Source organism: Ranitomeya variabilis, chromosome 3, assembly GCF_051348905.1.
Source record: "Ranitomeya variabilis isolate aRanVar5 chromosome 3, aRanVar5.hap1, whole genome shotgun sequence".
NCBI lineage: Eukaryota > Metazoa > Chordata > Amphibia > Anura > Dendrobatidae > Ranitomeya > Ranitomeya variabilis.
The window spans coordinates 27,639,394-27,711,482 of record NC_135234.1 but is presented as its reverse complement, the minus strand read 5'-3'; the positions used below and the strand labels follow the sequence as shown (position 1 = coordinate 27,711,482).

The 72,089-nt window shown below is 44.1% G+C and overlaps 1 protein-coding gene across 2 annotated transcripts; it reads left to right on the top strand.

Moving 5' to 3' along the window:
• The first annotated feature begins 12,986 nt into the window (after positions 1–12,986).
• Positions 12,987–70,987, top strand: LOC143815043 (interferon-induced GTP-binding protein Mx1-like). 2 transcript variants are annotated; one of them, XM_077293852.1, is made up of 17 exons: positions 12,987–13,118; positions 19,986–20,056; positions 21,536–21,570; positions 40,029–40,143; positions 41,315–41,364; positions 43,028–43,223; positions 54,808–54,945; positions 55,066–55,220; positions 57,807–57,945; positions 59,731–59,929; positions 60,194–60,272; positions 60,902–61,024; positions 61,513–61,654; positions 66,384–66,542; positions 68,259–68,335; positions 69,220–69,432; positions 69,920–70,987. In XM_077293852.1, the coding sequence occupies exons 2-17, from the start codon at positions 20,011–20,013 to the stop codon at positions 70,151–70,153; spliced, it is 2,100 nt and encodes a 699-aa protein (XP_077149967.1). In that variant the 5' UTR covers positions 12,987–13,118; positions 19,986–20,010; the 3' UTR covers positions 70,154–70,987. The 2 variants fall into 2 exon arrangements, with proteins under 2 accessions (XP_077149967.1, XP_077149968.1); XM_077293853.1 differs by lacking the exons at positions 19,986–20,056; positions 21,536–21,570 and having other exon boundaries at positions 13,025–13,118.
• The last annotated feature ends 1,102 nt before the right edge of the window (positions 70,988–72,089 follow it).

The window sequence follows — 72,089 nt, the reverse complement described above, 5'->3', positions numbered from 1 at the left end:
GTTTTTTCAGGGAGACTTTAGAAACCCAATAATATTTAAAAAAAAAAATAAATAGGCTTTCTATGGCCCACTGAATGAGAGGGAGAGAGGTGACACACCCAGGAGTCAAGACTGGCACACAAGCTGAAAGGGCAATATTACTCTCCCACTGTTTTTTTAGGTTTTTTTTTTTTTTTCAGGGAGAATTAGAAACCAAATAATATTAAAAAAAAAAAAAAAATAGGCTTTCTATGGCCCACTGAATGAAAGGGAGAGAGGTGGCACACCCAGGAGTCAAGACTGGCACACAAGCTGAAAGGGCAATATTACTCTCCCACTGTTTTTTTATGTATTTTTTGTTTTTTCAGGGAGACTTTAGAAACCCAATAATATTTAAAAAAAAAAATAAATAGGCTTTCTATGGCCCACTGAATGAGAGGGAGAGAGGTGGCACACCCAGGAGTCAAGACTGGCACACAAGCTGAAAGGGCAATATTACTCTCCCACTGTTTTTTTAGGTTTTTTTTTTTTTTTCAGGGAGAATTAGAAACCAAATAATATTAAAAAAAAAAAAAATAGGCTTTCTATGGCCCACTGAATGAAAGGGAGAGAGGTGGCACACCCAGGAGTCAAGACTGGCACACAAGCTGAAAGGGCAATATTACTCTCCCACTGTTTTTTTATGTATTTTTTGTTTTTTCAGGGAGACTTTAGAAACCCAATAATATTTAAAAAAAAAAATAAATAGGCTTTCTATGGCCCACTGAATGAGAGGGAGAGAGGTGGCACACCCAGGAGTCAAGACTGGCACACAAGCTGAAAGGGCAATATTACTCTCCCACTGTTTTTTTAGGTTTTTTTTTTTTTTCAGGGAGACTTTAGAAACCAAATAATATTAAAAAAAAAAAAAAAAAAAAAAAAATAGGCTTGCTATAGCCCACTGAATGAGAGATAGCACACACAGCAGTGGCACACAAGCCCTGACTGAGGCCAATATTTTTCTCCCACTGATTGATGTAGTGTTTTTGTGTTGAGGTAGAATTTAGAACACAAATCACGGAAAAAATAAATAGGCTTTCTATGGCCCACTGAATGAAAGGGAGAGAGGTGGCACACCCAGGAGTCAAGACTGGCACACAAGCTGAAAGGGCAATATTACTCTCCCACTGTTTTTTTATGTATTTTTTGTTTTTTCAGGGAGACTTTAGAAACCCAATAATATTTTAAAAAAAAAATAAATAGGCTTTCTATGGCCCACTGAATGAGAGGGAGAGAGGTGGCACACCCAGGAGTCAAGACTGGCACACAAGCTGAAAGGGCAATATTACTCTCCCACTGTTTTTTTAGGTTTTTTTTTTTTTTTCAGGGAGAATTAGAAACCAAATAATATTAAAAAAAAAAAAAAAATAGGCTTTCTATGGCCCACTGAATGAAAGGGAGAGAGGTGGCACACCCAGGAGTCAAGACTGGCACACAAGCTGAAAGGGCAATATTACTCTCCCACTGTTTTTTTATGTATTTTTTGTTTTTTTCAGGGAGACTTTAGAAACCCAATAATATTTAAAAAAAAAAATAAATAGGCTTTCTATGGCCCACTGAATGAGAGGGAGAGAGGTGGCACACCCAGGAGTCAAGACTGGCACACAAGCTGAAAGGGCAATATTACTCTCCCACTGTTTTTTTAGGTTTTTTTTTTTTTTCAGGGAGACTTTTGAAACCAAATAATATTAAAAAAAAAAAAAAAAAAAAAATATAGGCTTGCTATAGCCCACTGAATGAGAGATAGCGCACACACAGCAGTGGCACACAAGCCCTGACTGAGGCCAATATTTTTCTCCCACTGATTGATGTAGTGTTTCTGTGTTGAGGTAGATTTTAGAACACAAATCACGGAAAAAATAAATAGGCTTTCTATGGCCCACTCAGTGAGAGATGGCACACACAGGGATGGCACTGTAGCAGAAATGCCAATCTTAATCTCCCACAAAAAAAAAACAAAAAAAAAAAAAAAACTGTCCTACAATTACTATCTCCCTGCAGTAATGTAAGCCAGGTATGGCAGGCAGCAATAGGAGTGGACTGATGCACAAATTAAATAAAAAGTGTGGACAAACAAAAAAGATAGCTGTGCAGAAAGGAAGGAACAAGAGGATATGTGCTTTGAAAAAAGCAGTTGGTTTCCACAGTGGCGTACACACAGCAATACAGCTATCACGGAGCCTTCTAGGGCAGCCCAATGAGCTACAGCGCTGAGGGGAAAAAAATAAATAAATAGCTTCCACAGTCCCTGCACACCGAAGGTGGTGTTGGACAGTGGAAATCGCTGCAGCACAAGCGGTTTGGTGGTTAGTGGACCCTGCCTAACGCTCTCCCTGCTTCTGATGAAGCGGCAGCAACCTGTCCCTAAGCTCAGATCAGCAGCAGTAAGATGGCGGTCGGCGGGAACGCCCCTTTATAGCCCCTGTGACGCCGCAGACAGCAAGCCAATCACTGCAATGCCCTTCTCTAAGATGGTGGGGACCAGGATCTATGTCATCACGCTGCCCACACTCTGCGTTCACCTTCATTGGCTGAGAAATGGCGCTTTTCGCGTCATTGAAACGCGACTTTGGCGCGAAAGTCGCGTACCGCATGGCCGACAAGCACAGGGGTCGGATCGGGTTTCATGAGACGCCGACTTAGCCAAAAGTCGGCGACTTTTGAAAATGATCGACCCGTTTCGCTCAACCCTATTACTAAGAACTCTATAAGTCAACCAAATAAACAACTATATGTGTGGTCGTGTATCTGTATAAATACATAACACCTATAGATATGAAACAACAACCAATGATTTAAGATTAAAATATACATTTTATTATAAACACAATAATAACAGTTTAAAATTCAGGAAAGGACCACCAGGTGGCAGTAGAATGCAGGTTATCATACAAGGGCATGTCTGTTGTGAATTCTGCTCTTGGGTTCCCTCCGGTGGTTGCTGGTAGTAATGCAGTTGTCCCTGGGTTGCAATCCTGGGCAGGTGTCCCTGCTGATTGCAGCTCTGACTGGGATATTTAGGTGTGCAGGATTCATTAGCCCTTGCCAGTTGTCCATTGTTCTTGGAGGTTTTGCATCTCTGTCTGGTTCCTCCTGCCCTGCTGCCAAATCAACAAAGATAAGTGTCTGTTTTTTTGTTTCTACAGCACACATGCTGTGTGCTTTACAATTCAGTGCTATTCATTGTTTTTTCTTGTCCAGCTTAGACTGTGTTTGGATATTTTCAGTCAAGTTGGATTCTCAGGAGAAGCAGATATACGTTCCATGTCTTTAGTTAGATGTGGAATTTTTGTATTATCTGCTGTGGATATTTTTAGGGTTTTAATACTGACCGCTTAGTATTCTGTCCTATCCTATCCTATTTAGCTAGCGTGGCCTCTTTTGCTAAATCCTGATTTCTGCCTGCGTGTGTCTTTTCCTCTAAAACTCACAGTCAATATTTGTGGGGGCTGCCTATGCTTTGGGGTTCTGCTCTGAGGCAAGATAGAATTCCCATTTCCATCTATAGGGGTATTTAATCCTCCGGCTGTGTCGAGGTGTCTAGGATGTGTTAGGTACACCCCACGGCTACTTCTAGTTGCGGTGTTAGTTCAGGATTTGCGGTCAGTACAGGTTCCACCTCTCCTGAGAAAGTCCCATGCGGCTCCAAGGTCACCAGATCATAACACATGTCAATAAATTTTGAATAATTCATTTCTTAAGGAAATCAGATAATGTAACGAGCATGGAAATCTCACCATAAATGATCAAAAATTGAGGTAATTTTGCTTATATTGCACTGTTCACATTTCATAGTATATTCCATATGGAGAAGTAAGGGATAAAGTGAACATAGTGCATGTGGCAGAATTGATATTACAAATAAGTACTCAAAAAATAAATACAGTGACAAAAAAGTCAAATTTACCCAGAAAAGCCAAAATAATAAATAAATAATTAATAATAAACTACCTCTAAAGTGCACCAAATAAATCAGATTGCACTGCGTGTTAATAATTCAATATAAAGTGCATATGTCAGGAAAGTATCCATTTAGAGTGAACGCTGTGCATGAGTAAGCTATATAGATAAATACATAATATACCTCCAAAAATAGATATAATAAAGTGCCATGCACAGTAAATAAAGGAGGGAAACAAAGATATAAATAAAAATCAAATAGTTACCAAGTACACCAGAATGTAATCATGTGAAATGTTTCCATGGTCAGACATACCCTGATGATAAGTCCGCACGGCCCAACACGTGTTTCGCTTCAGCTTTGACGAGGGTCTCCCTCGTCAAAGCTGAAGCGAAACACGTTTCGCTTTTATTTATATCTTTGCTTCCCTCCTTTATTTACTGTGCATGGCACTTTATTATATCTATTTTTGGAGGTATATTATCTATTTATCTATATAGCTTACTCATGCACAGCGTTCACTTTAAATGGATACTTTCCTGACATATGCACTTTATATTGAATTATTAACATGCAGTGCAATGTGATTTATTTTGTGCACTTTAGAGGTAGTTTATTATTAATTATTAATTTATTTATTTAGATTTTTCTGGGTAAATTTGACTTTTTTGTCACTATATTTATTTTTTGAGTACTTATTTGTAATATCAATTCTGCCACATGCACTATGTTCACTTTATCCCTTTCTTCTCCATATGGAATATACTATGAAATGTGAACAGTGCAATATAAGCAAAATTACCTCAATTTTTGATCATTTATGGTGAGATTTCCATGCTCGTTACATTATATGATTTCCTTAAGAAATTAATTATTCAAAATTTATTGACATGCCCTTGTATGATAACCTGCATTCTACTGCCACCTGGTGGTCCTTTCCTGAATTTTAAACTGTTATTATTGTGTTTATAATAAAATGTATATTTTAATCTTAAATCATTGGTTGTTGTTTCATATCTATAGGTGTTAAGAACTCTATAAGTGGGATTTCTTGCCTGATGGTCCCTAAATGGGGTTGGGACCATCAGTTGTGTTGTCCAGAAGTCTGGTGGATACACAGCTGATAGTCCTACTGAATAGACTGTTAGAATTTGTATTAGGGCAACAAAAAAGCAGCTAAGTAAAGAAAAACGAGTGGCCATCATTACTTTAAGGAATGAAGGTCAGTCAGTCCGAAAAATTGGGAAAACTTTGAAAGTGTCCCCAAGTGCAGTGGCAAAAACCATCAAGTGCTACAAAGAAACTGGCTCACATGAGGACCGCCCCAGGAAAGGAAGACCAAGAGTCACCTCTGCTTCTGAGGATAAGTTTATCCGAGTCACCAGCCTCAGAAATCGCAGGTTAACAGCAGCTCAGATTAGAGACCAGGTCAATGCCACACAGAGTTCTAGCAGCAGACACATCTCTACAACAACTGTTAAGAGGAGACTTTGTGCAGCAGGCCTTCATGGTAAAATAGCTGCTAGGAAACCACTGCTAAGGACAGGCAACAAGCAGAAGAGACTTGTTTGGGCTAAAGAACACAGGGAATGGACATTAGACCAGTGGATCATCTCGCAAGATCGCAATGCATGGAGCAGTCACCGGAGCGTGGCCAAGGGGCCAAGGAACGGTGAGTATATAGCTATTTTTTATTATTTTTAACATTAGATCTTTTTACTATTGATGCTGCCTATGCAGCATCAATAGTAAAAAGTTGGTCACATGGTTAATAGCAGCGTTAACGGAGTGCATTACACCGCGGCATAACGCGGTCCGTTAACGCTGCCATTAACCCTGTGTGAGCGCTGACTGGAGGGGAGTATGGACTGCGGGCACTGACTGCGGGGAGTGAGGAGCAGCCATTTTGCCGCCGGACTGTGTCCGTCGCTGATTGATCGTGGCTGTTTTACCGCGACCAATCAGCGACTTGGGATTTCCGTGACAGACAGACAGAAGGACAGACGGAAAGACGGAAGTGACCCTTAGACAATTATATAGTAGATTTAACAAACAACCAACATATATGATGCCTACCAGGCAACCGAAAAAAAGTAGCTGACCTAAGCCGACTATTGCATCAAAAACAAATAAGAGGTGGGAGTCTTTTGGGTGTGTGTAGTTCACCCTATTAAGCCCTAAGTAGACCCTGCCGGCCAGCAGAGGTTGGCACCCTAACTTGTACGCAAACTGACCACCCCGCTCAGCGGCGGCTAACCCTAAAAGTCCCTATAAGACCCTGATTACCTTGGGAGAAGTAACAAAGGAACAAACAGAGTGATCTATTTCAAGTGTTTATTTCTGTTAATGTTGATAATTATGGCTTACAGCCAATGAAACCCCTATATGTGCACAGGTCTGACAACCCTTGCCCCACTTTTTCATGTTACGGACTGTTTTATGATCTACTGATCTCCAACCAAGATTGTTGGTCCACCTGATCTAATAACCTTATTTTGTTCTGTAACTGATGTAAGACCGAAACGTTTTGCTTAGAACTGGTGTGGACAACATTAATTATCTGATCACTTAAGTTGAGTGCTGAGTCTCTTAATATAGGTTTCTGCTGTGAGACATAAAGTACTGCACAACCTCGGTCTTCCGGCTACCGGTATCCGCTCTCAGCGTGGAGGAAGCTCACTAGCAGCTTCTCTCTCCAGCTCTTTACTTCTCCTTTGCTCCTTCCTCCTTTCAGTCTCTTTATAAGTTGCTCTGCTCTCTTTTTCCTTCTTCCCAGGAGCTGCAGAATCACTCGTCTGCACGGCCCCAGCTTTTTTTACTCACTCCTCGCTCTCCTCTCACCAACTGCCTCTCTCCAACTGCCTAGCAACTGACTCCTCCTTTCGACCAGAGAGAGCAGCTTCCCTGAAGTCGGGTGTAGAGCTCCCATTTCTGGCCTGGAGTCAGAACGGTGTTGTATGTGCTGAATACCTGTTAAAGGGATCCTTCCTCGCTTCCAAGCATGACATCAATCTCCCCGTGAGGAAAGCAAGGCCACTGTAACAACCGATTACCTGGGGTGTTATAAGTTCATCAGGAGGCACAAGGGAGTTTCATTGTTCATCAAACAACATCAGTGATAGATATAGCGCTGGGTTGTGGTAGTAATATGTGGTTAGGCCATGGTGTGGTAGTATTTATCCCTTATATGTGGTAGTATTTGGTCACTATGTGTTGGTAATATGTGGTCTGGTCATGGTGTGACTGTATTTGTTCCTTGTATGTGGTATTATTCGGTCACTATGTGGTGGTAATATGTGGCCCAGCCATGGTGAGATGGTATTCCTCCCTTGTACATTATGTGGTATGATTCGGTCACTATGTGGTGGTAATTTGTGGTCTGGTCATGGTGTTGTGGTATTTCTCCCTTGTACATGGTATTAAATGGTCATTATGTGGTGGTAATGTGTGCTCCAGTCATGGTGTGATGGTATTTGTCCCTTGTATGTTATATTATTGTTCATTTTAAAAAAATGTATGTATGTGACACATTCCCTTAAAGAAACATAAATAAATATGTACCTAAAAATAGTACTGGATATTTTAACAAATGTTTAATAGGTTAGAGTAGAGCAAGGCCCGGCCAAAAGAGTCTCCTTGTCGTGGTGGCTTGAAAAAAATTATTTTGGCCAAAACAAAAGCTGCTGGCTATGTATGTGATCTGGTGTTCGATGGTAAGTGTTAATTTCTGATTGGTGAGGACATGGTAGAGAAGTTGAGCTTTTCTATGAGTGGGCAGTGGGACTGTGGAAGGTTCGAGGGTTAGAGGCGGAGCTGGGGTGGAGCCTGGGCAGAGTCTCAAGGGGGCCCGAAAATTTTGCCAGTATGGGGCCTCGAAGTTCCTGGTGGCAGCTCTGTGCACAATGCCACTTCTCCTGTCCTGTATATATACATCGCACAGTACCACATCTCGTGTCCTGTATACTGGGTTTAATTCTCAGTATGTGCTCTTTCTCTGAATTTTTAGGACATCTCTGGGTTGTGTGCTTTCATTAATGGGCAAGACAAATGTCCGTGAAAAATTTGGACCGTCCGAGAATTTCGCTTTCAGTTGTCCAAGAAATATCACATATTAGGTTGACAATCCTGAGTCTAGTCAAAGGTGGAAATGGGCCCACTTACCTTTTGGGCCCCTGTGCGAGATCCAGGTTTATATGTCCGCAGCGGGTGTGATGATTGGATACATCCATACAGTTAATAAACAGAGGTAATGAGCTCTTTACAATAATAAGTGCCTAAACCTCCATGTAATATCCTCTTTGTTGTGTGTAAATGGAAACATCAATAAGGTATCCTCACAATTAAAGCTATCCCCTACTACAGGATGGGGGATCATTTACTGTTCACTGGCTGTATGACTACTCCATTAATCCATCCATCGGACGATTTGCTGCATTTCCATACAGTCTAGGCAATCCTCTGTGATACATGTTACCTGCACTGATACATTGTAACAAATTTCAGTACAGGGAAGAGACACTTTGTTGCCAAATACTCAATGTGGGTTATTGGTACCAAGCACGCGCCCCACCAGCCTCCCATCCCACCAACGTCCTTGTTAGAAAAAGCTGGATCCATTGTTTTTTTCCTTCTTGTATTGTCCCCTGAACACAAACAAAAATGTTCTGATTCACTGAAAACAAGCAGAGATCTTGAAAAGAGTGATATATCTTGAAAGGGGTTGTAGAAAATTAGAAAAACATGGCTGCTTTGTTCCAGTAAGAGTGGCCCGCCTGTCTGCAGTTTGTGTCTGGTATTGCAGTGGAACCAAACAGAGCGGAGCTGCAATACCAGACATGACCTGTGCCCAGGTGTGGCGCTGTTTCAGGAAGAAAGCAGCAATGTTGTTCTAATCCTGAACTACTAGAGATGAGAGAATCTATGATAATTAGAATAAAATATAAAAATAACTTTATAATCTTCATTCCTCACTTGTTTTCGCCAACCCAACTGGCTACGGTGCAGCCACAGCTCCTCCACCCCGGGGCTTCTTCCTGATGCGCTCGTGGCAAGGGACGTACGTTGCCCCCCACATGACTGATTGAGGTCAATCACAGGAGTCTGATCTGCCTTAGCTCTGGAAGAAGAGAGGTCCGACGTTTAGGACCCCTGAGCTGCAGGTGGAGGCAGAAAAAAAGGCGAAAGATCCCATGAGAAGAGGAGAAGATAAAGTTTATTGTTGTTTTTTTTTTATTTTATTTTAACCCCTTCCTGGCCCCCAGAGAAAACAAGCGAAATACGAATGAAATCACCCCCAAAATTTGGATTTTTTCCATTTTGAATTTTTGAAAGAAATTTGTAACAAATTAATTTATTAACAATCGTTCTGCTCATCTCTATGTAAAACCCCTTTAAATGCATCAATTTCAAGACTTCTGCTTGTTGTCAGTGAATGAGAACTATTTTGATTGTTTCCGTTTTTTTTTAATCTTCTAGCCCATAACTAAAGGTGGATGCCACGTGTTGGAGTCGATGGCCGGGTGATAGCAGGGATAGCAAACACTGGACGGTTTTCACATCTGTTTCTTGATCAGCAGCTTTTTCTTCTTTCTGTTGTCATATTTCTGTAATCTGAAGCCAGAGACACAATTCTCTTCATATCTGTAACCTGGGTGCAGTCAGGAAGACATGAAACAAAGTCTGGGATGGGCCCCAATCACAAGATTGACAGTGGGCCCAACTGCTTAATGGTGTGTTCACACTGAGCCTTTTTCCCTCAGTTTTTTTAAGCAAAAACTGAGCAGAAACTCCAAGTTTTTTAACCCCTAGCTTGCTTCATATTTTGAGAACTGTTATTATTCCTAGAATTACTATTATCTAATGTCTTTTAGAAGTCTTGGAGATGGATTTTGGAGAGTTTGCACTTAGTTTCCACGTAAAAAGACCCAGTGTAAAAATCCCCATAGTAGATATGCATACACAAATAAGAATCTTTGTAATATATCTTTATTACTGAAGTCCGATTCTTTCTCCTTCTGGACTGATCTTTCTTTCTCAAAATTCTCAATAAATGTCCTCAGTGAAACAGACTTTCCCATTATCTAGATAGGAGATGACAGTTGGTGCTCATAAAGTTCTACTGAGAAATGTAATTGTTGTTTCAGGAGAACTTGAAGTGGAATGGCTGTGTTCTACTTTCTCCTCCCCTCTGTAAAATATGTGTTTTCCTCTAGCTCCTCCCCTCCATAGAATGTCTGTGTTCCTCTAGCTCCTCCCCTTCATAGAATGTCTGTGTGCCCACTAGCTCCTCCCCTTCATAGAATGTCTGTGTGTTCCTCTAGCTTCTCCCCTTCATAGAAGGTCTGTGTGTTCCTCTAGCTCCTCCCCTTCATAGGTCTGTGTGTTCCTCTAGCTCCTCCCCTGCATAGAATGTCTGTGTGCCCACTAGCTCTTCCCCTTCATAGAATGTCTGTGCCTCTAGCTCCTCCCCTTCATAGAATGTCTGTGTGTTCCTCTAGCTTCTCCCCTTCATAGAATGTCTGTGTGTTCCTCTAGCTCCTCCCCTCCATAGAATGTCTGTGTGCCCACTAGCTCTTCCCCTTCATAGAATGTCTGTGTTCCTCTAGCTTCTCCCCTTCATAGAATATCTGTGTGCCCACTAGTTCCTCCCCTTCATAGAAGGTCTGTTCCACTAGCTCCTCCCCTCCACAGAATGTCTGTTCCACTAGCTCCTCCCCCACCATAGAAGGTCTGTGTGTTCCTCTAGCTCCTCCCCTTCATAGGTCTGTGTGTTCCTCTAGCTCCTCCCCTCCATAGAATGTCTGTGTGCCCACTAGCTCTTCCCCTTCATAGAATGTCTGTGCCTCTAGCTCCTCCCCTTCTTAGAATGTCTGTGTGTTCCTCTAGTTCCTCCCCTCCATAGAATGTCTGTGTGCCCACTAGCTCTTCCCCTTCATAGAATGTCTGTGTTCCTCTAGCTTCTCCCCTTCATAGAATATCTGTGTGCCCACTAGCTCCTCCCCTTCATAGAAGGTCTGTTCCACTAGCTCCTCCCCTCCACAGAATGTCTGTTCCACTAGCTCCTCCCCCACCATAGAAGGTCTGTGTGTTCCTCTAGCCCCTCCCCCACCATAGAATGTCTCTGTTCCTCCCCTCCATAGAATGTCTGTGTTCCTCTAGCTCCTCCCCTCCATGGAATGTCTGTGTTCCTCTAGCTCCTCCCCTCCATAGAATGTCTGTGTTCCTCTAGCTCCTCCCCTCCATAGAATGTCTCTGTTCCTCCCCTCCATAGAATATATGTGTGTTCCTCTAGCTCCTCCCCTCCATAGAATGTCTGTGTTCCTCTAGCTCCTCCCCTCCATAGAATGTCTGTGTTCCTCCCCTCCATAGAATGTCTGTGTTCCTCTAGCTCCTCCCCTCCATAGAATGTCTGTGTTCCTCCCCTCCATAGAATGTCTGTGTTCCTGTAGCTCCTCCCCTCCATAGAATGTCTGTGTTCCTCTAGCTCCTCCCCTCCATAGAATGTCTGTGTTCCTCCCCTCCATAGAATGTCTATGTGTTCCTCTAGCTCCTCCCTGTTAGGGCTGGCAGAACGCACCAAATAATTATAAAGATGGAATAAGGTGCGCTCACAGTCCGGGGTCCACCGTGCAGAGATGATACCTGCTGCCAGATAAAGGTGGACAGTAAATGGGGTATAATGGAAACACACACGCGTTAGCTACACCCGGTATAAAGGAAGCGAACCCTGTTGCGTCACAGGGCCACAATACCGCAGAGGAAACGCAAGTAAAGAGTCACAGAACTCTGCCTCAAGACGTGGGGTTAGAGTCCCTCTAGACCACTTGCGTTCAGCACTAGAACTGCAGTGCCAGGGAAAATAAATACAAAATAGATGTAGCGCCGCTCTGACGGACACCACTAGCTGCCCTAACTAGGGATAGACCCTATAGATTGTGCCTGGTGCTGGATGGCACTAACTGGCGCTAGACAGCTCCAACATTCGCGAGCATTCATCAACACTAGGGATGTATACTAGCACATGGCTGTGCGGCCATGCAAACCTTTAATAGCGGAAGCTCTCCGGGACCTTCCTAGTGGTCCAATAGGAGCTGCTACAGGACCTGAGCATGTGATCCCCGACCTCCAATGAGAGGTCGACCTGTGGGCATGCTCAGTAGGGGAAAAGCAGGACATAGTCTGTGGAACATCTGCTCGCCACTGATCACTGCTGACTACAAGGGCTGAGCCTGGAAAGGCAGCAGTAACCAAGCGCACAGTATCAGCTTGAGCCAGATTCTGGGACTGATGTCTCCGCTGAGCAGATTCCACTGTGGCTGGAGGAGAATGGGAGAACGCAGTGGACATGGTTCGAGATTCCCCCTGTGCAGTGGCGGGAACTCGACACCTAACACTCCTCTCCATAGAATGTCTGTGTGTTCCTCTAGCTCCTCCCCTCCATAGAATGTGTGTTCCTCTAGCTCCTCCCCTGCATAGAATATCTGTGTTCCACTAGCTCCTCCCCTGTATAGAATGTCTGTGTTCCTCTAGCTCCTCCCCTGCATAGAATATCTGTGTTCCTCTAGCTCCTCCCACTCCATAGAATGTCTGTGTTCCACTAGCTCCTCCCCTTCCATATAAGACCTGTGTGTTCCACTAACTCCTCCCTCCATAGAATATATGTATGTTCCACTAGCTCCTCCCCCTCCATAGAATGTCTGTGTGTTCCTCTAGCAGCTCCTTCTCCACTGAATATTACAAGCACCAACTGTCATCTCCTATCTCAGTAATAGGAAAATCTGTCTTAACTGAATATGGATTTTACCCCTGAATTGAGAATGATCAGTCCAGAAGGACAAAAGCAGATTTCTCTGATAAGATACATTACAAAGTTGCTTATATTCTTGTGCACTAAAAGGCCGAGAGATCAGATTTGATAGGAGACACATCAGCTATAAAGATCAGTGGAATCAGTGGTTGCAATATGTAGACAGATTGCACAAATGGTCACTGTAGAACTACAACTCTATGACGACACAGAACCCTGCAGGCTGGGCCGGCATTGTTTTCCCTACGATGCAAGTTTCAGTTTTGTTTTCCTGAAATGATGAAATCCTCCCTCCCATCTGCAGTCTGCAGTCCTGCCGGACAGGAAAGTTCTTCATTCCCTGCTGCTCCTGCTGTCGGAGTCTCCCAGACCTGAGCTCTGCACCCCCGACAGGTGAGACCGCATAAATCCTATCTACACAGGAGACAAGTAGGTGTGGACCGACGGACGCTTATGTATGGGGTGGAATCCCTATAGTATTAGGGTCGACTGTAACTCTTTGTAAGGAGATGGACATATTGACCACATTCCCCCTTGAAGAATATGTACATTTTTGTAATGTGTAATTTGAACTATGATATATAATGTGAATTGTGACTTATGTCAATGTCGGTGATAATGTGTGTAATTTGACAGTAGGTTTAGTTACAGTTAATGTTTGGGGCTAGCCTAGAGTGGGAGGGGGTTGGTTAAGGGAAAGTGACAGTTTCCTGTTAGAAAAGACACATAGGGTTCGGAGTGTGTAGAAAGAGGACCTAAAATGCAATGTGAGCAGTGTCACATTCTCGGGTGTCCAAAGTTAGTGGAGATCAGAGGAAAGAGATAGCGCATAGCAGAAGTGACTAAAAGACAGAGTGATCTATCAGAGACGGGTCCTGGGGAAGGACATCTAGCCACACGGCCCAGGAGGAAACGGGCCTAGACAGAACTGAGTGCCCGAGACAAGCTTCACTTCCAAGTTTCCGTTCAGTTTTGACTGGTCTCCCTCATTCAACTGTTCAGCACCCGGCCTGGAAAACCAATGTCACTTGTCACATGTGGCCTGTAATAGCGTAACTCCCCAACACCCACACACCGAGCCAGGACCCACCTTCATGTAACGTATTGGGGCGTCAGAGTACCTCGCCCACGGCTACCGCTCTGAGCCACGTTACACCTTTGCCTCATTTTTTTTATTCTTATTTTTTTCCTCTCCCCTTTTTCCATTACTTGTTTTATTTTTTTCTGCCAACTGAGCCTTACAAGGACTTGCTGAGTTTGTACTTTTGACTGGCCTCATCATTCATTTTACCAGATAATGTAATGAAAAATAATTACGAGTGGGTTGAAAATGTGAAAAAAATAATGTGATTCATCATTTTTTTTTATCGTGTTTATTGTATAGTAGAAATAACCCAGCAATATGAACTTGTATCATCTATCTATATATATAATTGTCTAAGGGTTTTTCTGTCTGTCTGTCTGTCCTGGAAATCCCGCGTCTCTGATTGGTCGAGGCCGCCTGGGCCTCGACCAATCAGCGATGGGCACAGTATCGACGTAGATGTCATAATGGTTGCCATTGCGACGATAATGTCATAAAGGTTGCCTCGACCAATCAGCGACGGGCACAGTCTGCAGCGAATTCTGGAATCATCATTGTCCATATACTACGGGGACATGCATATTCTAGAATACCCGATGCGTTAGAATCGGGCCACAATCTAGTATATATATATAATTGTCTAAGGGTTTAATTGTCTGTCTGTCCTGGAAATCCCGCGTCTCTGATTGGTTGAGGCCGCCTGGGCCTCGACCAATCAGCGACGGGCATTGTCCTCCACTGCTGTCAAGTGCCGCCATTGTGTTGTCTAAGGGTCTAATTGTCTGTCTGTCTCGGAAATCCCGCCTTGCTGATTAGTCGAGGCCAGCCAGCCTCGATCAATCAGCGACGGGCACAGTCTGCCGCAAATTCTGGAATCATCATTGTCCTCCACTGCTGTCAAATGCCGCCATTGTGTAGGGTGTGTGCCTGCGTCTCCCTGTATGGGCGGCATCTCCCTGTGTTTCTATCTTAGATTGGGTCGTAAACGAAAATACGCCAATGAGGATGACAGAAAAGCAGCAGCAGCAGCAAGAAAACGACATCATCGGGAACAGGAGACACCACAACAAACCGCCGCCAGACAAGCCCAGGATGTGGAATTGGACCGCATTCACTGTGTATTTGGACCGCCTACAAATCCAGCTCAACTTTGGACAAATTTTAAAGAACATCTAATCGAGGACTACTGCTTACGTCTTCACAACAGAAGTGGAAGTTGTCAAAATTGCGAATCTTATGCCATGCAAGATGTCCAAAATATCTTACTACTACATGGAAAAACGTTTTCAGACTTTAATTTGCCCCAGCCTGCCATTCAAGTTCCACAAGTTCCAGAGTATGACGAAGCTTACGAATTATTGTTGGCAACAGAGAAGACAAACTCCTTAAATGAACATCAACGGATTGCATATGACACTATTGTGAGCGCTATAGAAAACCAAGCAGATGCAAGGCCAAAATGTTTCCTTATTGATGGTCCAGGAGGGAGCGGTAAAACATACCTCTATGAAGTTATAATGCATCACGTTAGAGGGTTGGGAAAAGTCGTGCACATGTTTTCATACTTGACGAGTGCACCATGGCACCCAAATATGCTTTGAGCTTAATTGACAGACTTCTGCGTGAAGTAATAACTACAAATTTTGCTGAAAAAAATAAAATTCCGTTTGGAGGCAAAGTTTTTGTCATTGGCGGAGATTTTAGGCAATGCCTTCCAGTCATACCAAATGGAACAAGAACAGATGTTATCGAGTCCAGCTTAAAAATGGCTGACCTTTGGAAACAGTTCAATAAACTCCAACTAATTAACAATATGCGATCTTCGGACCCAGAGTATAGCAACTGGCTTCTTAAACTTGGCAACGGTGAACTTAGCAACGAATACAACCTTGGAGAAGATATTATTGAAATACCAGAAGACATGTTGTGCACTGACTGCATCGTAACTGATGTTTTTGGACAATGCATTGAAATTGGTGTGAACGACCAAAGCAGTGTTGAGAGGGCCTTTTCTCATGCAATTCTCTGTCCCAAGAATGATGACGTGGCTCTGCTAAATTCCCGGGTGATGGATATGGAGCGGCCCCCAGATGCAGGGCAGCGGGGTACTAGGTACCGGATCCCTCGGTCTCGGTTCTGGGGGTGTCACGGTGGCCCGACCCGGTCCGAGGCCCTGCTAAGGGGCGCCCAAATAAAGGTGTAGGTGAGAGTTGTCAAGTGTTCGTGACGCCACCTGTGGTATTCGGTCAGGGTGACCGACGCTGCTAGGGGTCCGCTGGGGTGATGGAATGGCAGCTAGATGGTGTAACTTCCCACAGGTGAAGTATGTCCCCAGGGCTTCCATTGATGAGTAGATGGTGATGGCGTAGGTCGCAGTAAATAACGAGGACACAGGGTTGCAGTCTCTTTACCTCTTTACTGAAGGCTTCGGCATCCACAATCCAGAGCACTGCTAACAGGGCTGGCTGAGACCGGCCGGTCCGAAGGCACATCCAGAGTTCCCTTTGCAGGTGGAAATCAGTAGCCTACCTACTAGCGCCTGGGTGTTGTAGTACCTCCCTGCTGAACACCACGGGATAGTCCTCACAACTGTCGTGTATGTTTCTGTTCTTTCTCTCCGTCCCCCAGATGGTTTGGATAGGATGCACCCGTATGACGGGGTGGGCCTGGAGTTATTTTATAGGGACCCTAGAGACGCCCCTCTCCCACAATTGCCTCCACTGTCTTCATTAGGTGTAAAGGTGAGACAGCTAACCTAGAGTTAACTGCCCTGCCGTAATTCAAAGTAATGCGTAGAGCCTATTACTTCCTCGGCGTTCCGGCCGCCGGCTACGCGCCTCAGAAGGATGTTGCCGATCTTGGGGCAGGACTCCTCCTGGTTCTATCTCCTTTGTGCTGCGATCTCGTTTCTCACTTCTCCACAATATACTTCGCTTCGTGTCCTTTCTTAGGATGCCGCCGCAATGAGGTGCAGGCGCGGCTCCGTAACGATCTGTCCCGTGCTAGGCCACTGCCAGGATCCCACCCCTGACAGGGACCTCCCTGAGTCTTCCCAAGCAACTCTCTCACTACATGTTACCTGGGCAAAACCCAGTCAGCTTCTCTCTAACTTCCTATCCGACTCCCAGTTTTACCAGAGTGTGAGGAGTGGCCTAATACATAGAACCTTTTGCTCCCCCTGGTGGCCGGAGTGTGAAGTGTAGTGTGTGACTGTGATACCTGGTCAGGTGAACTCCTTCAGTGCCATCAGACGTACCATCACTCCCCCTGGTGGAGGAGCGATGTTACTGCAACGACCAGGACTCTGGGGCGCTGCAGATAGAATGCCTGGTGAGTATAAGTTGTATAAAAGTGATGATTCAGTGGATGTAGACAATGAAGATGAACGAGAACATTATCCAGTTGAATTTTTAAATAGTCTTACGCCATCAGGAATGCCATCCCACAGACTTCAACTGAAAGTTGGAACAATCATAATGTTGCTGCGGAATCTAAATACGAAAAATGGTCTATGCAATGGAACTCGTCTTATTGTTACTGGACTCCATTCTCACATCATTCAAGCAAGAGTGATCACTGGATCAGCAAAAGGAGATGAAGTGTTCATTCCACGCATTGATTTATGTCCTTCAGACACGGGTCTTCCATTTAGGCTTCGGCGTCGACAGTTTCCAATAAAACCAGCTTTTGCCATGACAATAAACAAGTCACAAGGTCAAACTCTACACCGTGTTGGCATATATCTACCGCAGCCCGTTTTTGGTCATGGACAACTCTACGTTGCATTTTCAAGAGTTAAAATGAGATCCAACGTCAAGGTACAAGTTCTTCCTACCCCTTTACAAGGAAAGTTGCTTATAGGTTGTCAAAAGGTATTCACAAGAAATGTGGTGTACAAAAATATTTTGGCTTGATATTGTTAATAAATATATTATAGTGTCAATGTCCTTCTTTTGTCCGATGATTTATTTAAAGGGAACCTGTCACCTGAATTTGGCGGGACCTGTTTTGGGTCATAGGGGCGGGGTTTTCGGGTGTTTGATTCACCCTTTCCTTACCCGCTGGCTGTATGCTGACCGCAATATTGGATTGAAGTTCATTCTCTGTCCTCCGGAGTACACACCTGCGCAAGGCAATATTGCCTTGCGCTGGCGTGTACTCCGGAGGACACAGCATGAACTTCAATCCAATATTGCGGCCAGCATGCAGCCAGCGGGTAAGGAAAGGGTGAATCAAACATCCGAAAACCCCGCCCATATGACCCAAAACCGGTCCCGCCAAATTCAGGTGACAGGTTCCCTTTAAATACAGTTACAGTTCATGTAATGTGGTTTATATATTTTGATGATCTGTTTCATAAGTTCATTCAATTGAATTAAGTTCTATGACCAATAAAATTTAATGATAATAAATATATTTTACCCATTATTGCATTATTCTTCAATCATCATAAATAAACTACATACATATTCTATAATACTACGCTATATACTACGTGGCCGGCCGCGAACAATCAGCGACATTCGACAGGGATATGGTGCCCACACTGCTAAATACTGCAGGGGCTGCTATATACTACGTGGCCAGTGTTATATACTGCGTGGGCTGTGTGACATACTGCGGGGCTGTGCTATATACTACATGGGCAGTGTTATATACTACATGGGCTGTGTGATATACTGCGGGGGCTGAGTGATATACTGCGGGGCTGTGCTATATACTACATGGGCAGTGTTATATACTACGTGGGCTGTGTGATATACTGCGGGGGCTGTGCTATATACTATGTGCCCTGTGTTATATACTGCGTGGCCTGTGTTATATACTGCGTGGCTGCTATATACTGCGTGGGCTGTGCATGGAGCATTATATGGGGCATCTATGGGGCCATAACTGCATGGAGCATTATACTACGTGACTGGGCAAAATACTTCGTGACTGGGCAATATACTACGTGGACATGCATATTCTAGAATACCCGATGCGTTAGAATCGGGCCACCAGCTAGTTTTTTATATATAGGTAGTGATATTTTATTTTGTGTAGCCATATTCCATGTTTACTTATCGATTACACGCGCTTTATGGGGATTTGTTATTTTGTGTGGTTTTATTGATACCAATTTGGGATAGATATGACGTTTTTATCATCTTTTATGAAGGTGACTGAAAATACCCACAATTATGGCTTTTTGATATTTTTCCCTCTTTATGGCATTTACCGTATGGGTAAATTAGTTTTAGATTTTGAAAGATCAGACTGTTACTCTCTTAGCGACATCGATCGTACATGTACAGTGCACGTCAGTAGCGCGTGTATGACGCTGGCTTACGGGGTGAGCTCGCCTGGCAGATAACGCCTCCAACAGTCATGGGTGGCGCGTCATTAACAGCACACAGCCATGGGGGGCCATCGGCGCTCCTGTGATGCAGGGTGCTGCTGGGTTCCTATGTCAGCCAGGGGTCTGTTGAAGACCCCTGTACCTAGTCATCACGGAGCTCCCTTGAAACCAATCTGTGGTCGATCTTAAAAGGAGACTGATTTTTACTATATATAGCAACACTGTGGTGTTTCTGAATATACTACAAATGATCGGATGATTGCAGGTTAACGATCCCAAAGGGGACTAATAAATACAGTAAAAAAAAATAAAAGTTTTAAAAAATTGAAAAAAACAAATAAATTATAAAAGATAAAATTACCCTCACTTGTGCCCCATTAAAATAAAATTAAAAAATAAACATGCAGTATTGCCACATCCATAAAAGTTTGAGATATCAAAATACAAAAAAAATTAAAAGAATGCAATTATGGTAAAAAAAAAATTTCAAAATTTTAGATTTTTTATAACTACTAAAATAATTTAAAAAACAGCATAAGTTATTATAGGCTCTTGGCCATAGATGGTCTACAAGACGTTGCCCCAGATCAGCAAACCAAAAGAAGAGCTGCGGATGCACCAGGTAGGAGGCCGTTCTCATGGCACCTGTCCAGCCGCCATATATCTGTGGCTGATAGGTCCTGCCTATCAATTCACACCAACTCTTAGGTTAGACTTATTTTAGGTTGAATCTCAACTGTAAACCATCTTTTATGCAACGAACATGTCCTATTAGTGCATAAGTAAGGGAAAGTATGGACCACCATTAAAAATTTATTTTGCTTCATCACCTCAGGTGTCCGCCATTCCTGTCAAAGAAAATGCAGAAGAAAATGCCAAATTTTGCCAAACCAGGCTTTAATCAAGGTAGATATAGAGATGCTTCATGTATTAATGTTCATATACACTGTGACGCTGAGTGACTACTCATGGGCAAGCCGTGAGACAGGACAGTCAGTATGTCCGAGGTCAGATACCAGGAGTGTTCTTAGTACAGAGGGGTGATACAACAGTGTGGTCAGGTAACAGTCCGGGGTCAAATACCAGGAGTGCTCGTACTACAGAGGGCTGATACAAAAGTGTGGTCAACAGTCAGGGGTCAAATACCAGGCATGCTCGTACTACAGAGGGGTGATATAAAAGAGTGGTCAGGTAACTGTCTGGGGTCAAATACCAGGAGTGCTCGACAATAGAGGGGTGATACAAAAGTGTGGTCAAGTAACGGTCCGGGGTCAAATACCAGGAGTGCTCGTACTACAGAGGGGTGATACAAAAGTGTGGTCAACAGTCATGGGTCAAATACCAGGCATGCTCGTACTACAGAGGGGTGATACAAAAGAGTGGTCAGGTAACTGTCTGGGGTCAAATACCAGGAGTGCTCGACAATAGAGGGGTGATACAAAAGCGTGGTCAAGTAACGGTCCGGGGTCAAATACCAGGAGTGCTCGTACTACAGAGGGGTGATACAAAAGTGTGGTCAACAGTCAGGGGTCAAATACCAGGCATGCTCGTACTACAGAGGGGTGATACAAAAGAGTGGTCAGGTAAAGGTCTGGGGTCAAATACCAGGAGTGCTCGTACTGTAGAGGGGTGATACAGCAGCATGGTCAGGCATTGGTTCGGGGTCAAATACCAGGAGTGCTCGTACTATAGAGGGGTGATATAAAAGCATATTCAGGTAACAGTCCGGGGTCACATGATAGGAGGGCTTGTAGTACAGAGGGGCGATGCAAAGCATGGTCATGTAATGGTCCAGGGTCAAATACCAGGAGTGCTCGTACAGTAGAGGGGTGATACAAAAGAGTGGTCAGGTAACTGTCCGGGGTCAAATACCAGGAGTGCTCGACAATAGAGGGTGGATACAAAAGTGTGGTCAGGTAACAGTCCGAGGTCAAATGCCAGGAGGGAACATCAAAAGCAGAAAGGGAAATCCAAAATAGTAGTGACAACAGAATTCAGGTTCATCAGTAAGATCAGAGTCAGACACAGAGCAAGCAAACACACCTACCTAAATCTACAACTGGCACAGACTAACTGGGTAGCTGCTAGTAAATACCTTGCAAATGATTAGGGATGGGAGGCACCTGAGGAAATGCCCGGAGACTAAACCAGATTGAGCAACAGGGCTGTGAATCAGACTATTGACAACTCAGAGCACCCCAGGAATAGATTGGACAACTGGACCATCACTCACAAAATTGATAGTCCAGCTCACTCCAGACCCCATAGGACGGCTGAGTTGTCACTCACAGCGTTTGTTGACCACAGTCAATGTAGAAACCGTGGCTTAGACAATGCTTATTCTCAATTATAATATTCTTGTGTCTACATTTTTCATTTTTTCAGGGTCTCCAAATTTCCCTTTGCAGCCAAGCAATATGGTAAGTAAAAAACAACATGACAAAAACATTTTGAAAGAGCACAGTATGTGGACACCCAACCAGCAAGTCTAGATTAGCAAATTTTTTACCCATTCTAAAAGAATTTTTGGGGAACCCTGAGGTTGGCTGAGAAAGTCATTGTACCAAAGGTGTTGAATATGGTTGAGGTCAGGACTCCGTGTTTTTGCGGTCCTGAACTTTGTGCTCAGAGGCAAAGTCATACTAGAAGATGGAAGAGTCGCTTTCCTCGTCGTCTTTCTAATTGTTATGGCTTTGGAAGTATTCTGTGCCTAAAAAAGGCAAAATATGATCATCGAAGCATGTTGTATCCAGTCATCTGAGATTGTGGGCCTTTACTAGTAAAGAAAAATGGAAAAAGATGAGCAGTTTTTGGTGTTTTTCCTGCTTTATATCCTGATAATTATATCTTCTGTGCTTCTCTGACTGCTCTTTGCCTGAATCTCCTGATAATCCGCCATCTCAAAGTGCTTTGGGGACGGCTGCGGTGGCTCTCTTGTATGTCGCCGTATTTTCATACTATGTATATTTCTCACCATAACCCCTTGTGTGTTAGTGTATGGCGGAGGTTTAGAGCTTAGCTGCTTCCCAAGGATCTGACCTGATTTGATAACCTCTTGGGTGCGTATCAAATTCCCCCTGTGAATAGTTGTTTATCCAATTATTCCTTTCCAATATGTCCAGTATGTTGGTTCCCCAAAAAAACGACCTCCAAGGCACTTTCCATCAAAAATAGCAAACGATTTTATCGCAAATTGTTTCTCTAGTTTTTATAGATTGAACACATTTATTTTACATACTAGTATATTTTGTAACCCTCTAACCTGTGCTGCTACTCCGTGAGTCTATCCTGACAGTCCAGTATTGAACCGTTTATTTAAGAAAATACAGAAAATACTGATGTAATTTTAGTTTGCCCTTTGACTCGATAGTTATTTTACGCTTTATTCTGAAACACGACAAAATTTGAACAATACAGATACATATCCTTGCATTATTTTACGGTTTATTATTTTATTATATTTTTGTGCTTTTTCACTTAATTATTACTTATTATTTTATCTCTAACTCTAGTCCTAACCCTATAAATCAGATATGTAACCACTTGTATGTAAAATAATATGTCATGCACCAATATTAACATAAATCATCCCAAAGAAACGTGCAAAAAAGGACAATGTATAAAATTATTTTATTAGAAATATTATAACATATAAAAAAACTAATTTAATCAAGTATAGCTGATAAACATGAGCACAATATAATGGTAAAAAATAGACGCCAACCAATAATTATAAAAATTAGATAATTAATAGACCTCCACAGTGAGATGGTATATACCAGCGCTACTCCAACAAAAAATAATAATTAAATAGTAGCCACATAAAAATGCATAGTGCAATTATTGCAAAAAATATGTGCAAAAAAAGTATTCTAATAAAATATATATATATATTTTTTTTAAAAAAATTTTGTGCAAAAAAAGCAAAAATTTGATTGTGTAACCAATAATTAAACAATAAATGCACAACAAATTGCAAAAATTCAAAGTGCAATGTGCTAGATAAAGTGCAACAAAAAATCAAAACCAGGCCTATATTGCACAATTCACTTAGTAAAGCAATTGCACATAAGCCCATACAAATATAATGCCACTATGGCTGTGATAAAGGAGTGCTGAGTGGACCATTAAAGTGCAGGAAGTGCTGGATGACTAAGGGTACTGTCACACAGTGCAATTTTGATCGCTACGACGGCACGATTCGTGACGTTCTAGCGATATCGTTACGATATCGCTGTGTCTGACACGCTACTGCGATCAGACATCACGCTGAGAATCGTATGTTGTAGCAGATCGTTTGGAACTTTCTTTCGTCGCTTGATCACCCGCTGACATCGCTGGATCGTTGTGTGTGACAGCGATCCAGCGATGTGTTCGCTTGTAACCAGGGTAAACATTGGGTAACTAAGCGCAGGGCCGCGCTTAGTAACCCGATGTTTACCCTGGTTACCAGCGTAAACGTTAAAAAAACAAACAGTACATACTTACATTCCGGTGTCTGTCCTCTGGCGTCTCAGCTTCTCTGCACTGTGTGAGCGCCTGCCAGCCGGAAAGCGAGCACAGCGGTGACGCGGTGACGTCACCGCTCTGCTTTCCGGCTATGGCGCTTACACAGTGCAGAGAAGCTGAGACGCCGGAGGACAGACACCGGAATGTGAGTATGTACTGTTTGTTTTTTTAACGTTTACGCTGGTAACCAGGGTAAACATCGGGTTACTAAGCGCGGCCCTGCGCTTAGTAACCCGATGTTTACCCTGGTTACCCGGGGACTTCGGCATCGCTCCAGCGCCGTGATTGCAAAGTGTGACCGCAGTCTACGACGCTGGAGCGATAATCATACGACGCTGCGACGTCACGGATCGTGCCGTCGTAGCGACGAAAATTGCAATGTGTGACAGTACCCTAAAAGTCACTAAGGCTAGGTTCACATTGCGTTAGTGGCAGTCCGCTGACGGAATCCGTTTCATAGGGACACTAACGCGGCACTAACGCTATGTAACGGATCCGTTAGCGCACCCATTGACTGCCATTATGTAGCGCATCGCTAACGCATGTCATAATCGGTATGCGTTCGCGATGTTCTGTCATTCTGTGACGGACCCTCGGACGCAGTCTGCAGAGTTTCGGGTCCGTTACCCGCTAGCGCAGATAGAGCCGATTATGACATGCGTTGCGATGCGCTACATAATGGCAGTCAATGGGTGCGCTAACGTATCCGTTACATAGCGTTACTGTCACTATGAAACGGATTCCGTCAGCGGACTGCCACTAACGCAATGTGAACCTAGCCTAACATATTACCATACCAAGGAGGATAAAATCAATAAAAATCTAATAAATAGAGGTGGTGCCCGGAAGAAGGCAGGCGCCGAAACGCGCGTAGGGTCTCGAGCAAATGTAGGTATTATGAGCCACCTCTATTTATTAGATTTTTATTGATTTTATCCTCCTTGGTATGGTAATATGTTAGTGACTTTTACCGTGTCTTCCTAGGTATTAAGGTCGGGCAGCCAACTTGGAATTGAAAGTCCTGCCGGTCTCTGAAGCAAGGCTTGGAGACAGTTGCTCCCTCGGTGGTCCGGCCACCGGCTACGCGCCTCAGAAGGAGGCAGCCTATTTCAGGGCAGAATTCCTCCTGGTGTTTTCTCCTTGCGCTAATGTAATAGGATGCAGGTACTGAGTATGTCACCACGGAACAGACAGACCAACAGTTGAGGGGTTTAATAACAGGAATAAGGTTCTCCTCGCAGGGAGGAAGCAATGCAAAATAACTAACAATAAAACAATGCAAAAATACGGGAGTTAAACAATATAACAGAATTAAGCAGGATTCCTTGAGAAAAGAACACTTATCAGTCTGAAGATGACTTGCTTGGAGGGTCGTCTTCTCCAACGTAGGCGCCGAGAAACAGCGGCACTTGTCCCTCTGTTGTCCGTGGGCAGAGTAGTCTCTGAGAGCCTGCTGCCTGGGGTTTCGGGAGTTAATGTGGTATGCACAGGCTCTGAGTCTTTAACTTTTACAGCACAACCAGGAAATCGGGGCTCCGCACTGTTGTCTCTATACCAGGAAAACAGGGGCTCTGCACTGTTAAGTCTCTGTACCAGGAGTCAGGGGCTCTGTACTGTTAAGTCTCTGTACTGATACCACGGGGACCAGGGTGTCGTAGTCTCTAAAACGGGTCTCAATGTGCCCCTCTCCAGTCACAGCAGAGTCCGCTTTATGTACTCACGAGATACAGTCTTTCTGGGCAGTCTCTCTCTATTTGTCCTCAGACTGGGAGCTCTCTCTCTCTCTCTTCTGGAGCGTAGCTGCACCCTGCTCTGCACGCTGCTCTGCACGCTGCTCTGTCTCCTGCGCGCGTCCCTTTCCCGCCCTCTGGCTACTTCCTCTCTGTCCCAGTCTATCAGACTCTCCCTAGGGAACCCGCAGCACAGCTCAATGGTTCCGGGCACAGAGCCGAGAAGGTAACCGCCCCCAGACTCTTCTTGTGCTTTTAACTTCTTACATTCCCCCCCTCTTTCTGCTCGCCATTCCACGGGCGAGATCTTCAGGAGTTCCTGTTGGCAATCTTCCGGTCCTTGCACAATCTGCTGCCAGATGAACTCGTGCTGATTGTAGCGAACAGGGGGTACACCAGCCGTTGAACGTTCAGAGCGTCTCAAACCAGCAGGGGCGGTGGTGTCAGCTGCTGTGGGAGGAGTCGAGGCTTCCTCCGATACGTTGGTAGAATCTGGCACCAGCCCTGTTCCTGGGTTCACTGGAAGAGATTCAGAGTCTTCCTCATCTTCCACATCTACATTGATCACTGGCACCGCCGGTGGGGGTGCTGGAGTCAATTGGACTGATTCAGGATCTCGAGACAAACATGGACGCAACATATTCCTGTGCAGCGTGCGGGTGGGAGTCCCTTCTTCCGTTTCGGGCTGGACCTCATAAACGTGACCCCCTTTGCCGAGCCCCCCCTTCACTCGGTACGGCCTTTTCTCCCACCGGTACTCTAGTTTGTTGTGTGGGCGCTTTTCCCTCACTAAGACTCGGTCTCCAGGCCGCAGGGCTGTCCCCTTTTGAGGAGCTACCTGGGGATGCTCCAATTCTTGCAGCCGGTCCTGCACTAGACGTTGAATTGTCCGCAGCCGACGACAATGTTCTTGAACCCAGGAGTACACCCCCGTCCGTGGGTAGTCCTCCTCGGGTTCCAGCACCAGCTCTGCCAGTCCCTTCCCGGGTCGGCCAAAGAGCAGAGAGTAGGGGGTGAATCCGGTGGTGCTGTGTTTACGATTGTTATATGCCCACACCAATTCAGGGACGGACTCAGTCCACTTCGCCTTCTGGTCCTCCTCCAGGGTCCTCAGCATTTGAATCAGAGTGCGGTTAAATCTTTCACAAGCCCCATTCCCCTGTGGATGATAAGGGGTGGTCCGGGACTTATCAATTTTCTACAGCTGGTGCAGCTCCTCCATCACTCTTCCGAGGAAGCAGGCCCCTTGATCAGAATGAATGCGCTTGGGACACCCGTACACCTGAATGAAGTGTTTGCAGATTGCGTGAGCCGCAGACTCGGCAGTCTGGTCCCGCGTGGGCGTCACTACGGCAAATTTAGTAAAGTGGTCTATCATCACTAAACAATGCTCATAACCTTGGTGTGCTGGTCCAATTGTCAAGTAATCTATTGCCAGTAGATCCATGGGGCCAGAAGACCTCACCGTCTCTGTGGGAGCTCGTTGTTCTGGTGGTTTGACCAGCTCCCAACTTCTGCATTGCCGACATACTTTATCCACAGTGTTCCTTAAGTGGGGGTGATAAAATAGGCGCTGTAACCACTGGAAAGTCTTTTCTGGCCCAAAGTGTGCTCCCTTCTCATGTGCTTCCTTAGCCACCTGGTCTATCATGGACGAGGGAATCACTGTCTGCCATACAAGACTGAGTTCTGTTTGCAGGAATACCTTCCGGTACAAGATACCATCCCGCAACTCGAGCCTCTCCCACTGGCGTAGCATCTTCAGTACTTCAGGTGACATGGACCTCCTCTCATGTCGATTGGGCATTTGTTCAGACACGACCCACCTTCTCAACTGAGCTAGCTCCGGATCCTCCTGCTGTACTCGGACCCACTCATCACGAGGCTGCTCCAGCAAGTTCACACAGGCCTCTTCCTGTTCAATTTCCCGCGTCGCTGCCACCGTCCTCGCAGTCTCTCCAAAACCTGGAACCTCTACATCTTCCAGTTCTTCATCCTGGCTGGGTGCTGGTTTGCGATAGTTTACTCGGGAGAGGGCATCCGCATGTACATTCTCAGCTCCTCTTTTATACGAAATTCTGTATCGGAACTTGGCCATTCGGGCTACCCAACGTTGTTCTAGGGCGCCTAACTTGGCATTCTCGAGATGGGCCAACGGATTGTTATCGGTGCGTACATGAACTTCTGAGCCAGCCAGATATTCCGCGAACTTCTCAGTCATTGCCCACACCAGCGCCAACAACTCCAACTTGAATGAACTGTAGTTTTCTGGATTCCTTTCTGAGTCATGCAGAGACCGACTGGCGTATGCGATGACGCGCTCTTTCCCGTCCTGCATCTGCGACAGTACAGCCCCGAGGCCCTGCAGGCTCCCATCAGTGTGCAAGATGAACGGTTGTGTGAAGTCAGCGTAGGCCAGCATGGGGGCCTCTGTCAAAGCCTTCTTCAAAGCCAAGAATGCCTCCTCCTGATGCTTCCCCCACTGTATGTTCCTGTTTTTGGTGCAAGAGGCCACTCCCCTCAACAACTCCTGGAGTGGATTAGCAAGGCGGGTAAAGTCTTTTACAAAGTGTCTGAAGTATCCCGTGAGTCCCAGGAACGCACGCACATCTTTCACTGTTTTTGGAGTTGGCCACTCTTGTACCGCAGCGATCTTCTCCTGGGAAGGCCTCACCCCCTCAGCGGAGACAACATGTCCCAAGTATTCAATCTCGGTACGGAAGAGGTGGCATTTCTGGGGTTTCACTTTCAAGCCATACTTCTGTAGCCGACTCAGAACTTGCTCTAGTCTCTGCAGATGCTCCTCAAAGGTGGGGGCAAAGACGATGATATCATCCAAGTAGATCAAAGTGGCTTCAAAGTTCAGGTCTCCCAGACATCTCTCCATGAGTCGCTGAAATGTTCCTGGGGCGTTTGCTAGGCCGAAGGGCATCCGGTCGAACTCATACAGTCCCATCGGAAGGATGAAAGCCGTCTTGGTGCGGTCTTGCTCAGACATGGGCACCTGCCAGTAGCCGCTGGCCAAGTCTAACGTGGAGAAATATCTGGCATTCCCTAGTGCCGTCAGGGACTCCTCTATTCTGGGCAGTGGGTACGAGTCCCGCACTGTGCAAGCGTTGAGCCGCCGATAGTCCACACAGAACCGCAGGGACCCGTCTTTCTTTCTTACGTATAACTCTCTGACTCTCACGTATAACTCCCTTCTTCAGCATGTGTGACAGCATTCCCTTCACCTCCTGATACATCTGTGGGGGTATTTGGCGGTACCGTTCCCGGATTGGTGCCGCATACCCGGTGGGTATCTCGTGGGTGATGGCCATGGTACGTCCAAAGTCATCTTCATCTTTGGCGAACGCATCCTGAAATTTCCCCAATACAGCTTCTACCTGAGGTACCTGCTGCGGAGTAAGTTCCGAGAGCTCCGCCCTCATTCGTTCCAGTATCTGGCGCCCTTCTTGCATTAATCTGGGGTCCGGAGCTGCCTCCGCCTTGACGGTCACCAGCCACGGGTCTTCTGGCCTTGCTGTCAGCTGTACCGCCTCAGTGGGGACCAACTCGTCTGGAAGGCCCAGGACTTGAGCGACTTCACTTCTAGGGGGCAAAGTTGTATCTGTCTCCCCCAAATTGATACAGCGCACAAGGACAGTTCCATCCCGCACGGTAGCCAGGGACCGTGCGACCAATGTTCCTGATGGCAGCTGATCGGCTCTGCTGGGCTCAATTTGGACTTCGACCACCTCCAGCGGGATGCCAGCTCGTACAGGCAGGGGAAGCACTGTCTGCCCAGGGGGCAACACTCGATTGACGGAGGCGGGGGCGACGACTTTGCCGAGTTCCTTTCCGTCGCTGTATGCTTCCTGGACCTGGGCGGTCCGTATCAGTTGTTGGAAGACCCTTCTCTGGGGGTTTGGTCGCTCCATTGTTGTAGGAACTGTTCCGGGGACTCGTTGAAAACGAGGCTTCCGAGGTCTTTTAACACATTCATGCCCAGGGTCACGGTATGGTCTTTAGCTACCTCTCCATCCACCAGTACCACTCCTCTCCTCCCGAGGTCTTTTCCGAAGACTTCTATGTTCATCCATACCACCCTTGCGACCGGGATGGGCAAGTGATTGGCCGCCATAAGTTTGATCACAGGGCCCCATTCGGGCCGTAGCGCCTCTGTGAAGTGATGGCGGAAATATCTCTCAGGCATGGTGGTCACTTGTGAGCCGGTGTCCATCAAGCATCGCACTGCTCTTCCATTGATTTCTGCCCAGACCAGAGGGCACATGGAAACAAGGCTGTGGGGACTTTTTCTCCTCCTCCTCTGTTCTTCACGCTCTGAGCAGCGCCCCTCAAGCCCAGAGCCACCTAGTTTAAAGGAGGATGTGGGGATGGTCGGCTCCGCCGGGGACACCATCGAGCAATGTGGCTGGACTCTCCACAAGTGTAGCATGTAAGAGGGCTTCTCCTCCGGGTAGTTTCACCCTCCCTTCGGGGGGCAGCTTCTCTGTCTCGCACCAGAGGGCCAGGCCCCTCTGCCAGAGTTCTTCTGGTGGCCACCATTTCTTCACGGACCTGTCTAATCTCCATTCTCAGGTCCTCCACCCACTGGGGAATATTGCCTGCGGTGGTGGTTACCTCCCTGCTCTGCACCCTTCCTACCAGCCCCGTCACTCCCTGTTCTTGTTCTCGCACACGCGCCTCACTGCCAACCTCAGAGAAAGTCATGTCTGGCTTTACTCGCATGCGCTCTCGCAGTGCCTGTTTCATCATTGCGTCACGCAGTCCTGTCACTAGCTGATCTCTGAGCACCACATCAACTGACCCTACTCCTACACCATCCTTTTATCTGATAGCAGTGTGAATCTCTTGTAGGGCGTTCATGAATTGGGTCACGGTCTCCCCCTCCCGTTGTACCCGGTGAAACAGTCGCATGCGAAGTTCCCCTACGTCAGTGGGGTCCCCATGCGTTTCCTCAAGTATGCACAGCACTTTGTCCAGGGTATCTCTCTCCCGGGGGGACCTATGCATGACAGAATCCCGCGCCTCCCCCTCCAGGGCCATCAATGCAATTTCTGCCTCCAGGGCTGGTGTCATGGGGTGCATACGCATCATTCCCCGGATACGCTCTGTCCAAGTCCACAACATTACATTGTTCCCAGTGAACCTTGGCAAATTATTCAACATGGCTCCCAGGGAAATGATAGACCTGGGAACTTCCCCAGCTGCTTGGTCTGCCCTATCCGCACTACCGTGTGACATCCTGCCGACTATGCCAAATATAATAGCGTGCAGGTACTGAGTATGTCACCACGGAACAGACAGACCAACAGTTGAGGGGTTTAATAACAGGAATAAGGTTCTCCTCGCAGGGAGGAAGCAATGCAAAATAACTAACAATAAAACAATGCAAAAATACGGGAGTTAAACAATATAACAGAATTAAGCAGGATTCCTTGAGAAAAGAACACTTATCAGTCTGAAGATGACTTGCTTGGAGGGTCGTCTTCTCCAACGTAGGCGCCGAGAAACAGCGGCACTTGTCGTCCCTCTGTTGTCCGTGGGCAGAGTATTCTCTGAGAGCCTGCTGCCTGGGGTTTTGGGAGTTAATGTGGTATGCACAGGCTCTGAGTCTTTAACTTTTACAGCACAACCAGGAAATCGGGGCTCCGCACTGTTGTCTCTATACCAGGAAAACAGGGGCTCTGCACTGTTAAGTCTCTGTACCAGGAGTCAGGGGCTCTGTACTGTTAAGTCTCTGTACTGATACCGTGGGGACCAGGGTGTCGTAGTCTCTAAAACGGGTCTCAAAACGCCCCTCTCCAGTCACAGCAGAGTCCGCTTTATGTACTCACGAGATACAGTCTTTCTGGGCAGTCTCTCTCTATTTGTCCTCAGACTGGGAGCTCTCTCTCTCTCTTCTGGAGCGCAGCTGCACCCTGCTTTGCACGCTGCTCTGTTTCCTGCGCGCGTCCCTTTCCCGCCCTCTGGCTGCTTCCTTTCTGTCCCAGTCTATCAGACTCTCCCTAGGGAACCCGCAGCACAGCTCAATGGTTCCGGGCACAGAGCCGAGAAGGTAACCGCCCCCAGACTCGTCTTGTGCTTTTAACTCCTTACATTATGACTTTGTTTCTCACCCTCTACAACACAGTTCTCTTCGTGTCCTTTCTTAGGATACTGCCGCATGTGGGGCAGGCGCAGCTCCGTAGCTTTCTGTCTAGCTAGGCCTCTGTCAGGATCCCACCCCTGTCAGGGACCCTCTGTCTGCAGCTCCGATGTTCCTCCTTTCCCCCTGTCTGCCTGACAGGTCTTTCCTGGGCAAAGCCCAGTCAGCTTCTCTCTAACTTTCTATCCAGCCCACCAGTTTTACCCTTCTGTGAGGAGTGCCCTAATAGATAGAAACAAGGCTCCCCCTGGTGGTCTGGAGTGTGAAGTGTGGTGTATGGTTTGTGATACCTGGTAGAAAGATCTCCTTTATTACCATCAGACGTAATATCACTCCCCCTGGTGGAAGAATAATATTACTGCAATGACCAGGACTCTGGGGCGCTGCACTAACACTAGTCATAACTAGTGTTGAGCATTCCGATACCGCAAGTATCGGGTATCGGCCGATACTTGCGGTATCGGAATTCCGATACCGAGATCCGATACTTTTGTGGTATCGGGAATCGGAATCGGAAGTTCCCAGTGTATGGTTCCCAGGGTCTGAAGGAGAGGAAACTCTCCTTCAGGCCCTGGGATCCATATCCATGTAAAAAATAAAGAATTAAAATAAAAAATATTGATATACTCACCTCTCCGGAGGCCCCTGGACATCACCGCTGGTAACCGGCAGCCTGCTTTGCTTAAAATGAGCGCGTTCAGTACCTTCCATGACGTCACGGCTTCTGATTGGTCGCGTGCCGCTCATGTGACCGCCACGCGACCAATCACAAGCCGTGACGTAATTCTCAGGTCCTAAGTTCCTAGAATTCGAAATTTAGGACCTGAGAATGACGTCACGGCTTGTGATTGGTCGCGTGGCGGTCACATGAGCGGCACGCAACCAATCAGAAGCCGTGACGTCATGGAAGGCCCTAAACGCGCTCATTTTAAGCAAAGAAGGCTGCCGGTTACCAGCGGTGATGTCCAGGGGCCTCCGGAGAGGTGAGTATATCAATATTTTTTATTTTAATTCTTTATTTTACACAGTAATATGGATCCCAGGGCCTGAAGGGGAGTTTCCTCTCCTTCAGACCCTGGGAACCATCAGGATACCTTCCGATACTTGGTGTCCCATTGACTTGTATTGGTATCGGGTATCGGTATCGGCGATATCCGATACTTTTCGGGTATCGGCCGATACTATCCGATACCGATACTTTCAAGTATCGGACGGTATCGCTCAACACTAGTCATAACCCATGTCCTATCCTTAACTCTTTTACTAAACTTAACTAGCTAACACTAGTCATAACCCATGTCCTATCCTTAACTCTTGTCCTAAACTTAACTAGCTAACACTAGTCATAACCCAGGTTCTAGCCATAATGCTAGTTCTATCCCTAACCCTAGCGTTTAGTCTAACTCTAGTCATAACCCAGATTCTAACCTTAATGCTAGTCCTATCCCTAACCCTAGCCTTTAGTCTAACTCTAGTCATAACCCAGGTTCTAACCTTAATGCTAGTCCTATCCCTAACCATAGCCTTAACTCTAGCTCTAATCATAACCCATGTCCTAACTTTAACTGTTGTGAATTTGGATTCTGGGCTCCCCCGGTGGCTACTGGTGGAATTGAACTTGTGACATCATCTTCCCTGTTCACCTGTTCTGATTAGATCTGGGTGTCGCTATATAACCTGGCTTCTCTGTTAGATGCTTGCCGGTCAACAATGTTATCAGAAGCCTCTCTGTGCTTGTTCCTGCTCCCAGACATCTACTAGATAAGTTGGACATTCGTCCATGTTTTGTTTTTGTATTTTGGTTCCAGTTCACAGCTGCAGTTTCGTTACTGTGTCTGGAAAGCTCTTGTTGATCAGGAATTGCCACTCTGGTATTATGAGTTAATGCCAGAGTCCTAAAGTAATTTCTGGATGTGTTTTGTTAGGGTTTTCTACTGACCATGAAAGTATGCTTTCTGTCTTCTGCTATCTAGAAAGCGGACCTCAAATTTGCTAAAACTATTTTCCTGCTGCGTTTGTTGTTTCATCTCATATCACCGCCAATATATGTGGGGGGCTTCTGTCTCCTTTTGGGCATTTCTCTAGAGGTGAGTCAGGTCTTATATTTCCCTCTGCTAGCATTATTTAGTTCTCCGGCCGGCGCTGGGCATATAGGGATAAAAAGTAGGACATGCTACCTGGCTACTTCTAGATGATGCGGTAGGTTTAGTTCATGGTCAGTACAGTTACATCTTCCAAGAGCTTGTTCCTATAGAGGCTTATGCTAGTTCTCTGGCCATGGAGATCATGACAGTTTGACCGGCCCACTAAAGGGTTAAAATCCTTGGCTGAGAAAGGAGAGAAATAAGAAGTCTGCTGAGAGTTTTTTTTTTTTTTTTTTTTTCCTCTGTGCTCTTAATTGGATCACTTGCCAGTCTGTCTATGCTGCAGTCTTTCTTTTTTTTCTCTCTCCTTATAATCTTTGAATGGCTTTGTGTTCACCTGTTAATAATGGATCTTCAGAGTGTAACTGCAGGTTTGAATAATCTCACCACGAAAGTACAAAATTTGCAAGATTTTATTATTCATGCTCCGGTATCTGAGCCGAGAATTCCTTTGCCGGAATTCTTCTCAGGGAATAGATCTAGCTTTCAGAATTTTAGAAATAATTGTAAGCTATTTTTGTCCCTGAAATCTCGTTCTGCTGGAGACTCTGCACAGCAGGTTGGGATTGTGATTTCCTTGCTCCGCGGCGACCCTCAAGACTGGGCTTTTGCATTGGCACCAGGGGATCCTGCGTTGCGCAATGTGGATGCGTTTTTTTTGGCCTTGGGCTTGCTGTATGAGGAACCTCATTTGGAACTTCAGGCAGAAAAAACTTTGATGTCCCTATCGCAGGGGCAAGATGAAGCTGAAATTTACTGCCAAAGATTCCGTAAATGGTCTGTGCTTACTCAGTGGAATGAGTGTGCCTTGGCGGCTACTTTCAGAGAGGGTCTCTCTGATGCCATTAAGGATGTTATGGTGGGGTTCCCTGTGCCTGCAGGTCTGAATGAGTCCATGACAATGGCCATTCAGATCGATAGGCGTCTGCGGGAGCGCAAACCTGTGCACCATCTGGCGGTGTCCACTGAGAAGACGCCAGAAAGCATGCAGTGTGATAGAATTCTGTCCAGAAGCGAGCGGCAGAATTTTAGACGGAAAAATGGGTTGTGTTTCTATTGTGGGGATTCTACTCATGTTATATCAGCGTGCTCTAAGCGTACTAAAAAGCTTGATAAATCCGTTTCCATTGGCACTTTACAGTCTAAATTTATTTTGTCTGTGACCCTGATTTGCTCTTTGTCATCTATTACTACTGACGCCTATATCGACTCTGGCGCCGCTTTGAGTCTTATGGATTGGTCCTTTGCCAATCGTTGTGGGTATGATTTAGAGCCTTTGGAAACTCTTATTCCTCTGAAGGGGATTGACTCCACCCCATTGGCTAATAATAAACCACAATACTGGACACAAGTGACTATGTGTATTAATCCGGATCACCAGGAGACTATTCGTTTTCTAGTGCTGTATAATCTACATGAGGATTTGGTGCTGGGATTGCCATGGCTGCAGTCTCACAACCCAGTCCTTGACTGGAGAGCTATGTCTGTGTTGAGCTGGGGATGTAAGGGGACTCATGGGGACGTACCTTTGGTGTCCATTTCATCATCTATTCCCTCTGAAATCCCTGAGTTCCTGTCTGATTATCGTGACGTCTTTGAAGAACCCAAGCTGGGTTCACTACCTCCGCACCGTGAGTGCGATTGTGCTATAGATTTAATTCCGGGTAGTAAATACCCAAAGGGTCGTTTATTTAATCTGTCTGTGCCTGAACATACTGCTATGCGAGAATATATAAAGGAGTCCTTGGAAAAGGGACATATTCGTCCATCGTCATCTCCCTTAGGAGCCGGTTTTTTCTTTGTGTCAAAAAAAGACGGCTCTTTGAGACCATGTATTGATTATCGGCTTTTGAATAAAATCACTGTTAAATATCAATACCCATTGCCGTTGCTGACTGATTTGTTTGCTCGCATAAAGGGGGCCAAGTGGTTCTCTAAGATTGATCTCCGTGGGGCGTATAATTTGGTGCGGATCAGGCAGGGGGATGAGTGGAAAACCGCATTTAATACGCCCGAGGGCCACTTTGAGTATTTGGTGATGCCTTTTGGTCTTTCTAATGCCCCTTCAGTCTTCCAGTCCTTTATGCATGATATTTTCCGCGATTTTTTGGATAAATTTATGATAGTGTATCTGGATGATATTCTGATTTTTTCGGATGACTGGGACTCTCATGTCCGGCAAGTTAAGAGGGTTTTTCAGGTTTTGCGGTCTAATTCTCTGTGTGTCAAGGGTTCTAAGTGCGTTTTTGGGGTTCAGAGAATTTCCTTTTTGGGATATATTTTTTCTCCCTCTTCCATTGAGATGGATCCTGTCAAGGTTCAAGCTATTTGTGATTGGACGCAGCCCTCTTCTCTTAAAAGTCTTCAGAAATTTTTGGGCTTTGCCAACTTTTATCGTCGATTTATTTCTGGTTTTTCGGATGTCGTTAAGCCATTGGCTCGAGGGGGCCAGACATCAGGTGGTGGTATTGACTGACCACAAAAATTTGATTTATCTTGAGACCGCCAGGCGCCTGAATCCTAGACAGGCGCGCTGGTCATTGTTTTTTTCTCGGTTTAATTTTGTGGTGTCGTACCTACCGGGTTCTAGGAATGTTAAGGCGGATGCCCTTTCTAGGAGTTTTGAGCCTGATTCACCTGGCAACTCTGACCCCACAGGTATTCTTAAGGAGGGAGTTATCTTGTCAGCTGTTTCTCCAGACCTGCGGCGGGCCTTGCAGGAGTTTCAGGCGGATAGACCGGATCGTTGTCCGCCTGATAGGCTGTTTGTTCCTGATGATTGGACCAGTAAAGTCATCTCTGAGGTGCATTCTTCTGCGTTGGCAGGTCATCCTGGAATTTTTGGTACCAGGGATTTGGTGGCAAGATCCTTCTGGTGGCCTTCCCTGTCACGAGATGTGCGAGGCTTTGTGCAGTCTTGTGACGTTTGTGCTCGGGCCAAGCCTTGTTGTTCTCGGGCTAGTGGATTATTGTTGCCCTTGCCTATTCCTAAGAGACCTTGGACACACATCTCGATGGATTTTATTTCAGATCTGCCTGTTTCTCAGAAGATGTCTGTCATCTGGGTGGTGTGTGACCGTTTTTCTAAGATGGTTCATTTGGTTCCCCTGCCCAAATTGCCTTCTTCTTCCGAGTTGGTGCCCCTGTTTTTTCAAAATGTTGTTCGTTTGCATGGTATTCCTGAGAATATCGTTTCTGACAGAGGAACCCAATTTGTGTCTAGATTTTGGCGGGCATTTTGTGCTAGGATGGGCATAGATTTGTCTTTTTCGTCTGCTTTTCACCCTCAGACTAATGGCCAGACCGAGCGGACTAATCAGACCCTGGAGACATATCTGAGGTGTTTTGTGTCTGCTGACCAGGATGATTGGGTTGCTTTTTTGCCATTGGCGGAGTTCGCCCTCAATAATCGGGCCAGCTCTGCCACCTTGGTTTCCCCGTTTTTCTGTAATTCGGGGTTCCATCCTCGATTTTCCTCCGGTCAGATGGAATCCTCGGATTGTCCTGGAGTGGATGCGGTGGTGGAGAGATTGCATCATATCTGGGGGCAGGTGATGGACAATTTAAAGTTGTCCCAGGAGAAGACTCAGCTTTTTGCCAACCGTCACCGTCGTGTTGGTCCTCGGCTTTGTGTTGGAGATTTGGTGTGGTTGTCTTCTCGTTTTGTCCCTATGAGGGTCTCATCTCCTAAGTTTAAGCCTCGGTTCATCGGTCCGTATAAAATATTGGAGATTCTTAACCCTGTTTCCTTCCGTTTGGACCTCCCTGCATCCTTTTCTATTCATAACGTTTTTCATCGGTCGTTATTGCGCAGGTATGAGGCACCGGTTGTGCCTTCCGTTGAGCCTCCTGCTCCGGTGTTGGTTGAGGGTGAGTTGGAGTACGTTGTGGAAAAAATCCTAGACTCCCGTGTTTCCAGACGGAGACTCCAGTATCTGGTCAAGTGGAAGGGATACGGCCAGGAGGATAATTCTTGGGTCACTGCATCTGATGTTCATGCCTCTGATCTGGTTCGTGCCTTTCATAGGGCCCATCCTGATCGCCCTGGTGGTTCTGGTGAGGGTTCGGTGCCCCCTCCTTGAGGGGGGGGTACTGTTGTGAATTTGGATTCTGGGCTCCCCCGGTGGCTACTGGTGGAATTGAACTTGTGACATCATCTTCCCTGTTCACCTGTTCTGATTAGATCTGGGTGTCGCTATATAACCTGGCTTCTCTGTTAGATGCTTGCCGGTCAACAATGTTATCAGAAGCCTCTCTGTGCTTGTTCCTGCTCCCAGACATCTACTAGATAAGTTGGACATTCGTCCATGTTTTGTTTTTGTATTTTGGTTCCAGTTCACAGCTGCAGTTTCGTTACTGTGTCTGGAAAGCTCTTGTTGATCAGGAATTGCCACTCTGGTATTATGAGTTAATGCCAGAGTCCTAAAGTAATTTCTGGATGTGTTTTGTTAGGGTTTTCTACTGACCATGAAAGTATGCTTTCTGTCTTCTGCTATCTAGAAAGCGGACCTCAAATTTGCTAAAACTATTTTCCTGCTGCGTTTGTTGTTTCATCTCATATCACCGCCAATATATGTGGGGGGCTTCTGTCTCCTTTTGGGCATTTCTCTAGAGGTGAGTCAGGTCTTATATTTCCCTCTGCTAGCATTATTTAGTTCTCCGGCCGGCGCTGGGCATATAGGGATAAAAAGTAGGACATGCTACCTGGCTACTTCTAGATGATGCGGTAGGTTTAGTTCATGGTCAGTACAGTTACATCTTCCAAGAGCTTGTTCCTATAGAGGCTTATGCTAGTTCTCTGGCCATGGAGATCATGACATTTAACCATTGTCCTAACCCTAGCCTTTGCTGTAACTGTAACCCTAGTCCGTACCCAATTAATAACCTTAATGCTTGTCCTAGTCCTAGCCTTAACTCTAACTCTCTTCACTACCCAAGTTCTACTCTTAACCCTTGTCCTAACCCTAACCTTATCCTTAACTCTAGAACTAGTCTTAACCCCATTCCTAACTCTTGCCTCAACTCTGACACTAGTCATTACCCAAGTTCTAATCTTTACCCTTGTTCTAACCCTAACCTTACCCTTAACTCTAGCACTAGCTATTAGCCAGGTTCTAACCTAACGCTAGTCCTAAGCCTAACCCTAGCCTTAACTCCAACCATAGTCATAACCCAAGTTCTAAACTTAACCCTTATCCAAATCCTAATCCTAGCCTTAACTCTAGTCTGAGTTATAACTCAAGTTCTAACCTTAACACTAATACAAACTCTAAACCTAACCGTAATACTCTCTCTAGGCCTAACAAAAGTTATAACTTTAACCCTTATCCGAACCCTAGCCTTAACTCTATCCCTAGTCACAATCCAAGTTCTAAACTTAACTTTTGTCCTAACCCTAATCCCAGAATGAAACTTAATCTTAGTCACTGCCCTAAGTCTAGTTCTAAAACTAAACATACTCCTGATCCTAACCTCCTCCAAACTCCATTGAGGGTTAGAAAAAGCATGTAACAATTGAACTTTTTTTTTTTTTATTATAAGGTTATGGTTCAACTTAATGACGAGCCATCTGGCTGCCATTTTCCTATATTCATGCGAGGTGAATTACAATAAAATCTGTATTCTGAAGAATACGGATTGTTGCAAGATTCAAGTACAATTCAATACGCCCTTCTTTAATTATTGCTTCTTTTAATTTTTTTTATAAGGGACATTTTTTAAAAGTTGGGACTGTACCCCAATCACGGCTATGTATATCCTCTCACAAAATTACAAATGAGAGGAGAGGGAAGGGGATCTGTGGGAGAGCACAGGGCAGACTTTGTCATCTCAGTTGCTGCCTATGCAGAGCGCAACAGTCAAGATAAGTTTGATATCCATCCTCTGTGCTCTGTATAGGCAGCGACTAAGATGACAAATCTTGCTTCATCACATTGAGCGCTCTTTTATCTCTCATATTCACTGTTCCACTCTGCAAAAGAACCGTTAGCATTGACTTATTTGCCAAAGCAGCCACTGGCTGTTCTATCTAGTTAAAAGGTTTCTCAGTGGGGATTTATGGCACAAGAAAAAAAACAGTAATGGGGGTGAAAGTTTGCACCTCCACAGAATTTGCATCTGTTGCAACTTCCCCTGGCAAAGCAAAACTGTACAGTATGTCTCCATGGTAACAGACTACAATCAGCCCCTGTGTAGTCAGATCCTGCCGTCATGTTCTGTATGTCTACAATGACGGAGTATAGTTCAAGTAGAATACCCACAGTCACAAAATCCACGTTCTGCCCATATTATGGGACCATATTGCGCTCGTATCATATTTTCTTTTCTTGATTCTTTTTCCGCAGGCACCCTCCGCTCTGCATCCTGCAGATCATCTTCTTTTTACAACAATGCCGGCTCATATGCAAGGATCCCCGGAAAACATGAACGCAGACGGGAGACAGGCAGCTTTTCATCCAGGTCTGCAGATTGCTATGTCTGATAGTGCAGCCCCTTAGGTTGGGGGCAATTCAGCAAATTTGGGGCAACACAGGTCAAAGATCACTCTGTGCCGCTGCTCCATCGCCGCGTAGTGCCGGTGACTTGGCATCCCATTGCAACCCGCAACGCACTGTGACGTCGACAAGGACGTAAAAAAAAATCCAACCAATTGCACCTTTTTCCTATCTGCTTGTCATGGTCACAGTTCTTTACAAGTTGCAATCTGACCCATTCGCCTGCATTACGGTGCGATGTAGCAGCTGCACAGAGAAATCCTTGGCTGCGCAACCGGTGCGATCACCAAAATTGCTGCATAGTCACAGTCTTTAAGGCGATAACTCACAGGTGGTTGGGGGGTTCGACCACTGGAACTCCCATTGATCTCAAGAACTGGACTCCCAAAAGCCCCTTCTGAAGGAGGCAGTGATCATGCATTACCGTCCCCACTATATCGGCTGTCTATGCGACAACTAAAAAAAGTACTATCTGTATCCGAGCGCTGTCGGTGATCACTGCCAGTCCAATGGAGCTTCGCTCCAAAGGTTCTTTTCAAAACCCTGTTCTTGGAATCGTGAGGGTCTCAGGGACGGACCCCAAGTTATCACCCATCCTAATGTTTAGAATAAACCCTAAAATGATACAAATATTTTATTTCACATGATGTTATAGTAATACTCTTTTGTATCGCAGTACATTATGCCTTTCACTAATATAGTGACCGCCATCTTAATAAGCTCACGTCCATGGCAGACCCAAGTAATCTTCCCACTGTGGAGGGCGCCGGTAAACTTAAAGAAAATGTCTGTATGTACTGAAAAGCCACTGAGATGCTGCAGTCAGAATCGACCATGGCATCTGTGAGGTTAACATTCTGGGATCTGATCTATCTCCAGACTTATAACACTACAGCGCCTGCAAGTCATTTCATGGGCAAAGCTTCTGTGAAAGGCGGTTTGTAAAAATTATCCGCAATGTACTACTAAGGGGTAATTGGTGGGTTAACTTTTTGCAGTTTTGCTGTTTTTTTATTTTTTTGCTGCACTGTGGATTGCAAAAATTGCAGAACAAAAAAACATCAAACATTGCCCATATGTGCACAACCTAAAACTGAGGAAGAGGTTGAAGAAATATTTTCTTTCATATCTTCCAGGCTTTGGTTCTCCAGTTTCACCCCAGTACTATCCAGACCAAGATAATACGGTAAGGACCACTCTCATTAGCACTGACATGTCCATTTTCCGCTCGTGTGCCACCATATGGCATGGTTTTCTTCCAGATACTTGTTTGCGCTAATTCTTTTTTTAGGCCCCGTTGACACTTTCAGTATTTGGTCAGTAATTTACATCAGTATTTGGAAGCCAAAACCAGGAGAGGATGAAGAATACTGAAGTGGTGACGGGTTTTTATTATACTTTTTCTTGTTCCTCTGCTGGTTTTGGCTACAAATACTGATGTAAAATGCTGACCAAATACGGAAGTTGTGAAAATGGCCTAACAGATCCTCATAAAAGAAAATTAATGAAGAGTATTAAAGCAAACATGTAGTTTTTTTAATTAGTGTAAATGCCGCTGTTCTCCTGAATCCGGTGATATTTTTCTTTTGTTTGTACTCCTCTCCATTCCAGAGATATGGCTCTTCCTTCCCTGTATATAATCATTTTATCCATCTGGGCGTGGTGCTCAAGAAGATGCACACAGAAAAGAAGTGGTGATAACGCCCACTTGGCTAAAAAGTAAAAAAAAATTACAAACAGGGAAGAGAGTGTCATATCTCAGGAACGGAGAGGCGCAGGAACAAAAGAAAAACATCGCCGGAATCAGGAGAACAGCGGCTTTTACATTACATAAAAAAATTACATATTTGTGACAGGTAAGGCTTAAAACCATAATAAGAATTTATGTGTAATTCAGAGGCCGCCTGCAGGCACTGAACAAGTAGGCAATGTAAAGATATTTTACCTCTGATGTAGGCAGTGATGGCGTCTTATGCTTATCTTTATATATGACCAATCTACAGGAAAGCGGGCCTAAGGGAAAAAGATCATGGACAACACAATAATAATGTATAAATCTTTATTACATTAATCCTTTCCCAAAACCTTGACATTCACCTTTAAGTCATAAAAAGGGTGTGGGTTTTGCATGAATCGGACTTTATACAAGTTGGGTGCCGACTGTATACTACAGCCAGCACTGGCCTCCCACAGAGATGCCATTAATTTTACAGACATTGTGACATCATTGTTATTTGAATGGTTCCTTATTGCCTACCCATCAGCTCCACTTTGACTTGATCTCAAAGTCTCCGTTGCTTCCATCTTGGTACACCCACGAAGCCCAACCCAAAGTATTACTGTATGTAAGTACAAGGGATCAAGCGATCGCAGGATCATATCTCTTAGTGGGATAAAAAAAATGAAATGTAACAGAAAACAAACCATTTTTACAAACATAGAAAGCATAATTATTCAAATCATCCACATTTTCCCAATTTTAAGATAAAGCAAAAACACTTTGTATAGATTATTGTTAATCTGGAAGATAAACACATTACAAAGTCGAAATGCCCAAATTGAACGTGTTCTTTTTCTCCTGTGTTGCTGCCTGCTTATGATTGGTCAGCATCAAAGAGGGAGAAGAAGAACACGCCCCCAGTGAAAACTGTGTGATAAAACCCACTTGGACTTAAGAAAAGTTAACTTATTAGGTGCCAAATACTTTGACTGCTAATTTCTCTCCAATGGAGAGGCAAAATAAAAAAATAAAGAAAAAAATGTATCTATCTATCTATCTATCTATCTATCTATCTATCTATCTATTATCTATAATACATTATGTAAGCAATCTATTTTTATTTTTTAAGACTGCAACAGTTGCACTTATGGACAAACAATTCCAAGAGAAGATCCGCCCGTGTATTGACCTCATTGACTCCCTTCGGTCATTTGGGGTGGAGAAGGATTTGGCGTTACCAGCGATCGCTGTCATTGGTGATCAGAGTTCTGGTAAAAGCTCAGTCCTGGAGGCTTTATCTGGAGTCACACTTCCCAGAGGCACCGGTGAGAGACTTTCTATCTGTCCTAGGGATATCCAGCTTTTTTTATGTTCTTTGATGGTCTAGCGCAGTGTTCCCCAACTCCAGTCCTCAAGAGACACCAACAGGTCATGTTTTCAGGATTTCCTTAGTATTGCACAGGTGATAATTGCATCACCTGGACAGGCAATAACTCCATCACCTGTGCAATACTAAGGAAATCCTGAAAACATGACCTGTTGGTGGCTCTTGAGCAGGGGTGAACCTAGCCTTTCTGCTGCCTTAGGCGAACTGCAAAACGGCGCCCCCCCCACGTAGTAAAATCAGTACAAATAAATCAAAGTTTACTCTTTACTCGCCTAAGCTGTCGCATGTTGCATGTTGTTGCATGTTGTCGCATGTCGCCGCAGCTTGTCGCATGTTGCATGGTGTATGTGCACACAGTGTAGACGAGTCCGGCTCTGCTACATCTGGATGCCTGACATCTAGATGTAGCAGGGCCGGTAGATGATCGCCGGAGATGTAGCAGAGCCGGTAGATGATCGCCAGAGATAACTCTCCAGCGATCACCTACACTACAGCGTTCTCACAAACAGCTGGTCAGCTGTTTGTGAGAACCAGACTAGTGACCAGAGATAAGTCCCGGTCACGGCAGTTCTCGCGATAAGTTATCCAGAGAACTGCAGTGGACAAGGGACATCCGGCGGCGGGACAGGTGAGCCGGCAGACATGCGTAGTAAGCTGCATTTACGCAGTTTCTACGCATGTGACTAATCATTAGATGCGATTTTACCGCATCTAATGATAGTCTATAGCACATTTACGGCGCGGCGACGGAGCGTCGCCGCATTGTAAACAGACATGCTGCGTTCTGAAAAGACGCGCCACATGTCTGTTTACCCGGGTCTGCCGCAGGCGTGTTTTACTGCATAGTTGAGATGGGATTTCATGAAATCCCCTCCACTATGCTGTAACATCTGGACATTGCGTGTTTGACGCGTCAAACACGCAGCGTTTCCTGAACGTGGAAACATACCCTAATACTTGCAGTCTGGGGGCACTTAAGGGTTAACAATAGGAAGCCCTTTACTTTCTTTTCCCATCCACCCTGTCCAGGCTGTACATGTGCTTGTCTGCACCATTTCTCCAGTGCTCACACAGTCCACAGCTACAGTACTTCTCTCCTCCCACATGAGTCTGATAAGTGCAGGCACCAGCCAAGAAAGCAAAAAAAAAAAAAAAACTCGGCTCACTCACGCTGCAGAGCCGACTCCTTTGATTCATAGCAGCAGGGAGCCGGCTCTTTGTATCAGCTCTTTCACACACGACACTAGCATGTGGGGGGTGGGGTGGCGAATAGTTTTTTATAGTTACTTACTGCTGCCGGTTACTGCTCCAAGTCGGCCAGCAATGTGTGTGTCCGACTCCCAGCACAGCAGCCAGCAGGTCATCAGGAGACAGGGCACCGCCTCTGCACCTCAGCCCGGCCGGGTGGTAACAGTGAATCACCTCACCTGCCGCTGGGCACGTCGCACATTACCTTGTTTGTGACACTGTCCTCACTGTCAGCAAGTGTCAGAGCAGGGATGACAGGGAGAGTCGGCACCACGTGTTCTAACTTCTGACTGCCGCTCTGCCGCCCCCTGTCTTTAGGAATACTCCGCCACTTGAGGCAAAGTATTAAACTCGCCTCATGATAGCAGCGCTACTGCTCTTGAGGACCGGAGTTGGGGAACACTGGTCTAGAGCAATGAAAAAGTTAATGCCAGCTTCCATGCTGATCATCATCATTAAAGAGGTTATTTCTAGCCCATGTGATGGTCTGGGGTAGGGAAATGGTAAATGTCCAGTTTCCTTGTGGTCTGGAGTAATAGAAGTAATAATTCATGGTCAATGGCAGGATTTCTTATTGTTTCAATGCTAAGTGCCCCCTAATTGAAATACTTTACACCAAAGCTGTGAACATACCCTTAATGGAGATGATAATGTCAGCTTTGCTGATGGTCTAGAATAATGCTGGGGTAACACCAGTGTTGAGTCCTTCTCCGTCCCTGGCTTCCTGGATGTAGGGATCCAAGTAAATGACACGCAGCACAAAGGTTGTGTGTTCATAAACAGGGGCAGCCCTGAAACACGCCTGCCTCACTGGGCGCTGCCCCTTCTTTATATAGTAAAAAGTTAGGCATTTACAGACATGCGCACAAGCGCTCATATTTCACAATCACTTACAAAGCAAATCTATATTAGTGAAAAGTTACAACATCTGGTATGTGGATGAAAGGCTACAATATCAAGGAGAAATGCGCGCGTGATTACTTCCATAAAAGGAAATGTCAAGTTTGCTCAAGTTTCCTGTTGTAAACCAGATTTCTCAGGAGGAAGACAAGATGGATTCTTTGGTTTAGTCTGATCTCCACAATTCCCCCCTTTGACATATTCTTTTATAATCTATCACAAATTCTTGCATAAAAATTTGTGCATTCTCTTCTTTATACGGCAGTATACTAAAATATAAAAACAAAAATTAGTACGGCAATAATTAAAAAAAACCTTTATACTCTTGCATCTATTACACAAAATTTATCGGTGCATACTGAGATACCCTTGAGCACAATCTTGAATAATACATATATGATTACAATAATCATAACTATATGTATTATGCTCTGCATAATCCCAGCAACCCACCCACCGATCCCCCTGAACCAATTGGCTGGGTTAAGAAAAGAGAAGGTATCTGACCACCAGCTATCCTTATTCTGGTCATTGTCTTTGTCATACTGATCTCTGAGTCGTTGTACGTCTTCTAATTTAAATCTCATACTCATAGTACTATTTGGGTCTATATAATGACAGCAGGTGGGTCCAATGATTTGACACATACCCCCTTGTGAGGCAGTTAGGTAATCCAATACCAGGGTATGTTGGTTGACGACTATTATAAGCTGATTCTGTACAGCTATACTAGTGTTTAGTATATCCAATATATCCCAGATCTGGTCATCTAGATAATCCGTGGCTCTAACTAATTTATCCCACATTTGTGTTAACATAGGATAAATAAAAATGGTACTAACAATTTTGTTGGGAATTCCCATTTGTACTATATGTGGCCTCCCCGAGGGGCGTGGTGAGTTATCTGCAGCTCTTTTATACAGTGTGTGCTTGGGCACGGCTTGCATATTCACTTGTTTATTTGAAATTATGAAAGTAGCCGGGGTTAGGCGTCCTAATGTACAAGTACCCTTTATACCTACGGGAAGCCATTTATATGCTCCTTCTCCGCATATCCAAAATGTACCTTCAGGCAGATCCCATAGAGCTGAGTGCTGCAATACCAATCTGTGAGCCAAATCCACAAATCTAGATACATTCTGAAGCATACACCAAGAGGGTTTTTGTCCCAAGGGGCTACAGTACCCGGCTGCGGGATTCCCACACACATGCATTCCGTTGACATACTCATCGGATTCATTACAAACCAGGTTCCCCGGTTTGCTTGTACAATCGCTTGCATTACCTTGGGGGAACAACTCAGAATGTTCCCATTTTCTATTATGTATGTATCTTTCCAATACTACAGGTTTGAAAGCATCAGAGGGAAGGGCGGTTGTACTGAAACTGAGCTGTAGATTTTCTGTGGGGACCTGTCCTAAATTAGTTAATCCAATCTTATTCCTAGGTACCCAGGCCCCACCCTTATAGGCCAAATATTGTAGATGTGTACTAGTCCCTGAGAGATTACCCTGCCACCAAGGAAATTCTACCCATCCCACAATTGGTATGGCGATTGTAGTATTCCACAGCCTAGTGTTACCAGTTTGGTTGTTGGCCAGGTTGTCTGAACAATTAGGCCAAGCGAATATTTCTTCAACTGACACGGGAACTGCTAGAAAAGGTATACTTGTGGCTGATACTGGTGAATGGGTACAGATCCAACAATCTGCCAGGGGTTGCGTATTATTTAACAAGTCATGTACTAATTTTCTATGATGTTGTACGAATCTATTGTTCAAAGGGGCTAGAGAATTCAGTCTATCCCATGCCTCCGTTGAGGTTAACATTATTAACATCAATATCATGAGTTTTGTACTGCTTTTTTGCAATGGCTTGCATGTATCCATGATGCCTTTCCTTCAAGCTTGACTGATGTAGGTGTTGTCAACAGGACTTGGAAGGGTCCGTCAAATCTTGGTTCAAGAGCCTTTCTGGTGTGTCTTTTTACATAGACTTGATCACCTGGTTCCAACTTGTGACTTCCTTCAGTGTTGTCAGGATCTGGAAGGGAAGCAAAAACTTGTGCATGCACCTTAGTTAATTGTTTCTGAAGATTTTGCACATAAGAAGTCAATGACTCAATATTTAATACAAGTTGCTGTGGAAAATAACATCCTAAATTGGCAGTCCTGCCAAACAAAATTTCATATGGAGACAGTTTAGTCTTACCCCTTGGGGTATTGCGTATTGAGTAAAGGGCCAGTGGAAGGCATTCTGTCCAAGGCTTTCCTGTTTCAGCCATGGCTTTCTGTATTTTTAATTTTAAAGTTCCATTCATGCGTTCCACCTTACCAGAACTTTGAGGATGATACGGAGTGTGTAACTGACTTTCAACACCCAACATTTTTAGTACATTTTGAAATATTTCTCCAGTGAAATGAGTACCCCTATCTGACTCGATCACTTCAGGGAGACCGTAACGGGGCACCAGTTCGGCAACTAGCTTTACAGCAGTGTTTTTAGCTGAAGCCTTCCGAACTGGATAGGCCTCTGGCCACCCCGAGAACATGTCCACACACACCAACACATACTCATACCCATTACTTTTTGGCAGCTGGATAAAGTCTATCTGTAATCGCTGAAACGGGTAGAGAGGTCGGACGTGGTGCTTCATAGGGGTCTTTGTTGTCTGTCCGGGATTATGTGCCAGGCATATAGCGCATGCAGCACAATAGTCTCTGGCATAGTTGCCAAAACCTGGAGCCAACCAGACTTGCTTTGCCAGTAGTGTCATTGCATTTGCAGACACATGAGTAGGGTGGTGCAATCCACCAACTACAATCGGGTACCAGGCTCTAGGTAGACATATTAGTCCATCTTTCTTCCAAATTCCCGCTTGTTCTTCTGCCCCTTCCTTTTTCCACCTGTCCCTCTCCTCTTCTCCTGCATCTTCCTGTGCTTGTCTCAGTCTATCTTCAGTATTTTCCGTGGGGTTTACAGTATGAACCTGTTGTAAGGGTTTGACTGCTGCTGGTTTGGCTGCTTTATCAGCCCTATCATTTCCCCTAGATTCCCTAGTGTCGAGTCTCACATGTGCAGCTACCTTGATTACTGCTACTTCTTTTGTTTCTTGTGCAGCCTCTAAGATCTGTTTGATCAGAGAAGCATGTTTTACAGGTTGTCCTGACGCTGTCATGTAACCTCTAGCTCTCCAGATTACTCCAAAATCAAACACAATACCATGTGCATACCTAGAATCAGTGTATATATTAGCTGTCTGATTCTCAGCTATTTTTAGCGCTTCAATCAATGCTGTTAGTTCTGCTTCTTGTGCAGACTGTTTTGGTGGAAGTGGTTCTGCTTTGAGAGTTTCAGATTCTGACACAACTGCATACCCTGTATGAAAGTTACCTGTGTCATCTGCAAACCTACTACCATCTATAAACAGCTCTAAATCTGGATTTTGAAGTGGTGTTTCGGATACATTGGGTAAGCCTACCGTTTCTTGTAAAATGAGCTCTGTACAATCATGTGTGTCTGTAGGGAAAAAATTTGCGTGTGGATCAGTGTCCTTATTCCCCCCTTCAGACTCGAGAGGTAGCAGTGTAGCTAAATTGAGAGTCTGAAGCCTTGCAAATGTGATAGTAGAGGGGAGCAGCAAAGAACACTGTAGCCGCAAATGTCTGGCCATGGAAATGTGTTTTGGTTGGACCTGGTTTAATATCCCATAAACATCATGTGTAGTTTGAACTGTGAGTGGATGCTCTAGGACAATTTCTGATGCTTTGTCCAACAATAGTGAGACAGCAACAACCACACGTACACAGGTTGGCGCTGCTCTAGCTACGGGATCTAACCTTGCTGAAAGATATGCAATTGGTCTTTGTTTCCCTGCATGCTTCTGGGTAAGAACTCCTGTAGCATGAGAATCAACTTCTGCAGCCATAAGCTGAAATGGTTTAGTGTAGTCTGGTAGCCCTAACGCTGGAGCTGAAACAAGGGCATCTTTTAATTGTTGGAACGAAATCTGACCTTCTTTTGTCAACAGGTAAGGTTCACTTTTTACACAGTCATACAGTGGTTGCATTAGTTGACTGGCATGTATAATCCATTGTCTACAATGAGACACTATTCCTAAAAATGCTCGTAGCTGTTTATGATTTCTAGGCTCATTCATCTGTCTTATTGCTTCAGTTCTTTGAGGTGTAAGATGCTTTTTACCTTGAGAAATGCAATGACCTAGAAAGACCACTTTGGTCTGACAAACTTGTAGCTTTTGTCTATTCACTTTACACCCTTCTTTTTCTAGAAAACATAGTAAACTCACAGTGGACCTTTCTGCGGCTTCTAGATCTGGGCAGCAAAGTAGTAGGTCATCCACATACTGCAAAATTACTACCTGTGGTTCGGGTTCAAACCTCTGGAGGACTGTTTGTAGGGCATTTGAATAAAGAGTAGGGGAGTGTATCATTCCCTGTGGAAGGCGTGTCCACGCCAACTGTTTGCCCTTAAATGTAAATGCAAACAAATGCCAACTATCTTGGTGTAAAGGAACCGAGAAAAATGCATTTGAAAGATCTATTACAGTAAATACTTGAGAACTGGCTGGTATCTGTGATAGTAACGTATGAGGATTGGGTACAACTGGGGTGATTGGATCTAGAACTTTGTTTATTTCTCTTAGATCATGTACCATACGATATTTGGGCATGGAACCATTATCAAGAGTTCTCTTTTTGACTGGATACAGAGGAGTGTTAGCAGGTGATTGTATCTCTACCAAAACTCCTTTCTCTCTATATCCCTCTATCTGTTTTGTAATCGCTAGTTCCTGCTGGGCACTCACAGGGTATTGTCTGAGCTGTGGGAGAACAGTTCCTGGTTGCACAGATAATTTTACAGGAGAGATATGCAATAATCCCACATCAGTGTCACCCTGTGCCCACAGTGTTTCTGGGATCATTGAGAGGTCTAGATCTGTGGTGTACTCTTTTTCTTCAGTATAATCCTCAAAAGCCTGAATTCTGACATATTGTTCTAATGTTTCTGCATCATCAGGGATAGTCAGCATAACTGTGCCATCTTCCCTAAAATTGATGTTAGCTTCTAATTTCTTTAGGACATCAGTTCCCAACAAACATGTTGGGGCACCTCTGGCATACAAAAATCTGGATGCAAAACATTTAGGTCCTAATGAGACCTCTAGGGGCACAGTATATGGCAGTGTTCAAATTACCCCATCATAACCCTCAGCAAAAGTTGTTTGTTGTGAAATATCTTCCGGGTTCGGAAGAAAATCTTGATTCAAAATTGAGGAAGTTGCACCTGTATCTATCAGAAATGGAATCTCTCTCCCCCCTACATTCACCTGTATCATAGGTCTTCTAGCTGGTAGGGAGGTTTGTAACACATTGAGTCAATCTGAATCTGGTATGGGACCATCCACTATGGATGTCTGTTGGGTGTCTGAGGGTTTATTCTTTGGTACAATTTTTCCTGATTTTATGTCTGCCTGCTTCTTTCTACATTCTCTCTGAAAATGTCCTGGCTTCTTGCAGTAATGACAAGGAAAATTGTGTCTTGCTCTCCCTCCTGTATTTGCTTGAGCTATTCTAACAGGTTTGCGATTTTCTCTCATATCCATCGCTATTCCCAAGCATCTTTGCTTTACAACGTTTGGTTGATCTAATGTTCTCCAATCTGGAGTAGCAGCTTAGAATTTTCCCTTTAGTACAGGCTCTAATCCTTCTATTAGTTGTTTAGTGAAGAGGCGTATGACACCTGGATCTGCCATATCTAATCCCTCATCTCTAAAGCTGTTTTCTAAATCTCGAGCATAGTCATCTACTGATTGTCCGGTTTTCTGCATTACAATGCCTGTTGACCCTCTTTCTCTTTGTTTTCTTTGCATAAAAAGATTTAGTGCTGTCACAAAATTTTCTCCTGACGCTATTGTGTAAGGGGCACGGATGTTATCCCCTTGGGGTCTTTGGTCATGTATTGCAGCTGTTAATTCATGGAATAGTCCTGATGACATTTTCAGCCTGCATAATTCTACCCCATCTGTCCATGATCCATTATGCATTTGTATTATTTGTGCAATATATGCAGCAAACCTGACAGGAAATTGAGATGGATCTGGGGCATTCATTAATAGAGACATTCCCTCAGCGGGTGACCATGGAAAATACTGTTGTGATTCAACGTTCCTGGTAACTCTAGGACCAGCTGGATTTGCAGGGTCAGTTTCCCTAACTCCTTTTGTCACTATTCTCACAGGTGCTAAGAGTTGGTGCTCCCTGGGTGCTCCACATGTCAAACAATTAATTCTCCAATCAGGATTTTGCTGACCACAATTCTGACATGTCCATCCTTCTACCCCATTAAGTCTAGGATACAAGGCTGGAACTGGATTTCCTTTTTCTGCTCCCCCTGATGGTACAAATGGTTGGACATTCGGATCTAGGTAAGGTGGCGGGATTATGTCACAACATTTTCCCTTCCCCATGGTCCATTTGGAAGTGTCTGGATCGTACTTCCAATTCTCCTCTTTAGCTGTTTTTGAGACCTTTATCATACAGTGTATGATTTCTTCCCACCCATTGTCTTTGATAATTCCACCTCGTTCTTTACTCAGTCTTTCCCATTCTGTACTGAACATAAGTGCTTCTGAAATTCCCAATTTTTCTCTTACCCTTCTAATCTGCCTTCTGACTGTCTTTCCACATCTTTCCTGTATGATATCTGCTGCTTCCACTTGTCCTAAGACGGTTTTTGTCTGTTTATTTCCCATTTTTCTTTTCAATATTAGCTATTCCTACCCCAGGTGACGTTTGGACAATCACTTACTCTGTGGTGATGTCTCGTTGCCTTCTCTCCTAGGGAGCTAAAATATTGAAAGGCTTGTCTGCTCCGTTCTTCCTAACATGTAGAACGTACTTAAGTGCTATTATGCACGCAAACAGACCCAGCAACACCATACAGATCACAAAACTCTCAGTCTCTGTTATCATACTTGTCCCAGGCTCATGGACTCGCGTCCTGGGCTCATTCTATCAAACCTTATCCAGAAATGAAGGGGTTAAGCACTTAGAAAAAGTCAAGCATGGGCGGAGGTCTCCCCAAAAGGACGCAACCACATGACCCAGTTAGGCTGACTTTTGTGTATAAGGCTTTTATCCCAACTATTTCGGCTTATTTTCTACGTACTTTTATTCTTCTTTCACCACATGCCACAACCTTCACACTGTTCACACACTGCCAGGGACAAGACTCATAAATCTATACAATATGGTAACCCGAGTTTTATAGGTATCTACTCACTACTAGACTAACCCAGCGTGACACGGCTCGTAGAGATCTTTCGGATAATACAGGGCAGATAAAAGAGAACTAATAATGTCTCTTACCTGGCCAGGTTTTTCAGTTCATTTGCCGTCCATTATCCCAGATCTCCGTTGTCCGTATCCGCAGGTGAATCTCGAGCAAATACTCTCGCCTCGGGTCCCTGTTCGGGCGCCAAGAAATGTTGAGTCCTTCTCCGTCCCTGGCTTCCTGGATGTAGGGATCCAAGTAAATGACACGCAGCACAAAGGTTGTGTGTTCATAAACAGGGGCAGCCCTGAAACACGCCTGCCTCACTGGGCGCTGCCCCTTCTTTATATAGTAAAAAGTTAGGCATTTACAGACATGCGCACAAGCGCTCATATTTCACAATCACTTACAAAGCAAATCTATATTAGTGAAAAGTTACAACATCTGGTATGTGGATGAAAGGCTACAATATCAAGGAGAAATGCGCGCGTGATTACTTCCATAAAAGGAAATGTCAAGTTTGCTCAAGTTTCCTGTTGTAAACCAGATTTCTCAGGAGGAAGACAAGATGGATTCTTTGGTTTAGTCTGATCTCCACACCAGCTTCCAGGTGGCCTAGGGCAGTGGTGCGATAAACCAGCTTTCCTGTTGGTTTTGCTTAGCGGAGGATAGCACCAGCTTCACTGCTGATCTAGGGTACAGGTGGGATTAATGCCACCTTACTGGGGATCTAGGTTAGTGAAGGAGTAACAGAACTTCCCAACTGGTTTAGGGTAGTAGAGGGGTAACGCCAGCTTTTCCGTTGGTCTAGCGCAATGGTCCCCAACAACTTGAGAGACTCACTCAGCTTTAAGTGAAGGTCATGAGCCACATCCAGATCCCACCCCCCTCACAGTAATGGTAAACAAAGCCCTCATTACAGATATAATGATAACCAAAGCTTTTCCACAGAGCTCAGCCTAAGGCTACTTTCACACTAGCGTCGTATGACGAACGACGAATTGCGTCATTGCGACGTACCGATGCAAGCAGTGAAAGTGCCGCACAACGGGGGCAGCGGATGCTGTTTTTCGACGCATCCGCTGCCCCATTGTGAGGTGCGGGGAGGAGGGGGCGGAGTTCTGGCCGCGCATGCGCAGTTGGAAATGCTGCACACGATGCACCAAAAAACGTTACATGTAACGTTTTTTGGTGGCGACGGTCAGACGCAACACGACACGACACAACCATCGCACAACGTCAATGCATCGCAATGCGTCGCTAAAACAAGTCTATGGAGAAAAAACACATCCTGCAAGCACTTTTGCAGGATGCATTTTTTCTACAAAACGACGCATAGCGATGTGCAGTGCACGACACTAGTGTGAAAGTAGCCTAAAGCAGTATACCAAGATCCAGGGGTTCCCACAATGCCCCATTCTGTATTCTCCCATCAAGCACTCTTACAACACCTGCACATCCAGCTTTAAGCATCTCCTCTGGCAGGGAGCATCATCTTGTCTCAATGGTACCATATATAAATTAGCTCTAAACCCCTAAGAACAATATACAGTATTTGCATCCAGATCTGCTCTTCGGTGCAATTCTACTCACTTCACCATTTTGAGATGTGGTCTTCATACTGGTTTGCTAGACCTGAACCTAATGCACCAAGCAGACAACCTCAAGCCACAATTCATGGGACAGCGAGCCACATGTGGCTCCAAATCTACAGGTTGGGGACCCCTGGTCTAGGGTTTAGGAAAGTTTAATCCCAGCTTTCTGGTGGTGTAGAATATTAGAGGGGTAACATTAACCTTACTGGGGCATCTAGTGTAGCTTCCTGGTGGTTTAGGGTAGTGAAGTAGTAATACTAAATTCCCTTCTGTTTTGGATTAGAACATGGGTAACACCAGTGTTCCTGGTGGTCTAAGGTATAGAAGGGATTAATGACAGGTTCACGGTGGTCAAGGGTAGAGGGACAACACTAGGTTCCCTTTGGACTAGGAAATGAAACAGGAGGAGAAACCTCCACATCTTACAAAACAATGGCACGAATTATATTGCTATACCCTATTCATTTATTTTTTCCTCTACAGGTATTGTCACACGTTGTCCGCTCGAGCTTAAGCTGAAAAAATCTGCCACCAACTCCCCGTGGTTTGGAAGAATTATTTATAGAAATACAAAAACAACGATTCACGGACCCTCTGCTGTGGAGGCTGAAGTTCGTAGAGGTAAAGGAAAAAATAATGGTTTGGAGATTTTAGAAACTAAATTTTGGAAGAACTCGGATAGAGAACTGTTACCTTCCTGACACTTGTCTTTCCTACCTACTTACTTATTTTTCTTCCCAGCACAAGACATTGTAGCCGGCACAGGAAAGGGAATCAGCCAAGAGCTTATAACGCTGGAAATCATCTCTCCAAACGTCCCAGATCTGACTCTCATTGATCTCCCGGGGATCACAAGGATTGCTTTACCCAATCAACCCCAGGACATCGGAAGCCAGGTTTGTCAGAATTCGACTTGCACACGTCAAAAAGAAATGTGAAGTTTGGAAATTTCAGTTTTATAGTTTTGCTAAATTTTTCCAAAATGTTCGATTTACAACTAATCAATTTGCCGCAAATTTGAAATACTCCAAAGTCTACAATTTCCATAAGACGTGTGTAACACTCTGAGGTCTCCTAGTACTGTATCCATCCGTGTTTAAGATCTTTAACTCAAATACAGCATTATTAATGTCAAGGTGACCTTAACATATACAATACAGACCAAAAGTTTGGACACCCCTTCTCATTTAAAGATTTTTCTGTATTTTCATGACTATGAAAATTGTACATTCACACTGAAGGCATCAAAACTATGAATTAACACATGTGGAATTATATACTTAACAAAAAAGTGTGAAACAACTGAAATTATGTCTTATATTCTAGGTTCTTCAAAGTAGCCACCTTTTGCTTTGATGACTGCTTTGCACACTCTTGGCATTCTCTTGATAAGCTTCAAGAGGTAGTCACCGGGAATGGTCTTCCAACAATCTTGAAGGAGTTCCCAGAGATGCTTAGCACTTGATGGCCCTTTTGCCTTCACTCTGCGGTCCAGCTCACCCCAAACCATCTCGATTGGGTTCAGGTCTGGTAACTGTGGTGGCCAGGTCATCTGGTGTAGCACCCCATCACTCTCCTTGGTCAAATAGCCCTTACACAGCCTGGAGGTGTGTTTGGGGTCATTGTCCTGTTGAAAAATAAATGATGGTCCAACTAAACGCAAACCGGATGGAATAGCATGCCGCTGCAAGATGCTATGGTAGCCATGCTGGTTCAGTATGCCTTCAATTTTCAATAAATCCCCAACAGTGTCACCAGCAAAGCCCCCCCACACCATCACACCTCCTCCTCCATGCTTCACGGTGGGAACCAGGCATGTAGAGTCCATCCGTTCACCTTTTCTGTGTCGCACAAAGACACGGTGGTTGGAACCAAAGATCTCAAATTTGGACTCATCAGACCAAAGCACAGATTTCCACTGGTCTAATGTCCATTCCTTGTGTTCTTTAGCCCAAAAAAGTCTCTTCTGCTTGTTGCCTGTCCTTAGCAGTGGTTTCCTAGCAGCTATTTTACCATGAAGGCCTGCTGCACAAAGTCTCCTCTTAACAGTTGTTGTATAGATGTGTCTGCTGCTAGAACTCTGTGTGGCATTGACCTGGTCTCTAATCTGAGCTGCTTTTAACCTGCGATTTCTGAGGCTGGTGACTCGGATAAACTTATCCTCAGAAGCAGAGGTGACTCTTGGTCTTCCTTTCCTGGGGCGGTCCTCATGTGAGCCAGTTTCTTTGTAGCGCTTGATGGTTTTTGCCACTGCACTTGGGGACACTTTCAAAGTTTGCCCAATTTTTTGGACAGACTGACCTTAATTTCTTAAAGTAATGATGGCCACTCATTTCTCTTTACTTAGCTGCTTTTTTCTTGCCATAATACAAATTCTAACAGTCTATTCAGTAGGACTATCAGCCGTGTATCCACCAGACTTCTGCACAACACAACTGATGGTCCCAACCCCATTTATAACGCAAGAAAATCCACTTATTAAACCTGACAGGGCACACTTGTGAAGTGAAAACCATTCCCGGTGACTACCTCTTGAAGCTCATCAAGAGAATGCCAAGAGTGTGCAAAGTAGTCATCAAAGTAAAAGGTGGCTACTTTGAAGAACCTAGAATATAAGACATAATTTCAGTTGTTTCACACTTTTTTGCTAAGTATATAATTCCACATGTGTTAATTCATAGTTTTGATGCCTTCAGTGTGAATGTACAATTTTCATAGTCTTGAAAATACAGAAAAATCTTTAAATGAAAAGATGTGTCCAAACTTTTGGTCTGTACTGTATGTAAACAGATAGTAACGAACAGCTCATTCCTCACACACCAATCTTCTTCAATGATGTTTCACACAGTAACTGTACAGTCTCTTCAGTATTATATAGTTTTCTCTCCCTAACTCTATTGATAAGCTGTGAGCTGTGATGTTTTCTCATTATCTAGATTTACCACAACATGGCTGCTGAATTCCCTGCCTCTGCTTTTATGCAGGCTGTAATAGTCCATTTTGATTGGCTGTGCTATTCCATGTGATATGAAAGCAGTAGGGCATTATGGGAAAGCCGCATACCCAGTTGCACCTGACTATTATGTAAACCTTGTCGGGTTGATGCAATCAACTGGTGAATTAGGAATGTTTGTTTATGGAAATACAATGTTACATATTGTAGAAGAATTATATATGGGCCCCACTGCAGAGCTTCAAATCTCCTACACAAAGAGATGAAAGATACTTACCTATAGCCACCACTTCATTATGCAGCATATTGTAGAATCCCCCTAGTGGTGACTGCAGGCGGAAAAAGTTTTCACATCTCAATCAGTCACTATGGAGGGTGATATGAAACTCTGTACAAAAAAATAAATAAATCTCAGACTGCTATAAGAGTAAAATAAATAAATAAAGTGAAATTAATGTACTCATGTTAACGCTAATAACCCTTATAGTGTGTAGTAGTAAAATGTCTTCTTTTATACACATATCTACAGATTAAACAGATAATAAGAAACTACATAACCAAACAAGAGACCATTAATCTGGCCGTGGTTCCCTGTAATGTGGATATAGCGACAACAGAAGTTCTAGAAATGGCGCGAGAGGTGGATCCAACCGGAGAGCGAACTATAGGTAATATAAATAGTGATGGGTCCTTCCGTTACTTTCCTCCAACCATTAGAAGAATTCATCATGGATTCCGTAATTCTTCCAGTAAGATGATGGACATCATGGTGAAAATATGAAGAACGCTATGACGGACACCGGACAGGTTAATGTCCATCATGTGACAGATTCTCCACCATCATCAATTATGTTAACTAAAACCTTCCTGAGCTGAGATCTATGGCAGCAAATATTAGAAAAGTATATGCCTGACATAAGCCTAAACAAAGTCCATCCATTGGTCGTCTGTTGTCCATAAGCAACTATGCTAAGAAATGTATATTAAACTGGATAACTTTGCCAGATGCCATTTGTCACCGAAAGGTGAAGGGCCATCAACTCCTTTTTTTTCAGGCAGTCCGTAGTCCACCTTTTCTTGCATGCAGCCTCTCAGGGAATCAGGGAAGGGGAGGAAGGGGATGCAGCTGCAGCTTCTTACAGTATTCAGTAGAACACCATTGGGGTAGAGAGGAGGAGGAGCAGTGGAGTGAGATATCTTATTGGCTCAGAGCACTGAGATCACACCAAAATGTATCCGCCCCGTCATGCACAGAAAAAAAGAATTTTATTGCAACCAGAAGATCCAAAATCCTCATTAATCAGTATTTCTAAAACAACGCATAAGGTGAAAAAAAAAGAAACAGGTCACAAGGTTTAAATATTTTGCAACCCTGAAAAACAAGAATGAAATATATAAGGTCTGCAAGGACAGAGGACATAAAAACAGACATTGTAGTAATTATTTTTTTAGTCTATTTGCATTGGGGCTCCTTTTAATGGAAAACCGACATAACTTTGTGTCTCCATGGTCACAGACTACAAACAGACTTTGTGTAGTCAGATTCTGCAATCGTTTATTACTCCACTCCACCTGCCCATCTTCTTGATGACATGCAGGCAGTAGAAGAAGGGACAGATGGATGAAAGTATGCTTGCAACTATGGAAGTGAACCCTAATCATAGCGGGTTTAGGGGGAACCTCAGCAGATGACCATGCTGCGACCGAATAAAGGAATAAAGGGACAGAGAATAATATCAACACCATACAGTGACCATATGATTACAATTCATATGTATATATATTAGTCTCTCACAGCTGAGATCCTTCTGATTGGTGTCCACTTTTTCCATGTTTTCCATCTGATCCAGACCTTCATGAAGACCTCTCCTAACCGTGACTTGTCTTCAGAGCTTGCAATACAGACATATTTGACCTCTCATGTCCCCATCTCTTCCCAAGTGTCACCTACTACCCATCCTGGTGGAACCCCCAATTCTGTGCCTGTCGCCCTGACCCTAGAAATAAAAAAATATTTAAAAGTGATAGTTCTCATTGGTTGATAGTCCTTTTAATGGCTAACTGAAAAGTCTGGAATAATTGCTATCTATTACCATCTTTTCAGTTAGCCATTAGAAGGGCACTGGGCACTCTCAATTTTTGATATTTTTCTATCTATTGGCTAACCTAACTTTGGTTCCCCGGCCAAGATCAGGAGATGTAATGCTGTGACATTATTGCAGTGTCTGCGCCAGAATGATGATGTTTTGCGCGGTTTTACTGTCCTGGGGGGGCAGGCGTAAAGAACACGGCAGGTTATAAAATAGAGAATGGTGAAACCATCTCTTATCTTAATTTCCACAATATACAAGTGGGCAGAGGGCAGCCTCCACTCATATTCCCCCATTCCGGTTGTCACACCACTGAACACAATATATCAATAACTTTATATTTGTGCTGTAATTTTCCTACAGGAGTCCTGACTAAACCAGACCTGGTAGACGCAGGTGCTGAAAGTGAAGTTTTACGTGTAGTCCAAAACCGAGTATACAGCCTTAGAAAGGGCTACATGATGGTCAAGTGTCGGGGACAGAGGGAGATACAAGAAAATATCTCTCATGAAAGAGCCGTACAAAATGAGAAGAATTTTTTTGAAAACCATGAACACTTCAGGTAAAGATTATAAAGGTCTGGGCAGGAGACCCTACGTAGTTTAAGGAATGAGCCGATTCCAGATATGTTTTCGAGTTGGAGGCCACATGAGGTGGTTGGGACATGTGGTTTGAAAGACATGGCTGAATCCAAAGGTGATATCCTAACCTTCTGTCTCGGAACAAGATGGGGGTATATTTATATGTATATTGGCCCTCCGATGCTTGGATGGGTTGTTGTCTGCATCACATATAGTTTATGAAGGTACCATTGTTTTACTTGCAGCGTTCTTGTGAAGCGGGGACAGGCCACCATACCTAACCTGGCAGAAAGACTCACCAAAGAGCTGGTGTACCATATCTCCGTAAGTATGTAAAGTCGGTTAGTTATTCCCTACACGGACGTACTGTAGAGTCCTCTAATATAGATGTCATCAATCGAGGTCTTCATTATCAGGGAGCAGGGGTCTGACTTCTGGAACCACCACCGATCACCACCACATCGGAAGTGGCACAACTCTGGACATTGTGCTACTGAAAGTTCTCTCCCACTCTAGTGAATGAAAAACCCTAATTAATTTTGAACCAATGGAAGACAGAGCACCAGATTGTTCAGAAGGGTACATGATGATGCCTTAAGGGGGTTGTCTAATAAAAACAGCTCTTCTAACTACACACTGGTCTGGTGATCAGTTGATTTCTGCTGACAGCGTAATGTATGGATGAACTGACCTGGTTTGTGCCATATACAGTAGAATACCGCTCTTATATTGTAGCCCGTCTTTCATTAATTGAAGAGGAACAAGCGCTGAGTCCTCACCAAATAATGCCCTTATGTCCAAATAGTTTTGTAGTCGAATTCTGCTGAAAGCCACTGGAAACACGCGGCACACTCTTAGAGCAATGATTGATCATACATTTTTTGGGTGGATTATGTTCACATTTTTGGCTATTTTATGCTTTTTTACCATTCTTGTTCTCTTTTCTTTACTAGAAAACATTACCCAATATAGAACACCAGATCAGAAGTAAGCTCCGGGAGGCAGAGGAGCAGCTGAGACAAATCGGCAGAGGCATCCCCGACACAGACGAGGAGAAGTCTCATTTTCTTATATCAGTAAGTACATAATGGAGGGGAGGCCTGCTTTTTAAAACTTATTTTTCAGTACCTGATTCTGGATGGAAGGGGGGTCTGACATTCTGGACCCTCATTTGTAATATAGATCAGAACACAACTTCAATAGCGTGGTGTGTTACACTCCACGGTCAAGCATCACATAGTGAACTCATTGATTTCAGTTGACAAGGGGTAATGCTTAATTTTTCCCGTTGTGGCGCTGCGTAAAAATTAAATACTTACCATCAAATTCCTCTCTACAGATTACTTTGTATGTATCCCCTTTGGAATAAGCACCACTGCTCCATTCATTTTATACGGCATATAGCGGAGTATAGCGTTCCATCTCTGCAGTCCCATAGAGAATGAATAGAGCAGTAGTGCGCGGCAATCACTCCATTCTGATGGCTTTGAAAGTTATCACCTTTCCCGTGGATAGGTGATAACTTTTGAGGTAGCAACATGATTTTCTTTTCTTTTTTTGGCAGAAAATCAAAGATTTTGAGGAAGGAATTACGAAAGTAGTAAACGGAGATGAAGAAGGAAACACCGAAGACTTAAAACTTTTCAAAAACTTAAGAAAACTTTTCGACTCCTGGGAAACGACCATTAAGAATTCATGTGCAGTGTGTAAGTATGAAGCTGATCTCCAGCTCACAAGTAAAACAAGTAAAGTCTTTTTTTTTTTTTTATTTCCTGTTACTTACATAGAGCTGACAAATCGATTTGCAGTCCCACTCCATCGACCACGACAGTGGGAGTGGGAGTACCGTTTTTAACATGACGGCATCCATGATGCTTCTATTGATTGGCGGGGCGTGATGACAATGGCGTTGTGCCAGGCCAGTTAATCACGAGAAGAGATAGGATTCACTGAGCCACCACGCTGCCCACATTGGTATAGTAGAGTCGTTGGACAATTGTGAAAGTTGGGGAAATACTTGCAGACAATTTTGTGACCATCTGACTATGGTTGTAATTGGAGACTTGCATGGGATGGGTTGTGTTTCTTTATAATTAGGGTGTAGTGGACCTTAGTAGAAGGCAGATGTCAGTTTTTGTCAAGTACGAGAAAAATGAACCATTTAGTGTGGTCAGAGTGTGGTCGGTCAGAGTGTGGTCGGTCAGAGTGTGGTCGGTCAGAGTGTGGTGGGTCAGAGTGTGGTGGGTCAGAGTGTGGTGGGTCAGAGTGTGGTCTCACTTTTTCTTATACCTGAAAAAAAACAACAAAACGTTTCCCCTCCTTCTCCTTTCTGACCCATAGACCTGCATTGCCAGTTTAGATCTGACCCTCGGATCAAAAGCGGGCGTGTGTGACATCTACATTATATCAGTGCCAGCCCTTCCTGCCTCCGCTTCTGTCGCCAGGCAGCACCGTGCTTTCATTGCGGGTGACTTGGGGCATCAGTTCTAGTTTTGTGTTCGCTGAGATTTACAGTCCCATCTATAATGGGAGACGTAGAGTTAACTGCTGTGTGTTTTGGGTGAAGCTACAAGCTACAAAATACAATGGGGGAGATTTATTAAAGTGTCTAAAAGGAATAAATGGATGTGTTGCCCCTAGCAACCAATCACAGCGCAGCTTTCATTTCATTCATTTCATATTCTACTCTTGGAAAATGAAAGCTGCGATTCGATTGGTTGCTATGGGAAGCACAGACAGTCACTAACGAATAGAGATGAGAAAATCCATTTGTAATTAGCACGACATTCGTTATGAATTTCATGAAAAGGTCGGATTAGGTCAGAACTTGAGTTTTTCAGAATTCAATTAGCGCGAATCCAGCAGGAGAGCCTCCATTTTGTTGTCTTTTGAGGTTTGGGAAGGGGTTTATAAAAAATATAAAAAACAGACATCTGAGGGCTTGTTTTTTGCAGGACGAGTTGTACTTTTGAAAGACATCATTACTTTTACCACATAGTGTACTGGAAAATGGAAAAAAACCAAGTGCGGTGGAATTATGAAAAAAAACAAAAACAGAATTCTGGCATTGTTTTTTGGGGATTGTTTTTATGGCGTACATTACTCGGTAAAAATGACCCGGCAGTATGATTCTCTTCATTAGTACGATTAAAGTAAAATAAAAATTGCGCAGATTTTTTCATTATTTTATTGGTAAAAAAGAAACTCAGAATTTTGAAAAAAAATTTTTTGATTGTGTCGCCATTTTCCGAGCCCCGTAACGTTTACATTAGCATTTTCTGTGGTGCTGAAGCCCTAGAACCTGCGGTGTTTACAGTTAGGGTTAATTATTTTTATATTTTGATAGATCAGACTGTTATAGACGCGGAGATATCACATACATGTCTTTTTTATTTTCTTTAATTTTAGTGGGGGAAAAGAAAGGTGACTTAAACTTTTTTTTTTTTTGCAAAACTTTTTTTTACTTTATTTATTAATCCCCTTAGGGGACTTGGACTGTCCGTTGTCTTCCCCCTTGAATACAGTAATATCACAGTATTGCTGCATATAGTAAAAATTACCGTCTCCTTTGAAGCCCAGCACCCGGGCTGCGTTTCAAGGGAGCACCGTAATGACAAGCGCGGATGTCTTCAACGGACTCCTTGCTGTCAAAGCAACCCTTCGGTGACCCGCGATCACATTATGGGCACCCCCCAATGCCGGTGTGCTGTTAATGCCATTGCCAGAGATTGATAGCAGCATTTAATTGGTCAACACTCCACGCCACTCTTGGCCATTGGGGCAGATCCTGTGTAACACACAGATAGTGATGAGCGAGCATTCTCGCCACTCGAGTGACTTTGGAGTGCTCGGGTACACCTAAAGAAACCCGGGTACTCGAGCTCCATGCTCAAGTCCCGGGGATTGCCGGTCATACACGCTAATGCCGTAGCCAACATGGCAACGGCATTAGCGTGTTTGTCAAGCAATACCCGCATGTTTATTGGCTGTCTAACTGCCATGAAACATGCGGGGCGGGGACTTGAGTATTGCGGTCGAGCCCCCCGCGATACTCCCTGTATACCTAAGCACCCCACAGTCACTCGAATAGTGAGCATGCTCACTCATCACTGCACACATTACCTGCCAAGTATAGGGCACGCTCACACCGCTACGCCCCCTCCAAACACTAGCTACCGCCTTGTCTACAGGTATAGCGGATGTTGGTAAAGGGTTAAACGCAGGGCTATCCCTAGATTGCCAACACTACCCTTTTCTGCACAGAACCCCAAAACAGATGTCTGTATATGGGTGCATTTTCTTTTCGGAGTAGATATTGGTTTGGCTACTATCGTTAGTCATGTGGCAATTAGATATTAAAGGGAACCTATCACCTGAATTTGGCGGGACCAGTTTTGGGTCATATGGGCGGGGTTTCCGGGTGTTTGATTCACCCTTTCCTTACCCGCTGGCTGCATGCTGGCTGCAATATTGGATTGAAGTTCATTCTCTGTCCTCCATAGTACACGCCAGCGCAAGGCAATATTACCTTGCGCTGGCGTGTACTCCGGAGGACAGAGAATGAACTTCAATCCAATATTGCAGCCAGCATGCAGCCAGCGGGTAAGGAAAGGGTGAATCAAACACCCGAAAACACGCCCATATGACCCAAAACTGGTCCCGCCAAATTCAGGTGATAGGTTCCCTTTAACTCATAGACTATGTGACATTAGAGAGATAGTTTAGTTTCTTCTGGAGGTAAGATAATTTGCATACCTTTTTTCCCAGGGTGCATCGCCTGGCCCTCGTAGGACGTTTTCATGTCATATAGATCTCTGAGTAACAGTGTCCTGCAAAAGCTGCATTAAGTAAAGAACGCTCTGCAGAACTGTCCTAGTTAGATTATTCTAAACTAATATATAAAATACAGATCCTGACTTAGACCTGGCAAATATAGATATGTAAGTAGTGACCACATGCTGTTAATAACACATACTCATTCAGTATGTTATATAACATAAAATGACTTTTATTAGGGAACGTGGTAGGCCGCTCTGAACAAATGTGTTTTGAGGGAGCGCCTAAAACTATGCAAATTGTGGATGGTCCTAATTTCTTGGGGTAGAGCATTCCAGAGGATTGTCGCAGCGCGGGAGAAGTCTTGGAGTCGTGAGTGGGAGGTACGGATTAATGCCGAGGTTAGTCGAAAGTCGTGTACAGAGCGCAGCGATCGGCTAGGCCAATAGACAGAAATTAGGGAGGAGATGTAAGGGGGTGCCGCACTGTGAAGAGCTTTGTGGGTGAGAACAAGTACTTTGAATTGTATCCTGTAATGAATGGGCAGCCAGTGTAATGACTGGCGAAGAGTGGACGTGTCCAAGTGCCGATTAGCCAGGTGGACAACCCTGGCTGCTGCATTAAGGATAGACTGGAGAGGGGAAAGTCGAGTGAGGGGGAGGCCAATTAATAGAGCATTGCAGTAGTCCAGGCGGGAGTGGATCAGGGCGACAGTGAGGGTTTTTGTTGTTTCCATGGTGAGAAAAGGGTGGATTCTAGAGATGTTCTTTACGTGTAAGCGGCAAGAGCGAGCAAGAGATTGTATATGGGAGGTGAAGGAGAGATCGGAGTCAAACATGACACCCAGACAGCGCTCCTGCTGCCGGGGTGTTATTATGGTGCCACCCACGGAGAGGGAAATGTCAGATTTAGGGAGGTTAGTAGAAGGCGGGAGCAGAAGAAGTTCAGTTTTGGAGAGGTTGAGTTTCAGGTAGAGAGCTGACATTATGTCAGAGACTGCGGACAGACAGTCAGTGGCGTTCTGTAGTACAGCGGGGGTAAGGTCAGGGGATGATGTGTATAGTTGTGTGTCATCAGCATAAAGATGGTACTGCAAGCCAAATCAGCTGATGCTCTGTCCAATTGGGTCCGTGTAGAGGGAGAAGAGAAGGGGGTCAAGAACTGAGCCCTGGGGTACCCCGACAGTGAGAGGAAGAGGAGATGAAGTGGAGCCAACAAACGATACACTGAAAGAGCGGTCAGAAAGATAGGAAGAAATCCAGGAGAGAGCAGTGTCCTTAATGCCTAGTGACTGGAGCCTAGAGAGTAGGGGATGGTGGTCAACAGTCTGCAGAAAGATCGAGGAGAATGAGCAGAGAGTGGTCATCATTATATTTTGCTGTCAGAAGGTCTTTGGTCACCTTGATGAGTGAAGTTTCTGTCAAATGTAGGGGGCGGAAGCCGGACTGTGAAGGGTCTAGGAGGGAATGAGTGGAGAGGTAATGGGTAAGGCGGGAGTAGATCAGGTGCTCCAAGAGTTTAGAGATAAAGGGGAGATTGGAGACTGGTCTGTAGTTGTTTGTGCAGGTTTGGTCGAGAGCTGGTTTCTTTAAGAATGGAGAATGGAATAAATACAGTATACCTATTGCTTCAGTGTAACACGGAGTCTTCACATTGCAGTTGTCAGTGAGATGAGACAAGAAAGGGACGTGTACGAGAATCAGTATCGAGGCCGCGAGCTCATCGGATTCATCAACTACAATAAATTTGAGAACATTATGAGGAAACATATAGTGATGTTTGAGGTTCCGGCTCTAACTCTGCTGCACAACGTCACTGGTAAGATGATTCTGTCATGGAAATTACACCTGAGAATATTACACTTATGAACTAAGGAAGGAACTTGGCAAAAGTTCTGGATGGAAAATGTCCTCCTATCGTTTTGTGTATATAGCTCCTTTGCACACCTAAGAGTAATAGTAATGAGGATGCCGCTAACATGTGGACAGTGATTATTCTTCTGTTGGTGGTCTCCAGTAGCATTAATCGAAATCTCCAACACGGCCCCCAACAATAACGGGTCCTCAATATTATTAGTACTGTCACATAGGCCAAAGGATACTTTTTGGACCCCTAAGCTCCATGTCCCAGGAACGACTGCAACCCCAAGGCTCCATCCTCCAATTCTGAACTGTCAACTTCTTACAGGGTTTTCCAGACTATATTTTCAACAAAGAAAAAAAAATTCCACAATGTAAAAATGCTTAAAGAGTAACTGTTGTTTTAATTTTTATTTAATAAATCAATAGAACTCATTAAAATAAGAAACACTGTAATAGATCTTATCAGGAAAATCCACTTATTTCTCCCCCTGGACTGATATTTCAGTTCACATGTGAAATCTGTAAATTCTGTATTCAGTAAAGAAAGATTTTCACATTACTGAGATAGGAGATGACAGTTGGTGCTTTTAAATTCTATGGAGAGGGAGGAGCTAGAGGCGGACACAGACATTCTATGGAGAGGGAGGAGCTAGTGGCAGACAGACATTCTAACATTCTATGGAGAGGGAGGAGCTAGTGGCAGACACAGGCATTCTATGGAGAGGGAGAAGCTAGTGGCAGACACAGGTATTCTATGGGGAGGGAGGAGCTAGTGGCAGACAGGCATTCTGTGGAGAGGGAGGAGCTAGAGGCGGACACAGGCATTCTATGGAGAGGGAGGAGCTAGAGGCGGACACAGGCATACTATGGAGAGGGAGGAGCTAGAGGCAGACAGAGACATACTATGGAGAGGGAGGAGCTAGAAGCAGACACAGACATTCTAGGGAGAGGGAGGAGCTAGAGGCGGACACAGGCATTGTAGGGAGAGGGAGGAGCTAGAGGCGGACACAGGCATTGTAGGGAGAGGGAGGAGCTAGAGGCATTCTGGTAAAACAATAGCTGCAGTTCTCCATAGATCTTTATGAGCACCAACTGCCATTTCCTATCCCAGTAATAAGAAAATTCACTGAAGACAGATTTTACCTGTAAAATTAGAATTTTGATAATGAAAGATTGGTCCAGAAGGAGAAAGATGCAGATTTCTGTAATAGGATATACTGTATTACAAAGTTTCTTATTTTCATGCGTATTATTGACTTATTATAAAAAATTGAAAAGACAGTTAATCTTTAAATAAGGCACCACAATACCTTATTTTTTTCATATTTTGACGCTTCCTTCAGGCTAAAAGGGTGGTATGTCCGAAAGGTAATACTTTTTTTTTCTATCTTTTTTTTACATGAACAAGGATGGGAAAAAATTTGAATGAATAGTAGAATACCTTTTTAATTAAACATGTCACTTTGCGTCAGTGTTCAGCTTTGAACAAAAGCCAAAAACACTGTTTTGCAACATATCTATGATTTCTGCATTGGCTACAAAGTAAAAAAAAAGAAATCTGGCTAAGCAAATTTAACGCTTTAGCATTCGGATGGAAAGTAAAAAAAATGTTTCTGATTTGAAAATGGAGTGCACAGTTTTCAAGTGATAAATATCCGTTTTATTGTTCTAGAACTCATCCAGAAATGTTTTAAAGACGTAGCTTCTACACGTTTTGCTCAGTTCGAGAATCTCTCCTACGCTGCCACGGTAAGGTCTATAGAAATTGTATTGTCTACCTTAAAAAATATATAGCTCGTATTTTTGCATCAAATTTTACTGACTTCTGAGATAAAGAGGTTTTCTGGGCTGAATGTAAATTTTTTGCAATCATTTTATGTGACTACAAAATGCTGAATCCTAATAGTGTGCAATATGCACATTGTCATGTTTGTCATGTGACTTCCTTTCCTGCGGTCATGTGACGACAAGCAACGTTTCCTGTTTCACTCAACGTTCTGGGATGAGTGGATGACCAGGTATTCCCAGATCCTTTAGCTGTTCCTCGTAGGACATACTTTGCAGTCCGCTTACCATCCTGGTCGCTCTTTTCTGAGCTTGCTCCAGTTTTTCAATGTCTGTTTTAAAATGTCGTGCCCAGAACTGGACACAGTATTCCAGAAGAGGCCTGACCAAGGAGGAGTAGAGGGGATAATATTTCACATGATCTAGATTCTATGCTTCTCTTAATACATCCTAGAACTGTGTTTGCCTTTCTTGCTGCTGCATCACACTGTTGACTCATGTGCAGTCTGTGATCTATTAGTATACTCAAGTCTTTTTCTCACATGCTGTTGCTTAGTTCTATTCCTCCCATTCTGTAGATGTAATTTTCATTTTTCCTGCCCAGATGTAGAACCTTGCATTTCTCCCTGTTAAATACCATTCTATTAATCCAATTGGATGTATAACAATTTATTACCACTCTTTGAGTACGTTCACTGAGCCATTTATGAATCCACCTAACCGCAGCCTTGTCAATCTCATACTTGGCCATTTTTTCAATAAGGATAGTATGAGATATGCTCAAATTCTTCATCTCTCATTTCCACTTATCTTTCATATTTGCATTCTCTTTTCTTCCGTGTTCCAAGGATAAAATTGAAGATATTTCTCACAAGCAGAAAAAAGACGCTGAGGCGACAATCGCGTTACAATTCAAAATGGAGAAAATCATTCATTGTCAGGACACTCTGTACTGTGAGGCGTTGTCAGCTATAAAATCTACAGAGAGAAATCATGCTCTACATGACCAGAGGCAGCTGTCAATGAACGAACTGTCCAGTCATCTGGAAGCTTATTTTCAGGTGAGTCACTAATTTACGGGATTGTAGAGCACAAAATATCTACAAATATCAGTACAGACGAAGAACTCACAGGTCATCTCTTAGAAATGTTAAAAGAGGGAAAATCTATTTTTCTTTTGTGGAGCTGCCATGGGGTTTTCGCCTTCCTCTGGATCCTCATATTCAGTGGATCTACTATGGGTTGGATCCACTCTATAGGATCTGGATCCAAATGTTAGATTATAGGTTGAACTTGATTAATTTAACTCTACCTTCAACCTTAAAAACTCTAAAAACTAAAAAAACTATGAAAGAAGAGACAGCACGGAACCAAGGAAGGTTCAGAGTGGTGAGATGGGACAGGTAAGGCCCGTGTGAGTATAATTTTTCTTTTAACTCTTCGGCCCTCAATAACCAAGCTGTCATTTTGCTGACTTCATCCAAAACAAAATCAAAGAACGAGTGCAAATTTTTTTTTTTTAATTTTTGCTCTTTCTTCCTCTTTCAGAACACCACCACTCGTTTGGCTAATCAGGTCCCTCTGATTATTCAGCATTACATCCTATACGAATTCAGGGAGAAATTACAATATGAAATGATCCGTCTGCTGGAAGAACGAAACAAGACCGACCTCCTGGAAGAACGGGACGGTCTGTCCGGAGACAGACAGAGGCTCAAGGATCAGATTCAACGGCTCAACATGGCTCGGGAGCGTTTACAAAGATTTTCAAGTAGTAATTAAAAAACATATTTTTTTAGAACTTGTTTCTGAGCACTATTTTATGTGAAGATTTTATCATAATTATGTGAGTTAAAAGGGGAAATCCGTCCTGATTTTTTAACAAGAAAAACTGTCCCGGAGTGGTCTGAAAATAAGAAAAAATAACTATTTTTATCACTTATCACTTAATATCACTTATTGATCCATGGCTTCATTGTGATGCTCCAGTCAAGCACCAATTTCAGTCCATTCTTCCTTTAAAAGAAGGGTGGTCAACCCGTCCAACTTTTCGAAGAATGATTGCTCGAAAAGCTTATGAGGCCGTTGTGCTCTTAACCTGTCCCTTTCCATGCGGGTACTTTATCATCCCCTTAATACAAGTTTTTTGCAGAAGCCCTATTTATTAATAAACATTTTACAGCTTTTTTCAGTTTTGCACTAGCTTGATTTAATGCTTACCCCCCAAAATTAGTCTAAATTATAGCTTCATTTCATTTTAACTTACATGGACAACCCAAATATGTAACAAATTTATTAAGAGCTGTGCATTAAATTTGTCATCTGTCACTCCAATGTTTGTTTTTTACTGACGTATATTCTCCTGATTTTCTTACTTCTTTTTCTTAAACATTGCTATATCACGTTATCCAGTAAACTGAATTAAGGAAAGGTCATTGCTTCCCCGATGATTTCAAGAATTCTTCTGACTGAATACAGAATTACTTACAATATGCAAATTGTTGCAAAAATTGCTAATATATCATTCACAGAAAACATATGCACGCTATTATACTACTGAAATATTGTTGTATATTACCAAGGTTGTAACTCATTAAACACTACACCTCCACTCCGATTTTTGTATTTGTTTATTTGCTTCCTAAATGCAAAAGTTAAAAAAACTTTCTAAACAGTCTTCATAACACAATGTTCTACTACTTTGCTGCTGAAGAGTGTGTAAGTTCTTTATCTAGCCGAGTGATCTGCAAGAATGTTACAAATTCACCAGAATTGCTGCTGTTCTTTTCTCAGTGTCAGAAGTAAGGGTACCTTTACACAGTGCAATTTTGATCGCTACAACGGCACTATTTGTGACGTTCCAGCGATGCATTTACGATATCGTTGTGTCTGACACGCTACTGCGATCCGGATCCCCGCTGAGAATCGTACGTCGTAGCAGATCGTTTGAAACTTTCTTTCGTCGTCTAGTGTCCCGCTGTGGCGGCATGATTGCATCGTGTGACACAGGTTGTATACGATGTGCGCACAGTAACCAACGGCTTCTACATCGCAAATACGTCATGAAATTATCGCTCCAGCGCCGTGTATTGCAACGTGTGACCGCAGTCTACGACGCTGGAGCGATAATCATACGACGCTGCAACGTCACGAATCGTGCCGTCGTAGCGATCAAAATTGCACTGTGTAAAGGTACCCTAACAGTAGGGAGATGAAGGGGAGAAAGTATGTACAGTCGCAGGGAGGGCAGAGAAAAAGGTTGGTGAAAAGCACATAAAGAGGACATAAGTGCATGATAGAGGTTGTGCTGATATATGAGCTAATGAAGATGGCAGCCCCCTGGATATATAGAAAGCTTACATCCAGCCTACAGCTCTGGCAAAAATTAAGAGACCACTGCAAAATGTTCAGTTTCTCTGATTTTTCTCTTTATAAGTATGTTTTTGAGTAAAATGTACATTCTTGTTTTATTCTATAAACTACTGACAACATGTCTCCGAAATTCAAAGTTAAAAATGTTGTATTTATTTGCAGCAAATGAGAAATCGTCAAAATAATAAAAAAGAAACAGTGCTTTCAGACCTCAAATAATGCAAAGATAGCATACAAGTTCTTATTCATTCAGAAACAACAATACTAATGTTTTACCTCAGGAAGAGTTCAGAAATCAATATTTTGTGGAATAACCATGATTGTTAATCACAGCTTTCATGTGTCT

What these genes read in the sequence shown, in the direction of transcription:
- LOC143815043 (XM_077293852.1), top strand. Translation starts at nt 20,011, where the DNA reads ATGCAGAAGAAAATGCCAAATTTTGCCAAACCAGGCTTTAATCAAG. An exon ending in CCCAGGACATCGGAAGCCAG is followed by an intron (nt 55,221 to 57,806) that starts GTTTGTCAGAAT and finishes ACATATCTACAG; the next exon opens with ATTAAACAGATAATAAGAAA. An exon ending in ATCTGGAAGCTTATTTTCAG is followed by an intron (nt 69,433 to 69,919) that starts GTGAGTCACTAA and finishes TTCCTCTTTCAG; the next exon opens with AACACCACCACTCGTTTGGC.